Below are 72,089 nucleotides of genomic sequence, written 5' to 3'. Positions count from 1 at the left end.
CAACAATTTCATCACCAAAACTGAGATCATGAACTGTATATCTGTCATCCACAAATTTCACTACAAGTCTAAGTCTAGCAAGTGCGAATACATACAAAAGATTCTTCCTGATCCCAAGTACATAAAATGTATCAACAAGTGTGAAGGAACTGCCATTTGCACCAGTAAGCACAATCTTTCCAACTCCCTGAACCGGATAAGAGGCATTGTTGGCACAAGTGATTGAATTCCCATGAGGGACAAACTCAAGAGAGGTGAACAATTCACGATGTGAGGTAATGTGCTTTGTAGCACCACTGTCAAAATACCACACATGTGAATCTGCAGCAACAACTAACATGCATGCATCATGGAAAACAGGATTGTAAGTGCACTCTGCACTAAAAGCCCATTCTGCATCAAACATCAGCATCACAGTCTCCTTTCACAGAAGACTGAACAATGGATGCATTTGTAGTGAAACCAACACTTGCATTGGAATCACCCTCTTTCTTCTTAGCCTCTTTGGCCTTCAACTTAGGACACTGCTTGATCAAGTGATCATTAGCTTTACAATAATGGCAACACATCTTCTTTTTGCCCTTATCACCAGAATTTCCAGACGGATTGCTGCCAGCAGAAGCATTAGGAACAGAAGTTTTGCCACTCGCAACAGAACCATAAGAAGTGGGTGCATTGCTGTTACCACCCTTTCTTTGAGAAGTAATAAAAGCCTGTCCAACTGCACGCTGCCTAGTCCTATTTCTTTTGGAAAGTGACTCTTGCAACAACAATGTGCATAATGCATCAACTTGACAACTTCAGGATTTCCTTGGGTCATAAGTCTCCAAGTACTAGCAAAAGTCTGGTAAGAATTTGGTTAGGCATCAAGAACAGTCTGCACAAGGGAACTGCGTGAAATGACTTCACCTACAGAAATAAGTCGCTCATTGATATCCTTGAGACTAGCAATGAAAGTGTCCATATCATCTTCCTCATGCATAATCTTCGATTCCAGCTCTTTACGCAGCAAAGCAATTTTAGTCTCATTGCGACTTGCATAAAGACCAGCCAAAATATCCCAAGCCTGTTTTGCAGATTTTGCTGAACGAATGTGAGGAACAATGGTGCGCTTCACGGACAACGCAATCAATGCATGAGACTGCGCATCCTTTACATCCCAACGAGATTGTTTTGCCATAGACAAAACAACTCTAATAGCAACAATGCTTGCAACAAGACCTGCAACATCCTCAACATCGCATGCATCCTCAGAACTAGGACGTACATCAATGCCTTGCACAATATTCCAGACGCCTTTTGACACAAGAACATGTTGCATCATGTAAGCCCAGATAGGGTAATTGTCCCCATCCAATCTCTCCTCAACAGTAAACATCTTGAACACATCTATGTTATTGTCAGCCATGGTAAATGTTGCACCTGATGTGGAAACTGCCCGAAAAAAGAGAAGAAACAAAGCAAGAACAACATGTGCTATATAGCACAGACCGTAGAAGACTGTAAGGCACCTATTATACAGAAAACGGCAATGACAAAAATTCTGCACAAAATGACGAAATAGCCTATGCAGTACTGCCTGTAGTGGATACGGAGGACGAAATTAGCCCAAATCCGAATGCTTGCCAAAGCTCACAGAAATCGAAGAAAGTGCGCAGGCATGTGCTGGAGCTGCTGGCGACTAAGCCCGGGAGGACGCAACCTGCTCTGATACCAATTGTTGGAATTAGGGTTGTAGAGAAACGCACACAACTTGGAGAAGACAAAGGAAGCTCAAGGCACACAACTGAGAGTGTATTACTTAGTGTGCAATGGAAAGATAGATAGCCCTAGAGTGATGGGCGTATATATAATGCACGGGGGGAAAAACCTCCTAAAGAGGGGAAAAATGCCCCAACGGTCATCACTACCACATGTATATGGTAACATTAAGAAACCCCCATAGGCTATACATTTTCCTCATTTGTATTTACATTCGAAATACCACCACTAAAAATAGGCAATATACTGCCATAAATGTCTGTGAACTTACATTACTATCTCTAGTACATGACAACAAAGACTGAACAGAATCCTTCACAAACACAACATCACGTGAGACCAAAATACGCTTTGTTTGCGGATGGTACTACCTATAACCTTTTCTTTCAGCACTATAACCAACAAAAATACATTTGACAGCCTTATCATCCAATTTTTTGGGTTGCGCTTGTAACACTAAACCATAAGCCAAACAGCCAAAAACACGCATGTGCTCAATAGATGGCTTTCTATCATGCCATGCTTCATATGGAGTCATAGACTGCAACAATTTTGTAGGACACCTGTTGAGTACATAAGTGGCACACATGACAGTGTGGAGCCAAAAAGAATGTGGTAAAGCTTGACTCTTGACTATACATCGTGCCATTTTCGTAAGAGATTTTTTTTTCCTCTCAGCAATACCATTTTGTTGAGGCGTGTACGGCACTGTACATTGGTGTTTTATCCCACAACTAGCCAAAAATGTATTAAGTTCATGAGACATAATACTCCCCCCTCGATCGGAACGGAGGGTGCCCATAGTACATTTCGAGACATTTTTAGCCATAGCAAGAAATTGCTTGAAGCACATAAACACTTCGTACTTTAATTTCAACGAATAAACCCATGCATGCCTAGAGTGGTCATCAATGAAATTCACAAAGTACAAGTAAATTCCCAAGGACGAAGTTTGCATAGGCCCACAAACATCACTATGCACAAGTTGTAATTTGCATGTAGCACGAAATGACCCATCCTTTGGAAACTTAGCACGCTGCATTTTACCCAAAATACAGCCTTCACAAACATGTTTGATAGGTGCTTCAAGAGGCAGCAACGAAGAAACCATATCATATTTCTGCAAACGCAGCAAACTGACAAAATTCAAATGCCCAAAACGTGCATGCCACAGTTTTGCATCAGAAACAGTCCTTGAATCTGCAACTGCATTTGCAATATATTGTCTACACTTGTTATACAAAGTGAGCTTATATAGCCCACGCCACAAAAGGCCAGATGCAACAATTTCATCATCGAAACTGAGATCATGAATTGTACATCTGTCATCCATAAATTTGACTACGAGACCAAGTCTAGCAAGTGCAAATATAGACAAAAGGTTCTTCCTAATCCCAAGTACATAAAATGCATCAACAAGTGTGAAGGAACTTCCATTTGCAGCAGTAAGCACAATCTTTCCAACTCCCTGAATCGGATAAGAGGCATTGTTGGCACAAGTGATTGAATTCCCATGAGGGACAGACTCAAGAGAGGTGAACAATTCACTATGTGAGGTAATGTGCTTTGTAGAACCACTGTCAAAATACCACACATGAATCTGTAGTAACTGACATACATGCATAATGACAAGAGGATCATAAGTGCACTCTGCACTAAATGCCCATTCTGCATCAACATCAACATCACAATCTCCTTTTACAGAAGACTCTACAATCGCTGCACTTGTATTGGACCCTGTGCGCTCCTTGCCGCACTGTCGAAGCAAGGGACTTGCCAATACACCGTATGCGAGCCACAAACGGCTCCAAGCACACAACAAGCCTAAACTAGCAAGCTCAAGAAAACAAAGGGTGTGTCACTCACCGCTCTACGCTCGCCTTCGTGGTGGATTCCTCGCCGCGATGAAGAAGAAGCTGCAGTCGTGCCGCGCTCAACCGCTTCGCCGCCGTCGTGCCTTCGTAATGCTCGATCGCACACACACTCTCCCTCTCTCTCTCTCTCTCACACACACACACACAAGGAGGTGAAGAAGAAGAAGATGGAGATGGAGCAAGAGCACTCTTCAATTGCACAAATGAGAGAATGAGTAAAAATTAGGTTTAGTTGGCTTTTATAGGAGCTCACCCCATTCACACTTGGGCGCCCATGCTTAACCAACTAATCCCTTGAATGTCCAAGTTTAAAGTGCGCCTCTCATCGGCGATCACTCTACCTTTCCCTATTGGTCCGACAAGCCCGGTACCTGACTCTATCGAATACATAATACACGTCCATCGTAGGTGATGGGGTGTCCGTGTGCCGTGAGGGTTAACATGCCCCCCTTCCTGATGTAGATTCCGTCCTCGGAAGCTATTGAGTTGAAGCTGGTTCGTCGAGGTGGAAGAGCATTTGAGATGAATGTCCTTAGCCTTCTTCAGTCACTGCAAAATCAAACAACATTGGCACAGTAATTGCATTCTCTTAAAAAGCATATGCAGTTTTAGGTAGACACATTGATTGGTAAAAGAATTTCAAACAATTTGTTAGCAATGAACATTAAATTGCAATGTAATCAAATGCATAAACAGATGTAAAGGCAAAAAATTAAACAAGTCTGGGGTCGCTAATTTGACGGTCGAAAAGCACTAGAGATCGAATATTAATACCATGGGTAAGCTTCTTAATTTTCTGTGGTCAATTAAGTTGTTTAATCGCGAGAGCCAAGTATTCATGTTCAAGGGCTGACTAGAGGCTATATCTAGAAAACCTTGTAGTTAAGCTACCATAAAAGGAATTTCTCATGAAATCATCGCCTAACTGATTACTTTTTCTTTGACCCCCCAAGGTCTTTTCACATTGATTCAATTATGATGTGTGTGCTTATTTTGTATGCCTTGGGTTTTTTGCTTTTCAAGGAAAAGCACCCACACTGGGAACCTCTAGGGCTCTAGTACCATAGGCGATACATGTGAGTGAAGTACCAAATCAAGCCGAGATTTCTCTTCCAGCTTAAAATTTTACATTGTGGCACTTTGATTTTTTGCTTGTTCATTTTCAGCATTTAAATTTTGTAACTTTGGGGGGTCATATAACACTGATACACTCCCCAGGCTCATCACATTAGTAAACTCCCTTTATAATACTTAAGCTAAAGGTCGATAGGGTTAAGCCCACTAGAAAGCCCTAGTACATTTCATACAATGCTGCCTAAATCGGATTAAGAACCTAAGTAACCATTGTTTATTAGGAAGGCATTCCCCATGGTATTAAGAGAAGATTTCTAATACCTAGCTTGGTCAAACTAGCTTAGTCGGACTGCTTGATTTTTACACCTAAACAAGTGATTATGACAAAACACTACATTGAATTAAATGTTTGATACTAAGCCAATGCGCTGAATATTATGCTACCAATCACAACCAAAGCAGACAATCATAGATGCAAAAAAGATAAGGGCAATGCTAATGGACAAGAAACACCTGTTTGTGTTGATAGTCGCGCTTGATTTGAAGGTTCCATGAAGATCCAAATCCTATCAATAGCAATACGCTCCTGTACACACTAGGAAACACAAGGAATACCTCCAGGAGGCACATCAGTGGGAAAAATTAAAACTCCTAAAAAACAAACTCAAAACACAATCTAGACCCCTAACCTACCTATCTGTCACCCCTTTTAGAATCAAGGAAAGAGGATATTATATAAACCGGGTGGCCACCCTAAGGCTAGGCCTCTATCCTCATCATCTAGATAAATAAAATCGTTGTCCGTGAGGCCATAGTCTTCCTCGGTCTCTATTAGTTCCTCTTCATCATCCTCTTGTGCAAGCATGCTAATCAAGAACCTCGTGATGCGTGGATACTCATCTTGTGCAAAAGAATAAGCATGTGCCATTGGAGACACATTCGCCACTGGGTAGGGATCACTAGTTAGCCATAGACGTATCAGCCATTCTAACTCCTCGAAATTTCTCTCACATGCAAGGCTCTCTATCAAATCCCATTCGCAAGAAAGTATAGGGTAGCATACGTAGAACACTTATTGAAAAGACAAGGGGTACCTTTCATCAAAAATAGAAGTGCATGCCTCTGGTGAAGTAGCCATTTCTGACAAGACAGATAGATTTGGTTAGGCCTTTAAAACATAAGAGTTGTTTTTGTGTGTTGCTTGACTTGACACGGTGAATTTGGACTTATATGTAAGATCTGATAGGGTGCTCTCTCATTGCTAGGCGCTCTTGCTCTTTACTATTTTTGTTTTTTTGTGAGTATAAGGCTATATATATACATTCCCTAAGATCGGAGATTGAGAGGTCAGGGAAAAAGGTTGAGAGGGAAACAAATGAATGATGACTGTCAGCAAACACTCCCCCCTTCCTTGGGTAGATCATACCGTTTGAAATGAGCTTGTCACCCTTTGAAACCAATTATTCCAGTTGGTAATAGGTGAGGATTTTTGCCAGTAGTTTTCTATTACCCTAGGTGCCTCGTCAAGTTGTAAGGGTGGTAAGGTACTCTCCCAGCATTTTATTTGCAACGTTGTTGTAGGTGGTGAACTTACCCCGGAAGGTGCAAACTCTTTCGTGCTTGGATGGATATGTACAGTGGTAGGTGGAGGTTGTGTCGAAGCTTCTATTTGCATATAGGAACTACATGAAGAGCAAGAAGCTTCATTTGATTTCCCTGTTCCTGAGCTAGGTGGAACAAATCGTTCTTTCTTTGGTACCCAAACTAGCTCTAGAACGGGTGTGTAACATTCCATGATTTTTTCCTTTCCGCGATTTTCAATTTGTTTTGGAGCCACAGGATTGGGTTTACATGGGCCAGGTGACAGGTAAGAGTACACTTTACGTTTGGGCACCCAGATTTGATCATTTCCTTCATAGTATCCTTGGGCTTCCAATAGTCGTTTAGGAATCCAACGCAGCGTTTCTTTACATTTCTTGGAGTGAGTGGTACGGTTCTTACTAGGTTTCCGTTTTTTTGCATCAACCATGCTCACTACAGAGGTTTTAGGGACCCACTTGTATGTTTTCTCTGTTATATTAGGATGGTTCTTGTGTGTCTCAAGCTTTCTTTCAACTACATTAGTTGAAGCTCTAGAGAGTTGGGCTATGGGGACGTATGGTTCAACCTCCTGGACATGCAACGTCTTGGGTTTTATTTCCTTGGGCAATATCTCAGGGACTATGGCTTTAGTGGTAGGGCTAAGAGTTGGTTTTTGCGTTGTAACACCCCCAGTCCCCCAATCAATAGTGCATTTGGTGGCTATCATCCACGTGCGGCCTAGGTTTATATTACCCTCCATAGTTCCAGTAGGCATGACCAAAAAGTCTTGAGCTACCAGCCCATTGTCATAACTGACAGAAGTGTGCCAGATTCCAAAAACCGTAGTTTTTTTCTTGTTGACACCCTTGACTTGGATAATACTCTCAGATAGAGGTGGCTTCCCTAACTGACACCACACCCCATAGGATAGCAGATTGTATTTAGCACCCGTGTCCAATAAGGCGTTATATAGCACTTTTCCATAGGCACTATTTAACTCAATGGGGTATCGTAGAGGTGTGTCAGAGTCCAACCCATCCTCTTCGATTTCCACGTGGAATGCATTTGTGACCCCAAGGTTAGCCTCTCGTTTTTGTCTTATACGTTGTTGTCGCTCCTTAGCCTCAGCTTGAGCTTGTATCTTGTTTAACTCGGTTTGTGCTTTGGCGGCCTTCTTTTGATGAATGGCCCGTAGTTCCTCTTGGCTTAAAGGATCATAATATCTTTTGAATTTACTCCCATTGAGGAATCCAATGGTTTCAACTCCATCAAGAGTTTCCACACGAAGGGTACCTTGTGGGGTAATTTCACATACTCTATATGGTCCTTTACCAGCATATTTCAACTTTTTCTTCTCTTTACGTACTCCATACATAAGGACTTTATCACCAACTTTGATATCCTTGTCCTTCACATGGCGATCAAACCACTTCTTTCTCCTATCCTTTTCCACAAGAGCCTTTTGCACAGCCAACTGTCTCTCTTCGTCTAGTTTTTCTAAGATAAACAAACGCTCGGTTAAGGGGTTACCATTCCATCCTTCTTGCGAAGCTACACTAAGACTAGGAATGACAAACTCCCAAGGCATAACCGCTTCTTGGCCGTATACCATTTTGAATGGCGTACAATTAATAGCCACTTTATAAGCAGTACGATAAGCCCATAGAGCAGATGTCAACTTCAAATCCCAATCAGTGCGATGAGCTTCTACCGTCTTGGTTAAAATAGAGATTAGAGTCTTGTTGGTGCTCTCGGCTGTTCCATTAGCTTGCGGGTAATAAGGTGTAGACTTATGGTGGGATATCATAAAGGTCGTGGTAAGCTCTCTTATTACCTCATTTATAAAATGGGTACCATTATCACTAACAATTTCAAAAGGGCAACCAAATCTTGTGATAATGTTCTCAAAAAGAAACTTAGCTGTTGTCCTCGCGTCAGCTTTTTGTGAAGCCTTAGCTTCAGCCCACTTTGTTACATAGTCCGTAGCAACTAGAATATATCGAGATTGAGTGTTGCGAGTTGCGGGACTAATTGGGCCTACAAAGTCTAAGCCCCATTTTTCAAATGGTTGGGTTGCTTTAATAGGATGTAAGGGCATTCTGTCCTTGCGCTGTGTGGTCTTGTAACGTTGGCACTCATCACACCCTTTTGTAAAAAGTGATGCATCCTTAAATAAAGTTAGCCACCAATAGCCTGATTGCAGCACCTTTCTAGCAGTCAGGTCCCCTGAAAAATGTCCTCCTGCTATGCCCATATGTGCTTCTTGCAAGATATACAAATATTCATCCTCGCGGGCACAACGCCTAAGAATATCGTCCTTGCCTAATCTATACAGGGTTCCGGCAATCAAACAATAGGGTTCACATTCTTTTACTAGCCTTCGAGCGATATCCTTACGAAGTTCCTTGGGTGGAAAACCATTAACTAAAAAGTTAACAATGTTCTCACTCCATTCAGGCATAGTCTCAACTATGAATAGGGAAGTATCGGGTAATTCATCATCAACTCCTGTAGGGGCTTCACCATTGGGTATGCGAGACAAATGATCAGCCATGACGTGCCTTTTACCGGGTCTCACTACAATCGTGAAATCAAACTCAAGAAGAATTAACAACCATCGTGTGATTCTTCCTGTGGAGCATGGCTTGTTTACCAGATACAGCAACGCTTGATGATCCACATAAAATACAAACTTGTTTGCCAGAAGGTAGTAGCGAAATTTCTTTACTGCATAAACCATTGCCAAACCTTCTCGCTCTGTAGTGGTGTAGCTCCTTTCAGCATCGTTCAATTGACGGCTTGCAAAGCTAATGGGATAGTCCAATTTATGTTCTCCTGGTTGAGTGAGAACACACCCAATAGCAAAGTTTGATACATCAATATGCACATGGAAAATGACATCCCAGTTAGGTGTCCTTAAAATTGGAGCACTTGCTAGTGTTTTCTTCAATTGTTCATAGGCCTGGTCACACTCTTCAGTCCATTTAAATTCAATGAGAAGCTTGTACAAAGGACGTGCTATCTCAGCGAAAAATAAAATAAACCGTCGATAATAACCCACGTGTCCCATGAACCTTTGAACTCCCTTGTAATTGGTTGGTGGTGGTAACTCTAGAATCACTTTAATTTTGCTCTCATCGGTTGAGATACCATTCTTGGATACTATATGCCCTAAAATAACTCCATGCTTGACCCAAAATTGGCATTTGAACGGGTTCAATGAGATACGATATAACCTACATTTTTCAAACACCTTCCGCAAACATGATAGATGTTCTTTCCAAGAAGAGTAAACACAAAGGTCGTCTAAGAAAGCTTCACAAAACTCTCTCAAATATTCTTTAACAGCAGTGTTTATTAATCGTTGGAATGTAGCAGGGGCATTTGTTAAGCCAAAAGCCATCACACGAAATGCAAACACGCCAAATTCTGTGATGAAGGCAGTTTTAGCTTGGTCCTCTAGCGCTATCGTGATTTGGTTGTAGCCTGAGTACCCATCTAGAAAGCTATAAGCTTCCTTGCCTGCAACTCTTTCGAGTACATGTTCGGAATATGGTAGGGGGTAATGGTCTCTTCTAGTAGCTGCATTAACTTTTTTGAGGTCCACGCACACCCTGAGTTTCCCATTCTTTTTTGGCACGATAACTATTGGCGACACCCATTCAGAGTGTTCAATAGGATATATGAACCCACATTTGATAAGCTTTTCTAGTTCTTCTTGAATGATCTTTGCGTACTTAGGATTCATCGGGTAGGGTCTTTGTTGTACGGGCTTCGCAGTGCTAATCATAGGGATTGTATGTTGGACCACAGAAGGCGGAACACCTTTCATATCATGGTATGTCCAAGCGAATACGTCCTTGAATTCCTTGAGAAGCTCTTTGAGGACCGCCTCTTCGACTTCTGTGAGGTCTTGGGCAATAAAAACAGGTTTTGATTCTTCACCGGGGTCAGCTAATTCTATTTCTTTAACTATTGCCGGACCATCATAGATTCCATTATTCCCATCGATAGGTATTCTTTGGGCTTTTGTGTACACAACCTTTGCTTCCCCTGTGGTGTAAGATTTGAAATGTTCTGGTGCAGGATGCAAGTCTGTGGATTCTGGTTGTGCGTTGGTTTGTGCTTCCATTTCTGCTTTCTTGTGTTGTCGAGCTAACTCTTGGTTTTGACGCCTCCTTGCAGTGCGGCTCAACTTTGGCTTGTCTATGATCTCTAATTGGGCTATGTCATGGGGTCGTGGTCTACACCACATAACATTTTGGAGATATTCACCCCAATTGTCTACCAATTTTCGATGAGCATCGCATGCTCCTATATAACTGAGCCATTCTGCTGAGGATCTCTTCTTGTTTATCCTAGCACGTACATTGGCTCGATATCGACGCCTCTTAAGGTTTTTCTTTTTCTTATTTGAGACCTGCTTTTGATTTGCATTTAGATCTGGCTCACTAAAGGAGTCCTCGTTGGTGTCCTCTTCACTCTCGGAGGAGCTATCATCGGTTGATGTGCTCGGTCCTTCCGAATGTTTTGACTGTGAACTTGCTCCACTCTCTAATTCATGAGATTCAGAATCCGTTTCACTCTGGGAGTCAGTGTCCAAGTCGTGTTGGTCAAAGTCTTCTATTGAGCTATCAGTGTCACTGTCAGATTGGTCCACAATTGCCTTGCCCTTAGAAGATGCATGTATGGCACTTATCATGTTCAGAGGTGCAATTTGTAGTACCTCTTCCCCCTCTGGTGTGACCCAAGTGGTTCCTCTATTTCCCCAGGTATCTATGGTTGCAGCTAGGTGGACCCAATCCACATTGTCTGATTCCGTCATACCCGGTAACACATCCATATAAGGAGAATCTTGGCCAATGTCTGTATCCTTCTTACAAGTGTAACAATATTGTAGTGGGGCCGAGTGAACTGTGGTGTCAGAGCGATGATCAATAATGGTTTTACTCCCTAAGGGGTGTACCTTACCAGTCACCAAATCCACTCTAAGGACAGAGTCTTGGAATTGCAAATAGACATGATTTTTAGACCAATCGTGAACCATTTGTGCTTCCCTCATGAATGGTCGTCCTAAAATCATTTCATATGACATAAGGTGTTTAGAGAAATCCATTACAATGAACGTATGTCGTACCTTGTGTCCTAGAACTTTGATCTTAAGATCCTTGAGCATCCCCATAGGTTTGGCTATGGTACCATTTGCCATCTTTACCACAATGTTAGTAACACTGAGGCGGGGTTTTCCCATGGATTCCCAACAATCTTTTGTAACGATGCTAACTCCCGCACCACCATCAAGAATTCCCTTTATAGTTAATCCCTTGGTAGTGATGGGTAGGGTCGCATTAGACTCGTCGCCTTCAAAATACTGCCCTAATTCGTTAATGGGTACCTCGATCACAGACTCGTGTCCATCTAAGTCAAGTGATTGCACATGATTTTCCTCATCAATCATAATCGAGTCAGGCCTATTTGGTTGCGCAAACTGCGGTAATCCCGTTCGTAGCTCTCCATTAAGGAATGCTCGAAGTGCAAGGAATAACTCAGGATCTCCATACAGCTTTGCTATGATCGTGGTTCGGACCTCAGAAGACATGAAGTCCACTAGTTTGGCAACATTCATTGGCGTTTTGCAGGGTGTAGGTCCTTGACTAGGAACTGGTGAGGATGGAATCTCATATTCCTCAATGGGATCAGGTATTCCTTCGTTAAACATCCTTTCCAACAAGAAGGGTGTATGCTCACTTTCTGATGTCCCGTCCTCACTCCCTTCTTGGATGATACTAGATATGGCTAACGGTCTATGGTTCATGTGGGGTGGATGAACTTGCATGGGAAACACTGTGTCATGAATTTTGACCTGCATGGGTTCTGGTTCTAGTTTCCTTTGAGTCTCCTCCACTAAACCTCTTAGATGTTTCACCTGCTCAATCTCATCTACTGGGTTTGGGTACGTCCCAATCTTCTTTTTACGATTTTTTCCTTTTTGCCCCTGCGGTTTATCTTGGGGGTCTTGGATTGGATTTGGAAACACTTGTGGTGTTTTCAGAGGCTCTTTATGGTTTTCTCTCATTCGGTTTTCATTTGGTTCCATGTTACGATTTTCTTTGTCGGTCTTTCCCTTTGTGGTATTGGTTCTAGTCTCCATTGTCTCGACTGAATCTGAATCATCCTCGAGGTCATTCATATACACGGGGTCATCTCCTGTTCCTATGTTTGTTTTGGAACTTGGCTTTGAATTTTCCGTATTCTGCGACTTCTTCCTTCGTGTCTTCTTTTTCTTTGCTTGGATAATTGACGCGGTATCTCTCTCTTCGAGGATATGTCCTGGCCCTTGAAGCATGGACCGTGTAATCGCATAAGCGGGTGCGACGGGTGGTATTGGCGATGTCACACTAGCAATTTCGACCAAATTCAGGGGTGTGATTTTAGGCGCATTTGGGTTATAGGGGCATTGGGCAATCAAGTGATCTATGCCACAACGATTACATGTGAGTATTGGCATTGCAGACGTGCTCCCTTGATTCACTTGCATCTGTGCAGCATTCTTTTGCAGCCTAATAGGGCACTCCGCTACTCGATGTGGTCCACCACACTCGTAGCATTGAAGAGGTGGCCTCCTAGCCTGGGTGTTGATATTTTGACCTCTGGATGCGAGAGCAGCAGCTTGATAAACCGGCTTGACTTGTCCCCAACAATCTTCCATGTAGTATATAGGACATTCTTCCAATGTATCAAGTCCGTAGGCAATACTAGTGTCTATTTCCTCCTCACAACCATCTGCATAAGCATTTGATGGCTCGCAACCCACTTGGTTCATAGGGGCGACTCTTGGATGCGGGGGCTGCGGTCCTAGCACAGGAGGTGGTAGCGGTGTAGCTTGTACAACATTTTGAGATCTAGGGACCATGTGTTGCGGTAGTTGCTCAACAGGTGGAGTAGGCATCAATACAGGAGCTCGAGGTGCATCCGTCCAGGCTACAGGTGGTCTATTTGCCATCATACGTTTGATCATTAAACAATCCTTAGCTTGGTGACCATACCTACCACATGCGTTGCAAGTTCCATTAAATTTTACTCTAAACGTAGGGCACTCACTAGTGCTATGTGGACCTAAGCAAATGGAACACCATTGTTGCTCCCTTCTTGGATACATGTGACTATTTTGAGGGGGTCGATTATCCTTAAGAGACTCTTGGATTGCCTTGGTGAGGTCTGTCAAGAATGTCTCAAATACCTTTGGCTCATTGGCAATGGGCTTTGCAGTCATGGGTTCATACTCAATGGCTTGTGAGCTAGTGGATCTCGTGTCAGTAGACACCCTCATGCCTGCTATCATCAAGTTGTCCTCTAATTGGATTGCATTGGCAGTGACATCTTCCCAGGTTGTGATACCTCTAATCACTAGTCCATTATAGATTCCTTCATTCCTCAACCCTCGAATGAATCGATCAAGCAGTTGGTTATTGTTGAAGCGCTCATTTACAGGGCAACGAGAGTTTAAGTGCTTTAGACGACTAATGAAGTCCCTTACTGACTCTCCTTCCTTACGTTCGGCCTTCTGTAGCTGAGATGCTACACCCCAAAGCACACCTTCTCGTATGTACTCCTTTAGAAACAACCTTCGAAGGGTAGGGTAGATTGTTTTCTCGTCCACCCTTAGGGTCCTATACCAATCTCCAGCCTTCCCACTTAATGTCAAGCTTAAGGCATTGCACTTATGTAGTTCGTTGCGTTCCCCTAAGGAATCACATACTTGTTCAAACACTTCAATGTGTTTCCTAGCATCTTCGTCCCCATTGAATTTTTGCGTGAGTTTGGCAATTTGTACTGCCTTACTTCTAGGCTCTCTATCAGATGCATGACGCATATTTTCCGCGATAGATCGACCTATGGTTTGAGCAAACGCTGCCAAGTCACCTATGTGAGGAGGCAGGGCCGGTGGAGGTACTCTTGGAATCATATGTGGGAGAGGAACGGGTACCGGTCTTGGCATATGTGTGGATGATGCAGGATATGGAACATAACCGGGCATAGGTCCACTCGGATAAGAGCTAGGGAGCGGCACTCGAGGAGCATAAGCAAGTGGTACAATTGGAGGTGTGGGGGCCATGTGTGCATAAGGGGCTAGAGGCACATATGGTCGAGGCCCCATATTAGGTACTACGACACTAGGTAGTGGCACTGCGCTAACCGTAGATGTCATCGGTACATTCTCTGTCAGGCTTATCCCTGGAGTGAGCACTGTGTTTTCCTTAATAGAGGGTTGAGCCAAGTTAGGGAAGCTAAAGTTTTCGCTCGGAGGCTCAGATTGCATAGAGACCCCAGGTGAAATGACGTAAGATGGGTCCATGGGGCTCATTAGAGGAGTCTCCATTTGTGATAGAGTAGGCTGTTGAGCCTTGCTCGTATCCAGAAATCTCATGGGGCCAGTTGAGAGTATATTTACCCCTCGGTTTTGCCTTTCTGATTGAATAATGCCATGGATAACATTACAGATCATTTTCTGTTGATCTTCGATGCTCGTGGCACTAGAGGTGGATTGTACAATCTCTATCCATCCTACATGGTAGGCGTGGCCAGAGTGTAGATCCGTCAACACCTCAGTGTGGAGGTCGTATGTCCAATGATCATTAATGAACAATCCTTCTAGAGTCGACGTGTTAACGGTTTCTTGTGAGGTAGAAGCAATGTTGCTCCCCGTGGTTTTACTTGTCACCAACGGTACTCTAGAGGGAACTTCTGAAGGAGGCAGCTCAACAGGGCCTTCTTGGTAAGAAGTTGGTAGGATATCCACATGGACACTCTTTGGGGGTGTGGGGTCCACGTGCGATGTGAAAGGAGAGTCCACTTCCCCACCCCCTTCGTGTGCTTCATTTGCATCAGGTTCCGAGCGAGTAGCTCTACCTAATGTTTCCATGAAACGGCTAAACATACTAGTACTAGGCTGTGGAGCTTCGGGAGGTGCATGGCCTTCTCTCAGTGTTTTGGGTAGGGTATGCTTCCATGATTTCTGAGTCGGAGGAGGAATCACTAGCGGCTATTTTAGGGTCTTGGGTGGTGCTACCTTGTGTCCCCGCTGAGGGTCTAGAGCTTATCGTGGATGGGTAATGGGTGTCCGTATGAACAGAGGCACCCTCAATATGCTCGTGTTCTAACACTCGCCCAGAGCGTAAGTGCATGTGCTTTTGATACCCTAAGGTGTCAAAAAGCTGCTCTAGGAGGCCTTGTGACTAGTTTTTAGCGTGTTTTTTGTTTGTTTTTTTGCTAGATTTTTTAGAGCGTGTCATGGAATGGGCCGTGTGATAGCTCGAAACGAGCGTATCGGTCAGAGGGTCGTGCCGTGCTTTATAGCCCTTCGTTTAGTCACTCTATGCCCTCGGAATCCCTAAAACTGTCAATTTCCAGTAGGGAACTAGGCCCAAACTAGAAAGTCTAAGGGTGCAAGTGGGAAGAGAAAGGAGGAGAGTGGAGGACTTGTCCCACATGCTCTCATTCTCTCTTGAGGGAGTAGGGTATATATATAAGAGTGAGTCTAGTATATATCATAAGACTGAGGACTGAGGCCTGGGCCTGGGCTTGGGCTTGGGCTTGGGAAAATGATCCCGATCCCGATCTATCCAGAAATTGCAGAAAATTACAGAAATTACAGGAAAAAACGCAAAAAATGCAAAAAAAAACGCAGAAATTGCAGCAAATTGACAGAAATGCAGAAAATTGCAGAAAATTGAAAACGCCGAACTTGAAATTGCAGAAATTGAAAAAACGCAGACAATAGCAGAAATTGAAACTTGACAGCAATTGCAGAAAACGCAAAAAACAGAAATCTTCCACACACTCCTTCCCTGCCTTTCCTATGATAGAAATTGCACCACAAGGAAGCGTAAAGTGCTAACCGAGCTTAGTGTAGGGCATATCCCCGGCAGCGGCGCCAAAAATGTGCGCTCCTTGCGGCACTGTCGAAGTAAGGGACTTGCCAATACACCGTATGCGAGCCACAAACGGCTCCAAGCACACAACAAGCCTAAACTAGCAAGCTCAAGAAAACAAAGGGTGTGTCACTCACCGCTCTACGCTCGCCTTCGTGGTGGATTCCTCGCCGCGATGAAGAAGAAGCTGCAGTCGTGCCGCGCTCAACCGCTTCGCCGCCGTCGTGCCTTCGTAATGCTCGATCGCACACACACTCTCCCTCTCTCTCTCTCTCTCACACACACACACACAAGGAGGTGAAGAAGAAGAAGATGGAGATGGAGCAAGAGCACTCTTCAATTGCACAAATGAGAGAATGAGTAAAAATTAGGTTTAGTTGGCTTTTATAGGAGCTCACCCCATTCACACTTGGGCGCCCATGCTTAACCAACTAATCCCTTGAATGTCCAAGTTTAAAGTGCGCCTCTCATCGGCGATCACTCTACCTTTCCCTATTGGTCCGACAAGCCCGGTACCTGACTCTATCGAATACATAATACACGTCCATCGTAGGTGATGGGGTGTCCGTGTGCCGTGAGGGTTAACAGACCCTGTAGTGGATCCACCCTCTTTCTTCTTAGCCTTTTTTGCCTTCAATTTCGGACACTTCTTGATCAAGTGATCATTAGATTTACAATAATAACAACGCATATTCTTTTTGCCCTTATCACCAAAATTGACGAAGTGCTGCCAGTAGAAGCATTGAAAACAGAAGTTTTGCTACTCGCAGCAGAACCATAAGAAGTGGTTACATTGTTGTTCCCACCTTTCTTTGAGCTGCAATAAAAGCCTGTTCAACTGCAAACTGCCTAGTCCTGTATTTTCCGGAAAGTCACTCTTGCAACAACAATGTGGATAATGCATCAAACTTGACACTTCAACATTTCCTTGGGTTATAAGTCTCTAAGTACTAGCGAAAGTCTGTTAACACTAGGTTGGTAACCTAACACGACATAAAAGTGTCCTTTCAGGGTTTTGAAAAAAACCACCAAAACCATAGTAGATCCACTCATTTTGTAAAATCCTTTCATGAGGTTATAGTTCAAGGCCTACTACACATGGAGAAAATAAGAAACTTGTGAAATTTCTCATCTTTTGGTCACACCAAGCCTCCAAAGTTGATGGACCAGTGCATTTTCATCAAAACAGTCATTTCTTATGTTTTGTTGCATAAAAATAATATTAGGGATTTTTGTAGGACTTGAGATAAATTCCCTAGTTAACTTCAATGGGTTGGTGATCAGAACATATGAGTGCTTCTCACTCACTATTTTTTGTTTTGCCAAAACAAATAGGTACAAAAAAGTTGAATTTTTACCAATCTGCAAACCTCTCATCAAAGTTTCTATAGCCACGCTCAATACAAATAATATATGCATGTTTTCTTAGTTCCCTGTTGTCCTTTAGGTTCATAAGGATCCATGGAGCATGTCAAAAGAATAATACATCTCTTACCAAGGAGAATCTTGGGAACAAAGATGAAGTGCTAAATACAGCAAACATGAAAAAACTGGGTTCAACATTATGAGTTGTAGAATCCCATAGAAACTATTCAATATCTAGCCAAATTTGATCCTTATGACTAGATATGGTTACTACTTACAAAATGCATATAGTTGTCACAAGAAACTAGAAATATTGAAAAAGCTATACTTGATATACTAGAATGTTTTGTTTTCTTCTATAATTGAAAAAATCAACCATCGTTGTGTACTATGAAAAATAGGGTATTAGGTGCCCCAAAACTCAGGGAATATTAGCTTTATGTTACAATATGCGACATAGAAAATAAAAACTGCATTTGGATATCATCAAAGCCACCAAAAAAATCATAGAAGAGCTACAATTGGCTAAAAAACAGGATTTGACAATTTTTGTAATTTGGTCATAACTTACAACTTTAACATTTATTTATCCCTAGAAGCATCAAGACATGTTGAGGACTACTAAAGATAGTTCTCTAGCATTATAGACCTCACAAACATGAATTCTAGAGTGGTATAGTTGAAAGAAGTTGAAAAAAGCCAAAAACAGGACCCGTTTTTTCACACAGTTTAGGTTGTGAAATGTTGTGCAAGGACAAGGTTAAAGATGGAATTGATATTCCAAAAAAATGTCAAGTTTTTTTCAGCTCATGAGACAACTTTCTAGATAGATAGAACCTCAAAATCCATTTTGAAACTCTTGATATAATTCAAGAAAAATGGTCACTTAACAGGACATAAAAGTGTCCCAGGACATAAAAGTGTCCCATTACCAACCTAGTGTTAATAATCTGGCAAAGCAACAAGAACAGTTTTCACAAGTGAACTGTCAAAAATGACTTTGATGGGGCCTTTTCACAAGCCAAGCTCCCATACCCCTCTTCTCTCGTCCCCACCCCATGAAAACCCCCTCTTAGGGAGGGAGTGATAAAAGGCATTGGAAAAAAGTAAGAAAAAAATAAAGTATGATTATGTAAATATATAAGAAAGGTAAAATAGGCCACCTCATGCCTGCGGGGCAGCCCATCCCCATCTTGCCTCCTTTTTCTTCAGTGTTGCCCCACCGTGTGTCCCTTTTCCTCTCCTCCACTCAAAAGGTCAACCCCCTCTCTCTTTCCCTTGTCCTTTTTCCTTTCTCTCTCCCCTCAAGCTACCCCACCTCTCACCAATAATGCATTCTAACTCACCAATAATGCACCCTAACTCACATGCAACTTACTCTATCTTCCAAAATAGTATACCCCACCCCCCCTTTCTCTCTCCTATCATATCCCATGACCCAAATACCCCCCTCTCTCTCTAAAGGGCGCCATGTCTCTTGTCTTGTAGCTAAATAACCTCCCCCACACTCACACACACTCAGTTTCATTGAAAAAGGTGCCCACAGACCCATCCCCACCCGGTGGTTACCTGATTTTTCTTGTGTTCACACACATCTACACACAGATTCACCTCTGAACACACTCCCCTCTCTCCCCTCTTGTAATTACTTTATTCTCCATGTCACCTCTCACTTTTTTTCATCAACCCATCTCTCTCTCTTAGTCTCTGTCTCATGAGACTGCTGTTTTGGCACATATACACACAACCAGACAAGTGGGGCCCACAGTCACATGGCCTATGTAGATAATGATTTCTTCATTTCTAAATTCTATAATTTCTCCCCCCTCCTCCCCTATATAAAGAGGGGTCACCATCACACTAAACACACACACACCATCACCAAAGAGTACACGATGCACTGTGTGTGCCTAGTGCACACACACACACCCACACCATCACCATCACCGCAATCATCATGCTCGTCTTAAGCATGACCTCTACACCCTTGGGCTATGGAAGATGAAGGGAAACTAAATGAAGGATGATGGCCGTAACCCTCGTGCGAGTCTTCACCATCAACTCCCACCTATCCGCCATGTGCTCTACCACGCTCTCCCTTCTCATTCCCCTACCCTATGCTCCCCATTTCATCGCCTTATTCTCTAAATAAAGCTTGAGGTTTTGTGAATATGTTTTCTTGCAATGTTTTGACCATGTGAGGTGTGCGGAATCGCCACCTAGTCTTGTGTTGGGAGTGAGCTTGTGTATGTGTGAAGGGTGTGCAGATTCGCCATCCTTTTGTGGTGCCTAAGTACTAAGCCACTATACCCCCTCCCTCACTCTCTCTCTGTCTCTCTCTCTCCCTCTCTCACTCTCACTTGATCTCATTCCCTTTCCTCTTCATCATTGCTCCCAAGCATCCATCTCTCTTGGATGAAAACTTTGTTATGGTGGTGTGTTGTTTGCGTCCTAGCCGCTGAAGCTAGGTGGTGCCCCCCCTGTTTGCTTTACCATGACAGGCTCGGGGCCCGCCATTCGGTCCCCGGTGTTTTAGAGGCCGTCGGGGTTCGGGGTTCACTTTGCTCTCGTCAACTTCTCCTGTAGAAATTAGTTGCTCTTTAACATCCTTAACCCCAACAAGGAAAGCGTTCATTTCATCTTCCTCATGCATAATCTTCGATTCTAGCTCTTTACGCAGCAAAGCAATTTTAGCCTCATTGCGGCTTGCATAAAGACTTGCTAGAATATCCCAAGCCTATTTTGCAGATTTTATCGAGCGGATGTGATGAGTGATAGTGCACTTCACAGACAATGCAATCAATGCATGAGCATGTGCATCTCTTACATCCCAACGAGCCTGCTTCAGCCGTAGGCAAAAGAGCTCTGACAGCAACAACCCTGGCAGCAAAACCTAGAGCATCCTCAACATCGCGTCCATCCACAGTACCAAGACACACATCAATGCCCTGCACAATGTTCCAAACTCCCTTTGATACAAGTACACGTTGCATCATGTAAGCCCACATAGGATAATTGTCCCCATCCAATTTTTCCTCAGCAACAAACATCTTGAACACATCTGTGTTGTTGTCAGCCATGGAAAATGCCCGCACCTCATGTGAAAACTGCCGAAATGAGGAGAAACTGAGTGAGACTAGCACGTGGTATATAGCACAACCCACAGTAGACTGTATGGGACCTGTTATGCAGTAATTGACACTAACATAAATTCTGCACAAAATGACCAAATTGCCTGTGCAGACCGGGCTGTAGTGAAAATGGAGGTTGAAATGAGCCCGAAATGAAATTCTTTCCAGACCAAGCTCTACGAACTTACCCAGATTTTTTGTCGACCTGCTGACGCTCGCCAAAGCTCGTTGAAATCTGAGAAAACGAGCAGAGGTATTCTGGCGACACTGGCGACTAAGCTTGGGAGGACGTGACCTGCTTTGATACCAATTGTTGGAATTAGGTTTAGGGACGCACACAGCTTGGAGAAGACAAAGGAAGCTCAAGGCACACAACAGAGAGTGTATTACTTAGTGTGCAATGAAAAGATAGATAGCCCTAGAGTGATGGGAGTATATTCAATGCACGGGGGAAAAAACCTCCTAAAGAGGTAAAAAATGTCTCGGCAGTCCTAGTGTGTTCACACACATCACTGCCACATGTATATGGTAACAATCCTGTCTAGTTCATAAGAGATGTCCTTGTCCCTCTTGTTATCTAAGTATTCCAATTTGAAATCATTGGTTATTTTGCTATAGGACCTCAATTGACAAACTGGATAATGGTAATACCATTTCCTGGCTCCCTCTTTGAGTGTCTAGGGAAAGTATTCCCCCCATTCATCCTCATTGATGTTCTTCAGTTTAGCATACTGCTCAAAAGCTTGGATATGGACATATGGGTCATCTTTTCTACCTCCTTTGAACATTGGAATGATATTTTCAGACTTGTGGAATGGTCATGAATATTGATTTTGGCTTTATAAGCTGTTTTCTTGTCCTTGGATGTTCTCTTGCTGTAGTGATCTGTGTCAGCTTCCTAATGATTGTCTTCATCAGTTTCTGTTATAATGTCTTGTATCCTCTTATTTGCAGTTCTTTGTGCTGCTGATTTGTGACTTCGTTTACTGCCCTCGCTCTCCTCATCATGTTTCTGGTTGCGGTGAGATCCATGAGACCGCTTCGTCGCTCTGCTCTTTTAGTACACCTTCCTTGCAATGGTGTGAATGTTAAGAATCCCTTGATTCATTAGTTTTTCCTTGTTCTATAGGAACTTCTGTCGCATTACCAAGCTCTCTCTCCATATTAGAGCCATGCTCTGATTCTTCTTGAACGTTGCTAACATGCCAGCTCCTCTCTGAATCTAGTTGTTGGCCTTCTGCCACATGAGACTCGTTTGGGCAGCATTGTGGATTGTTGATAGCTCTAATACCAACTAGGAGACAACTATTCGAGGTTGGTAGTTAGAGTTAGTCATATCGGTATGAGATTTTAGATCAGGCAACACTAGAACTGAAATAGAAGACTGAACTAAAACTAAAATTGACAATGAACACTGGAATTGGAAATGATAATAGACATAGTAATTAGAGACTAAAACTAGAATGTATATTCAAATTAGATCAGTAAGTACAATCAGTGGGTCAAGTATGCTCTTGGATTGATTGGAATTACAAAAGCGTTAAGAGCTCTGAGATTACAAGGGATCAAAGGCACTAAGGGTCCCTCAAAATGAAGTTGTGGCCCCTATTTTATAGCCCCCAACTGGACTTCTGACTGACTGTGCATTGTACCAGTTACTATTGTATCTGTCTCTGGAAATTATAAAGTCCAATTGCCACATTAGGTAAGCTGTTGTTCCCACCATCTACATGCACAAGGGTAGGGCATAGTGCCCTGCAAGATGCTGTCGGTCGAAGGGTAGGGCGAGGCGAGAGGGGAGCTCAAGGATAGAGGAGGCAAAAGGGAAAATCGAGAGGAGAGGGATGCAAAATGAGGGGGAAATATTCCACGTTAATGAATATTTCTTTAAAAGAGCAAGTAGTTTGGAAGCCTTGTCTCGCTCCTAGCCTTAAAAAAATTGCCCGCCAAAAGGTCTAAAAAGAAAACAATCACGCTTCATGTGAACATGTGTGGCCTTGGTTGCCAGTTGTCAACAAGTTGACAACCCACCTACACATGAACTAGCTCTTAATATAAGCTTTTAATATTGCCATTGATGTGGCAATATTAAAGGACTATAGCTTGCAAGGAACACCACATGGGTATGAGCCGAGAGCCAGTGAGCGAAGGCTGAGCACCCTAAACAAATGGACCCTTGCAGACGAGAGAGAGAGAGAGAGAGAGAGAGAGAGAGAGAGAGAGAGAGAGAGAGAGAGAGAGTCCTTATGTTATTGCTTCTGTTCATTCGAGCAGTTCACTGCTTTCCTCCCTCACATAGACGCAACAAGATTGGGACTCTCCCAACAATCGTGCTACCTTTGGAGACAACATGAGAGAGAGAGAGAGAGGGGGGGGGGGGTTGGAGTGCTGTTTATTTTTTGAAGAGCCTTCTATTTTTAAAAATAAAAAATGTCATTGTATCATTGTTGATAAGAGCGAGCGAGACCTGTCGGATGGCTTGTTGTATTTCTAAAAATAGAAAGTTTCTTCCTTTTTTATTTTGTTACAAAACGAAGGAACATTCTCAGCAGAGCATTATCTCAGATTCTACTTAGGCTATGGTCATGCGAGGCTTAGTTTTCAATAAGCTGAGCCAACAACGACTGATGCGAAACAGCTTTTCGCAGGAGTGCACCGGCTTCGTAGGCTAACTATGCCTTTTTCAGCATAGTTGGAGAACTAAGCCCTTCGCGTGCCGGTCAGCCTCCTGTTTCTCTCTCCTCGCTGCGTCTCACCCTCTCTTTCACTACAGATGTTTGCTCGTTCCCTTCTGACCTGTCGTGCTTGCCATCGTCAGGCTTGTTGAAGCTTACATATAACTAAGCCTCGCGTGACCATGCACTTAAAGAGTTAACATCCATGGTTTGGGTGTCCTATTTTTAGCATGCCCCAAAGGGGGGAGGCTTTAGTGATGGTTTCCCATTTTGCTAATGAAAAAGAGAAGATTTTTTTTAAATATAACATTTTATTTTTAGATGTTTTGAAAAACATTATATGTCATGATTATGTGTTCCTGTTTTGCTTAGTGAAAAACGGAAAAAAAAATGCAAAGTTTTTGAAGTTTTTTATTGGTTGGAGGATATAGAAAAATCACCACTGAATCATGAAAAGGGGAGGACGTATTCTTGCGCGAGTGAATCATGCAAAGGAGATGATGTATTCTCGTGCCCTGTACACGATTTTGTGTATGAGAGAGAGAGAGAGAGAGAGAGAGAGAGACTAATAGGCCCTGCTGTTTGGACGTGGATTTCGGGAAGCTCCAAGGCAAACGTAGTGCCGTGGTGATCGGGGGACGGGGACCAAAGAGCTGGTGAGAAGGCGGTGCGTCCCACTTTCTCATTCGTCTACAACCTGAGAGATTGGAGGCGGGTAGGAGCTGCAGGCCCGCAATCGTAAGACACTGGGATTCTCTCTCTCTCTCTCTCTCTCTCTCAATGCAAGGAGGTGCGACCGGAGTGGGGGCGCCAAGCTGGAACACCTGCATGCATGCTTCTCCCTTGTTGCATAACCTCATGCGCGCAAAACAAGACAGGCCATCTCTTTGGAGCTTTGTACACACCACATATCGGAAGCTCAAGGGGACAATGAGTGATCAAGAGGGTAGTTGGCATGATTGCCTGCCTCCCCTGCTATGTCTACATGCAAAGGGAAAATACTGCGCGCAGAAGTGTAGCCTGCATGCTTCTCCGCTCAGTAGTAAGAAGAAGGTCCCATGGATTCCAAATTCTTGAAGGACACTATCCCGAACAGGGACTAAAGTAGTGTGGCAGTACATGGCCTGAGCGTTGACGAGGAGTGTGGATGTGCTGTGGAGGTTAAGGCACTGGGAACAAGGGTTAGATGTCGAGTAGTAGCACGTGCAGGTTGTCGAGACGGTAGAAGGGTGTAGCCAAGCAAGACGTGCATGCAAGCTGTTCATTGGAGTGGAGAGTGTGGGTTGCAGCCATGGGGTTGGGCGTGCAAGCAATTGGAATGGGTGAGCAGAAGCTCCACCTTGATGTGAAGGGTGCACTCTCTCTCTCTCTCTCTCTCTCTCTCTCTCTCTGCGTTCTGATGCCCTGCCTTGAGGCGTGAGACTAGCAGAATGGGCAATGTATGCGAACGCACAGACCAATAGGTGGGCGATAGATGCCAGGTGGGCACGGACCGGGGGGGGCGTACGAAATGGCATCTACTCAGATTCCACCGAATAAAGTGGAGTAGGCATGTCGACTTTTGTTTGATGTGCTTAATTAAGGGGTATCTCAATAGAGACCCTCACAAAAAGATATGCTAGCGACGTGGAGGAGAGAGAGTTTCTCATCAGGAGCAGATCGAAAAAATATATATATATATATATATATATATATATATATATATATATATATATATATATTTGGGTTGACGATGCGTGAGAACGGGTGCAGGGATTGAAGAAGATCCCTTGCGCGATGCTCTATGGAAAGGCAAACTACGTGCTCATCTGTGTGTGTGTGTGTGTGTGTGTGTGGGGAGAAAGTGCATCTCGTGTTTAAGGAGTTGCAGACTCGTGATGTCATTCTATGGACAACTTTAATCACAGGGTATGCCGAATGCGAGGAGCCGTTGAGTTGCTTTGAACAAATGCAAAGAGAAGCATTGTCACTAGATGTTGCAGCATATAATGTGGTAACTTCAGCATGTGCTGCAAAAGCAAAGTTTGAAACAGCCTTCAGAACAGGGGTTTCTTCCAAACAGCACAACAATTATCGGTGTTTTAGAATCTTGCAAGAACAGATCTCTTGCATTTGGGAGATTCATCCATGTACAAATTCTCACGACGAGCGATGGCCAAAATGCTTTCTTTGATTTGTTTGCGACTGCTTTAATTGGAGCGATGCTTCAAGTCGATTTTTTAACTGTCCTACGTAGCCATGATGGGCATGCAAGTGAAGGCAATGATAAGTGTTGTCATGCACACGGTATATGGCAAGTGCATAGGGCTTGGAGGGGTAGGATATTGTCATGGTCTCGCGGCTGTCGTGGACCTCATCCTGTTGGAGAGCAGGGCAGCAACAATGGGGGAGGGCAGTGGAGAATATATTGCAAGTCGATCGTGCCTGCTAATGCATTTTGCAACGTGTGGTACCATGATGCTATTGCGGATATTAAATAGTGATCCACGTGCTGGGCTGTTGCAAGCGGGGGCAATGGAGCCAGTTGATACAGCGAAGGCGAGCGAGGACTCTTCCAACCATCTAGTATGATTTGAGATCTTCTAAATTGGAGTATACTATTAACTCGAGAAGCTTTTTCATGTATGGAAAGCCAAGAGCTCTCTCTCTCTCTCTCTCTCTAGTCCTTTGTAGACGAGGTGTCGAGATGGTGGGTAAGCGCAGAGGCACTGAGAGAGAAAGTTATGCGCTCTCTCTCTCTCTCTCTCTCTCTCTTTCTTGTTGTGTCAGACCAGAGATAGAGAATAGATACAAGGATATTTTGGGAATGTTTGAAATTTGAGGGGTATTTTGGGAATGTCCACAAATTAGAAGGGTATTTTGATAATTTTTCTTAAATTATACCATAGTCTCGTACTCTTGGTGACAGGCCTCGTGATAACTGTCGTCACCAAGAAGGGAATTTGGGAATGTCCACACAAATTAGAAGGGTATTTTGATAATTTTCCTTAAGTTATACCATAGTCTCGTATTCTTGGTGACCGGCCTCGTGATTTATCACTTTTTACTATTAGAGGTTATTACAGGTTATTTTGCAGGCCTTGTGATTTTATCACTTGTTTACTTGGAAGCGAATATGTGGTCTCTCCGTTGATCACGTGACTGTCTTCGTATATACAGTCCACAAAAAGAAGGCAGATGGCCAACCGGCAGAAAAAAGAAAGTTGCTACGCTCCCTGCTTCTTCTACTACTACGCTCATCAGCCCCGCCATCTAAGAAGAAGCTACTGGCTGCTGCCAGCCAAGCGCTACAATTCTGCTACTGCACTAAGACGCGCGGAGAGAGAGAGAGAGAGAGAGAGAGCTTCAGCATGCGCGAAACTGTGTCCTTAAATTACCTGTAAGGAAACCGAGGTCAAGCGAGGCAGGCTATGGATGTAAGCTCCTTTGTAACGTCCATTGTCACATCAGCAGTCTTTTTTGCTGTGTTGGAGGTGCTCTATGAAATCCTTTCACGCAGGCCGCAAAACCATGTTGTTTATTACCCAAATCGCATACGCAGGGGCCTTGCACCCCCAAAAGATCCATATCCCTTCTCATGGGTTCGCATGGCGTGGCAAGCTTCTGAAGACGACGTTATCGCTCTTGCGGGTCTCGATGCCAGGGTATACATCATTTTTTTGCAAACTAGTAAGTTCCATCTGCTCTGCTAGGGTCAAGACTTTGCAACATTTGGTTTCCACAGAGATTAACCATCGTGTTAGCATGAGAGCATATGAGAGAGAGAGAGAGAGAGAGAGAGAGAGAGTATTTTCGTTCTTTTTGAACGTCAAACATGGCCTACGGGACCAAACGAAAAGTGTCAGATGCTCTATGTTAAGCTGAACAATGCTTGGAGAGAGAGAGAGAGAGAGAGAGAGAGAAACCACATAAAAATTGGTTGATCATCAATCGCCACCCTCTCCATTAAACGAGGTATCATGCTAAGCACCTACACATGAGACCAAAACTTCAAATGCTCATGGGCCCATACATATTCAGAGAGCGGAACACCTACACATGAGACCAAAACTTCAAATGCTCATGGGCCCATACATATTCAGAGAGCGGAATACATATTCAGAGAGCGGAACTCCGGTAGGGTGACATCATCTATGGCCACCCTATGTGGAAATCATTGTAGATACCTTGTAACTTGCTCAATCCTTTTTCAAGGACATGATGCCATTCATTGGCCCAAGTTAAACCCACAAAGCTTCCATCCACCCTCCTCTCACAAGGATGTCAGGTGTAGCGAAATTGAAATGGTGACAAGATCTAGACTTTACACTTCCACAAATCTTTACTTCTTTCCTTGCTTGAATGTGTGCTACTTAGCACGAGTGGCTGTTTTAGAGAGAGAGAGAGAGAGAGAGAGAGAGAGAGAGAGAGACCACTAAATGGGGTCCTAACCAACCCTCTCAAGGACCCCCCACATCGTCACCGATGTGGTTTTTGCTTGTGATTGCGTAAACGGAATGTACACACATGCAATACCTCAAGTGCAGACTCCATTGACTCGGATGGGGAATGTCTTCATTGAAGCTCTGCACCTCCGAGCCGGCTGATTTGATGCACATTTGGATCAGTCTCGATGGAGGGGGGGGGGGGGGGGGGGGGGGGGGGGGTTTATGCCACGAAGGAATAGTTTTGGGGCTGATTTGCCGCTCCTTATGTGAGAGGAATGAAGGGCTAAAGCCCGGCTAAAGGGAGGTTGCAAAAACACAGATCTGACGCGGTAAGCAAGGCAAAAAACGCAGCTGATGATGGCGGAGAGCGATGGGAGCTCTTGATGTGGCGAGGGAATAGCCGAGAAGAGGCTCAATGCACTGTCGAAGGTTCGGGTTGCAGCTCGAAATTTGCATCAGCAGCTGATGATGGTGGAGAGCGATGGGAGCACTTGATGTGGTGAGGGAATGGCCGAGAAGAGGCTCAATGCATTATCGAAGGTTCGGGTTGCAACTCAGAACTTGCATCAGCAAGTGAGGCTTTTCCTATGAGGAAGATGCGCCAAAAGGTGAAAACGCAGGGCTGTTGGCTGAGGTGTTGATGGTGGAGAGCCAAAAACACCAAGCTCTGCAAGTGAAAAAATGCTAGGCTGATCTCTGGCGCTAGCTGAAAATATGAGGAACAACGTTATGCTTGTTGCCGCTTTTATATTGACTTTTGAGGTGCCATGTTGGGAAAATTGTGCCAAGTCGAAAAAATGTGCAAATGTGCACACATCGGAGTTTTCACACGATAACTCACTATTTTGTGACCCATTTGACCAATGGACTCTACCGACACGTTCCCCTAACCTAAACCTACATGCCGTCATGTCAGATGCCCACCAAAGTGAAATAATATTTGTCAAAACGCTTGCACAAGAGAAGAAGGCTCTAATGGCTGAGAATATATGCTTCATTTGTGAGTAGCCTAGTCATTTTACTCTGCAGATTGTCCACAGAGAAAGACGTCAGCCAACTCAGTGGACAAAGAGAACAAGAAAGGGAAGAGGCCCAAACCCATGGTAGGTTTAGTGCCGGACATGGTGGGAGATAGGCCGAACTCGGATGCAAGTGAGTTATGCAGAGCGTCCGGTAAAGTTGGGTATTCGACAACATTTATTTTCTTTGATCTAGGTGCTAAGGGAAACTTTATCTCACCAGAGTTGTCTATCAAATTGGGAATTAAAGATGAAGAAATGGGGTACACATCAGAGGCAGGTTTGGCATGTCTTGGCCATTCAAAGTGTGTTACTCCCATCATCGGAAAGCTACATTTGCATATCCAGTTATATGTGGACACACAAGAATTTTATATCATGTGAGTGGAAGGGTGCGTTGCGTTGTTGGGAATCCTATGGATGTTTCGTGTACATGGAGTGTTGGATGTCTTTAACAAAAAGGTCACTCTTCAGCATAGGGAAAAACTCACATCCTAGATGCAAAGCTTAAAGGGGAATCTGTTCCTATTGTATGAGCTTTGGCTATCACTTCTGTAATTAAGAATCATCTTTCTGTGTACTTGATTTTCGCACATGATATTTTACATAATTGTCAGTCAATTTTATTTGTGTCAGATAAAGAAAGGTCAGCATTTTTACAAGAGTTTAATGACTGTTTTGTGATTCATTACCATCTCAGTTGCCATCGGAGAGGCCTGATCATGCGATAGATTTGATGCCAGGCTGTAGCCCAACAAATAGGCCCCCCTACAGGGTTAGCGTGGCCCATCACAAAGAGATTATGAGCCAAGTAGAGGAACTATTAGAAAAAGAAACGATTCAACCTGTAGACGAAGGATGGATCTTGGTACATGTTGATAGCAGACTTTCGGAAAATCAAAGAAAAAAGAAAAAAAAAAACTCATTTCACCCCCCCACTCTCAGTACCCCCACACGTAACTCATTTCTCCCCCCTCCGCCGACGGACATCAGATAAACTTGCACTCTCTTCCCCCCCATTTTCCTTTACATGCCCCCTTCCCTAATATCTCTCTTCCCCACGATATTTACACCCCCCCCCCCCTTGGCAGGCAGAAATTCAGAAAAAAACCCCAACCCCTCTCTCGTGCTCCCTCGGTGTGAGCCGCATGAGAACCCCCCCCCCCCCCCCCCCCCCCCCCCCCCCCCCCCCCCCCCCCCCCCACTCTTACACTCACCCTAATCACCCCTCTCCCATTACCCTTTACCCTCTACCCTATCCTACCCCCCTCCCACCCCACCCCCCCCCCCCCCCCCCCCCCCCCGCCCCCCCCCCCCTCCCCCTCTTTGGCCCGCGCCAATATTCCCTCTTCCCCACCCGCTCGCCTCACCCTCCTTGGCTTATCCTTACCCCCCCCCGGCCCGCGGATATATTCCCTCCCCCCCATTGACTTAGTTTTCCTTCGTCCTCAAGCCCATGCAAGCAACACCTCCCCCTCTCCCTCTCACCCACACAAACCCATGCCCCGCCATACCCCCTCTCCCCTCACTCTCCCTCACACACTCTCTCTATCTCTTATCCCCTCACCCCTCTCCCTCACTCTCCCTCTCTCACGGCAGCGCCAAAGTCTCTCTCTCTCTCTCTCTCTCTCTCTCCTCTCTCTCTCTCTCTCATCCGGATGCCGCCACAGCACGCCAAGTTTGCTCCCACACCCTCGCGGGGAGCGCTGCACCACACACAACCCACACACCTACACACACAACACACCCCACAACCCCCCCCCCCCCCTCTCCCTCTCTCTTCCCATGCGCTGTGCGCCGCATTACACACACACACACACACACACACACCCTCTCTCCCATGCGCGTAGTCGCAGCCGATACACACACACACGCCTTTGTGGGCAGCAGCAAAAACGCCACACTCACCCACACATCACCCACACACACACACACACCCCAATCCTACCCCCCCCCCCCCCCCCCCTCCCTTTCCGCCATGTGCAGTAGAACAGGCTGCCATCCGCAAGAAAGAAAAATATATATATACATTATATAAACCCCCTCTTCCCATGTTCCCACGCACGCATGCGCACATACATATACATATACGCACTCACCCGCATACACATATATGCACCCGCCTCATCCACAAATACATACACACACGTATATACGCACGCACCGACAAAATACAAAAGAAGAAGAACAAGCAAAACGCCATCGACATCAACAAAAAAAAGAGGATCCAAAGCACGCGCCGCCAACAACAAAAACAGAAAATGCATCGAAGACATGCCCAGGCCGACTCCGAAAAAAAGTTATACGCTCGACACCGACGCACCGGCAGCTCGCCATTCGCCGGCAACACGCAACCACGATGCCATCCCAGTAATTTTTAGGTTATTTTATCAGTATCTTCAATTTTTCTCCCGAGCCATTGTAAAATTCCATTTTGTAAATATCCTCTCTCTAGGTGATGGTCACAAAGGCCCACCTAGAGATTCCCATCTTTTAATAAACCTTCCCCCAAAACAAAGCAAGGGTCAACCACACCGGGCCCACCACTTTCTTTGTCTCCCCGATTAAGATTACCCTAACCACATTGGGATTACCATAATCCAAGCAGCCAACACCTGTAAATTGGCACTGAGAGGTCATTATCGGGGGGGGGGGGGGGGGGGGGGGGGGCAAACTTATGTGGAACCAAGCATTGGGTAGAGTGTAGTAGGAGGGATTGACACCATCACTGTCACGGGGAGGAGGTCTTGTGTGTTGGGTTTGCCTTGGAATTGCACCATGCGAAGGGAACCACACGCATCTCTCGACTCCAATGGTCGATGCACACACGTATGTACGCTCTTGGCAATGAGCATTCACAGTCATTGAGTCGCCCTAGAGAACGCACCAAGTAGGTTGCACCATCTCCTTCCCCTACCTCTCTACCACCACGGCACCCCCGAGGTTGTTTTCATCAATTGCGAGTGTTCTCTCTCCCTCTCTCTCTCTCTCTCTCTCTCTCTCTCTCCCCCTTCCTCTTTCTCTTTGTGTAGGCTTGTGGTGTTCATATCATCGTGGGCTTTGCGTTGTAGCCGCTCAAAGCTAGGTGGTACCCCCTGATCGCTTTACCGTGGCAAGCTGGAGGCGAGCCATTCGGCCCCCCGCGTTTTAGAGGCCGTCGGGGTTCAGGGTCCGCTTTGCGTCCGTCATTTGGTGCCCCCACGGAGGAGGGCTTTTCTAAGGCCCCTTCAGTTTACAATGCTGAAAGTGACGCCCACTATCAATCATGGACGAGTGGCTAAAGGAATTCTCTAACTAGAGGACGGAAGAAGAAGAGACGAAGGAGGCCCTAGCCGCCTTCATTGAGGTGCTACTGCCAGGCTGCAGTGTCATCAACATTCAAGAGATAAATTCTCCATCTCGTATCGCTCATTCTAACTATAAATCGAAAGCATCAGGCAGGAGATTGGTGAGGTGCCGTTGTCAACCGAGGCACACGATCAATGAGTGCCAGCAACGAAGGCAGCGGAAGGGCTGAAGTCTTCTACATTGACATTCATCGCAAGGAGGTCATTCACGTCAAGAAAGGGAAGCAGACGGTAAGGTCTCTTTTCCCTAAAGAAACTGCAGTCAAAGATAAAACACCAAAGTGGCGTAAAGAGGCTGCTTGAGCCAAGGACAAGGAGAAGATAGGCTAGCCTGGAAACACATGACCCCGAAGGGAGAAGCATCTGGCCAAGCAAGTGCTTCAAGCTCAGAGAGCCGGGTTGTACCCACTTTGTCAAAGAAGAAGTCATCCGAAGCTAAGCAGCGGAAGGTCGCCTACCGATTTGCACGACGCATGCGAGTGCTACCAATCCACTTCGACAATCCAGAAGAAGAAGTGGTGAGAAGATTCCCATGTCCTAGAGAAGAGTGGTTCGGCTACTGCTCTCACTGTTTTGGGAAGCGAGTGGAGGACCTCCCTTCCCTCCCTGTACAACTTATCCTGAAGAAGCTCTCTACCACGGGAGAGACCCAGTGGGCTGGAGATGAGCTGCAGCTGAATCGAGTAGAATTCATGCAACACGCCGATTACAAAAATTACCTACATTTGTTGTTAGCCAAGAGACTGGGAGTGGTCAGATGCGTCGCGATCACCCCGTACGTGCTAAGCAACGAAGGAAGGGTAGAACCCATGAAAGGTGACGACCTCTTGTGGATGTGCCGACTCATCAACACTGATACGGTAAGAGTATAAGTAAGTATTTCACCCTTTGTGCATGATGGAAAACGGGCCGACGGCATTCCCGTTCAGATTCCTGCAGCATATGCATGTGAATATCTATGTAGATAGGAAAGTCTTCTACCATCAGAAGATCGTTTACCTATTTGGTGCGGCAGTACTAGGAGAAATCCTCAATTCCCCGAACCCTATCATTCTCCCCATACTAGATTACCATCATTCCTTTAATGTCTCTATTTTCATCCTGTTTTTTTCAAGACCATATATTGGCAGCAAAGAAAATGGTTAGCACCTTCAGTGAGAGGGTTCATGTGAGGAGAAAGAGCAGCTGCAGAGAATGAATGTAGACTGAGAGGCTATAAAGACAGACATGAATAGACAAGAAAGTCTCTTGTATGGCGTAACTGTATTTCAAAAGAAACTGGTAGATTCTCAGTGCCAATTGGAAGCAATAGAGACAGCATGTGAAACTGCAAACACGGAGGAAATCATAAGACATTCTCGTTAATCATGGGCAACCGGCGGAGGTTGAGAGCCCTGATTACGGAAATGGTTTGTACACAACCGTTCTCGGCCATCAATCGTCGTGGGAGAGGGGTGCCAACACACTTCTTGCAACGGGTGACAATCAGGAAAATGACAAATTCTATGTGCTGATGTGGCAACTGCAGAGCCAATCTCGCTTAGCTCATTACGGGGGCTGAGGTGTCGCAAGCAAGTCGCATTTCGCTTGCTCATTTGCTTTGCATGGCTTATATTACAATTGCTGATGTGGCGTGCATACAGTGGCTACAAGGCCGAGTTTTGCAAGAGAAATAGGAGTAGATTGATGGCTCAAAGAGCTCGCCCCCCTCCCCACGACCTTGACAGTCATGTAGAATCTAACACCAACTAAAAACTTTGGTTATTCAACCCTCCATCAACACATTACCAAAATACATTTCTTTACATCATTGGCCCTTTTTCAAGATACAATATACAATAAAATTTCGTCTTTTGAGACTCTAGCACCTCAGCACAAAGGAGATTCTTAGTCTCCTTTGGCTCTTCTCACACTAGAATTGGCGAATGGTGGCATGTGCCAACATGTGACTTCTAATCCCCGTGCTGAATCCAACACCAACTAAAAATTTTGATCATTCAACCCTTCATCAGCACATTAACAAAATACATCTTTTTACGTCATTGGGCCTTTTACAAGGTATGATATACAATAATTTGTGACTCTAGCACCTCATTTGGGTCTTCACACACTAGAATTGGTGAATGGCAGCATGTGAATCCCCGTGTTGAATGTGGTGACACAAAAAGATTCTTTTGAAGCACCACCATATGGGCAGCAAGTAAAGTTGCTTGAAGAGGTCTTTAAATATCCATAGTGAGCTCTTTGTGAAAACATTAAGTTCTTGTCTAGAGTAGTGGGCTAGGGTATTTCTTTCATGTGCCTCTAAAATGTAAGGCAAATGCATCCATGCTCGTCAAGGTCGGCGGTCGGGGGGCAGCAGATCTGCGCCCTCCATTTCACTTGCGTTATTCAATGGAATATCAAGGTTGGCCGTGTGATTTTGCTACCAACTCAACAACCGTCATAAAATTGAGACCCAAATAATCGACAGTGATAACGTGCTCAGTCAATCGTCGTCGCCTCAGCATACGGAATGTGCTCAAAGCCTTACAATTCAACACGTAGAATCAACACCTAGCTAGTGACAGTGCAGTACAAGCACCAACCTGTGACAGTGGAGTACGTTGAAATCTGTTCTACTGCTGCTGCTCGAGACTCATGGTGCAGTGGACACGTTTTTGGTAACAGTCAGAAATGGTCCTGAAGTGACCAATCTCCCGTAATATGTGCTCCCACCATGGCTCCCGGCCTTCGCCGATCTCCATGTGGTCGCACATATTACGGGGAATGGTCACGTCATGACCATTCCCCTACCCCATCACATCCTCAAAAACCAAGCATAAATTCATCATGACGACAGATTCAACAAATGCACTGAGTAATCAAGAGTTTACCTCGTCTACACATTGTCCATAGCCACGATCTCAACCATTATCTCCCAATTGGTACAAGTTGATCCTAATGGGAATTGGCTATGTGTCAATGGGAAACTCTCTCTCCATGTCACTAGAAGGCTCAAGCATTTATCAAGCCGACGAATGCAATCTTCTACGATGTTGTGTAGCTAGATGAACTCATTAACATTAATCAACATGCTTGCAAAGCTAGTGATCTTAGTCTCCAAGATGGCACCTGCATTGTCCTTCTCAACCTTGGCAAGGGTAAAACTAGGCTCTATCAAGGTACTAGACAAAATAATAGTATGGACAACATATTTCTTAGAGGTGTTCCCTAGACCATTGGATACCTACCGGCTTGATTAGTGTGCATACTACAAGATTGGGGCTTGATTAGTGTACACAATACAAAATTTTAAATTCACCACAAGATGGATATTGTGATTTTCGTTTGGAGGTGATCACGGTGAGTCAAAACTCGTTTATTTTCCTACAAGTACCAAGCCTTGACGACTTCTTTAATTCATTGGCTTTGGCCATGATTTATTTTGGGTGACTAGGGCCCCGGGGACTCTGGAGTCCACCTCAAAATGTGTAAGTGTAGCATGAAAAAACTTACTGAGAGTGAGAGTGAGAGTGAGAGAGAGAGAGAGAATCAAATCAGAGTGTTGAAAATTGGGGTGCGGGGGGCTGGGTGGGGGATGGGGGGTGTTCACTCGAGTGTAGAAGATCCCTTGCTATCGCGCACGAAAATCAGAAAAGGGTAGCGTACTGTAGGTAGTGCAGGCCAAGAGGAGGAGGGCTGCTTATAAGCTTCACGCGAGCTACAGAATGGTTTTCAGAATGCTCGCAATAACACTCAGAAATAAGGATTGAAAACTGAGAATGGTGTTCTTCATCTGAAGATGAGAGATCAGCATGTCTATGCTCTGACGACTACTCCATAGCAATGTCTGCATCACCATGTGTGAGGTGTTGCTCTTAAGATATATTCTTTGTAATCTTGGCACTGGCCTTGAATCGGCGTGGTGGTTGCCTGTGCCAAATATTGATCTTGCAAGCCTGCCTTTCCTTTGTCAACATGGCACCGTCAGCAATGAAGCTAGACATGAGGTGATTGTCAGGAGGGAGAGAGTCTTTGGATAAATCGGGCCCTAATCGAGTCCACCATAGCTGCTGCTTCTCTCTCGGACACTCCAAAGATAAAGACAGAGCTTCCCATATTCAAATACTGCCTGCAAAGATGTCCTGCAGGTTGCTTGCGTGCAACAAGCTTAGGGGGTCCTGACGTGCGACAGAGATGTCCTGTCAATAGCACCATTCAGGGGAGGAGAGCGCCGGTAAAGACGGGGACAACTTGAAGGGAGGTGCCTTGAAATGGAGGGAGCGTGGCTATATATGGCGGAGGGGAAGCAGCTCCTGCTGCTGCATCATGAAAAAGAAGACGAAGGCGAAAGAGGGGGAGAAGGAGGAGGTGAGCAAAAATTGAATTTACAAAATAATGCAGGAAATCCAGAAATATAATGAATACAGCAGAGGAAGGTCATGCGTGGGGGTGTTTGTGGAGCTATCCGTTTGAATTATGTAGTGCCCACTGCCACGCTTGCAAGCGCTGAGCTTCGAGGGCTACTCTTTTTTTAGCATTACTATAAACTTGCAATAGAATAGGAAAGCTGGGATCGAACTGAGGTGCTAAAAGTGGAAAGGGGGGGCTCTTGAAGAGAAGACGCGAGTGGCTAGAATTGAAGGGAATAAACGAAAATCAGAGGATCAACATGAGGCAGCCAATGGGAGGCACTGCTTTTGTTGGCGCCGGGCTCCAAAAGGTGCAGAACTGAGGTGGGGGGAAAATATGACATAGGTAAAAGATTAAGCAACAAATCGGTTTTACCCTAATTTGACACAATTCTTTTTGAAATGATTGCTTGCATGAATCGACTACTTGAACACCTACTATAACAAGCCAGAGAAAGAGGGTCGTCGTGCCAGATGGACCGCGGCTCGCACATAGCTGATCTCTATAGAGCGAGCGCGGGATGGGCCTCCTGACGTGGGTGATGGTTGGGTCGGGCGGCCACACACGGGCAGGCAACAAAACATGAAACAATCCCTTGTTGCCTCCTCATCTTCAACCCCCTTCTAAGTTCCTTCCCCCATCCTTTCTTATCCCTTTTCAATCTATATTATCTATACTATGGATAATGGGGGAGGGATTCCAGCCCCCCCTCCTGCCACACGTCAATAGCAGCTTACTCTGACCAGTGCCCTCTGCAATCAGGCACCGCACAGGGACATGCAATACAGTGCGCGAGAAGAAAGCGACAGATGGACAGAGTGGATGCATACTGCCCACGTGCTGAAGAACCACCTTTAACCAAGCTGAGCCGCTAAGTCTGCTGAGAATAATTAGAGAGAGAGAGAGAGAGAGAGAGAGAGAGAGAGAGAGAGAGACTCTGACTCTCGAGGACTCTCAATGTTGCAGCATGCAAGCAGTGGCTTTAATTGCAGTGCTGGCACTTTGAAGGACATCCAATTGACCGTCACATCAAGACTCCATTGAAGAGGAGTTGAATCTCTCTCTCTCTCTCTCTCTCTCTCTCTCTCTTCTCTCTCTCTCTCTCTCTCTCTCTCTCTCTCTCTCTCTCTCTCTCTCTCTCAGCTATGGTGAGCTACCTGAAGTTGCTGAACAGCGCTGGCGGTGCCAGTGTTCGGGAAAAAATGTGTCTCATCTTAATATCGTGTCGTTTTTAATTTCACAAACAAGGAAAGGAATTTTGTATGTTTGGAAAAATGATTTTTCTCGAACAGTAGCTGGCGCACACTTTGAATGCAAGTACGCATGCTTGCATGCTCAAGAACCAAGCTGGCTGTCATCTTCACCTATTTTGTTCTCACTAAGCGCCGAGCGGTGACAAATCCACTCACAAATCTAGGGAAGAAACGAGACTGCTGAGAGAGAGAGAGGAGAGAGAGAGAGAGAGGGAGAGAGAGAGAGAGAGGAGAGAGAGAGAGAGAGATATGAATGAAATGGTATATTAACATCTTCATTGGAGAGAGAGAGAGAGAGGAGAGAGAGAGAGAGAGAGACGCAAAGGAGTCAACTCCTAGAGAGAGAGAGAGAGAGAGAGAGAGAGGAAACCTACGCCTATTGACGATAATTACTCTCTCTCTCTCTCTCTCTCTCTCTCTCTGCCTGTTAGCTATGGTAAGCTACTTGAAGTTGTTGAACAGCGTTGGCGGCACGAGTGTTCGGGAAAAATGTGTCTCAGCCCAATGCCCATGTGGTGGTGCTCATCGCCCTTTTGAGGGTTGTTTCAATTTAGTGACGCCCAACATGGGCTCTATCTCGAACCACGAGCTAGCTCTAGAGGTGCCGACAACTGTGTATTCTAGAGTAGGTTTGCAGGTGCTAGGTGGTGATCCTATGTGCTCTCTCTAAGCACCAATGGTTGCATGGATATAGAGTAGCACTACGAAAGCAACAATATCCACTACACAAGCAAACTTGAAAGAGGGTAGAACGGCCTCTCTCTCTCTCTCTCTCTCTCTCTCTCTCTCTCTCTACTGGGGGGAGGGATTATGGCCCCCCATCAGCCTGTCAATAACTCCTTTCTTCGGCACCTTCTTGGAGTGTTCTCTAAGCGGACAGGGAGACATTGAGAGGGATCAAAATATAATTTTGATAGCCAGCTTGAAGCTACGAAGTCCCTTTTTAGCGTTCCACTTTTCGACGAATGATGCTTGCAGCATTGAGAGGGAAAGAGAGCTATCCACGTTCTTGCTCGCAACGTCCAGGGGAAGAGAGAGAGAGAGAGAGAGAGAGAGAGAGAGAGAGAGAGAGAGAGCAGTAGCAGCAGCAATATCCGTCTCTACACAAGCAAACATGGAGAGGAAGAGAAGAGATCTTCCTTTTGTGAGCTCACTTAAAACTATGCTAAGAAGATGGATTTGTTCCAAGGCAGTATGATACATGCTGATATTCGTGATAGTAGGTTACTTGAAACAAACAAGTCTCTCTCTCTCTCTCTCTCTCTCAATGTAGGGTGTATGTAGATATTGTTGGCATGCCTAAGCACTGTCGAAGGTCTTACCATTGTACTGGTGGTAAGAGAACCAACCCCGCCACAAACAAAAGTACGGAGAGAGAGAGAGAGAGAGAGAGAGAGAGAGAGAGAGAGAGAGAGCAATTTTCTCGATCTTTTGTGAAATTTGTCAAGAGTGAGGAGCTTGAGGGTATGAGGGGCCATGGTGCCCTCAGAGGCGGTGCCGTTTTACTAGTGGATTTTAAAATTTTTTACATCTTAAAGACAAAGGTAGCCTTCCACGTGGCTGGAAATGCAGCCTCTAGTGCCTTTCTCCCCCCTATTTCCACTGGCGCTTCTGGCCATAGTGGTTCTCTTTCTCTCTCTCTCTCTTTCTCTCTCTCTCTCTCTCTCTCTGCTTGACAATAGGGCATGCATTTTCTCTCTCCTCTCCGCTTGAGCTGTGGGCTAGGTTCCTGTGGTTGATGCCCTTTTCAAGGAAGGGTTAAGGCTTCTATCATCTATTTGCCTGCAGATGGATTTCCTCCATCTCTGCTCTCTCTCTTATCAACGTTGAAAACCGCCTTCATCCTCTCTCTCTCTCTCTCTCTCTCTCTCTCTGGCGTTCAACGGTAGTGGTTTCTGTCCGATGACCTGCAAAACAAGTATTGCCTCGTCTCCAGCCGTCCATCGTACCATGCCCGCTGTGAGAAACAAATCGCTGCGGGCATCTATCCACATGCAGGGGATTCTTGGCTCTCCCGAAACCAACTGTCCGCTGACCTGAAACAGCGCGTAGCCCCAATTCGGGGCAGCCGGCGGCTATTGTAAGAAAGAAATGGCTAGAAATGGCTAGCCGCTCTAGACGCGGACTCTGAAGCCATGCTCTGCAGGATAGGCACACCATGTGCTGCCCTTTGACCTAGAATCCCACTTCTACCCATTCAGATGAGTTGCCTATCCATGGCTAAGCGGATATTCTTATCAAGGCAGCCTTAGCGTTTGCCTTGAAGTTGGGGCACACAAGTGTCGGTTGCCTAGTGGTTGGAGTTTAGGCTTGCTTTTACCCTTATTTGGGAATCCACGTGGTTACGGGCTCTTTCTCTATCGCGTGAGATGCGTGAAGGCAGAGGCCCCTTCTGTGTTCTTCTGGCTTGCGCTCGTGGGGCGGTAGGCGTTGGCTTTCACCCAAAATTCTTTACTTTAGACACACATAGAGCAATTTGCAAAGATAACCTGTAACGGGGATTAACACCTAGGTACACACACGGCTCGGAAGCTAGAATGCTCCGAACAGACGTCGACAACCTATAGGCCCCAAAATTGGCGCCTCTTTCGATATTTCTTTATTCTTTAACAGAGGGAATAAAACCTGTGATCTCCTACGAGCTGCCCCGCACAATCAAGGCTAAGAAACACCTGTTCTCGTTCGATTTCGACAGCATAACTATACTAGGATGCTTCACAGTCAGTATCCCCACGCAATAGGTGACTTTCCTGACGCATACGGACACTTTGCAAAACCTGGCGAGAATCTGCAGCACGCTGAATTCTCTGTTTTCTGCCCCGAAAATGCGTCAGTTCACCTGTACAGAGGTCCCCTCGCGTCCCCGAACCTCTTGGGATATTAGGGTCCGTTTAGGGCCGAAACCCTAAACCTGCAAAGATACACAACATACTGTAATTCCCTGTTTTGGGCTCCGTTTCGTGTGCCGGTCGCATCTGTAGCAAGATCTCGAGCTCCCGTACCTATAGGCTACTTGCCCTTTGAATTCGACGAGATTTCTGACGTGAAACCTCTCCGAATTCACCTGTACTTGCGGGGGATTAGCCGCTAGCTAATCCAGTACCTGTGCAAGAGGCTCTTGCCTCGGCAATCGCGCATGAACCTACATAATTGTACATTAGTCAAATGAAAAACCCACTAGAGGGGCATAACATATTGCTCATAGGGGAGAGAGAGAGCAGTGCGTAGTGTACAGGGCATCACTCCTGGCACCGCACCGTACATAAGAGGGAAAGGAAGCACTCCATAGCTCTTAACCTGTGACAGTTTGCAAATGAGGCCTCTCCCAGCATCAAATTGAGCGCCCCCTCTGCTCCCCTTGACCTGCAATGCATTTGTGAACAAATAGATGCAAAAAGGGGAAGATTTCCATGGCTGTCAAAACCTCCGTATAGCTGAAAACGCAGCAAAACAGCCCTGTAAACACGTATCTGCCGCCTTCCAATGCTGAAAATGAGCTCCTATGTCTTAGGTAAGGTCATGGGAAGCTCAAAATGGAGAGAAATGGTTGAAAATCACAGTTATTGGCCTCCAAAACTACTCCAAAAATTCAGTTGCGAGTTCTGTTCTCCTAAACTTGATAAATTGGTCAAAAAGTGTCACTTGGCACTCATGCATGCAATTACCCCGCATTGGGCTTCTTGCTTAAAAATCTCTCAACTAGTGCATTAGTTGACTTTGTAGCAGAGTAATAAAATGTTCCCCTTGTCATTCCGAAGGTAAAGATGCGAACACATTTCACAGCCCAAAATAGCCCGTTCCCTAATTTTTAGGAGATGTTTCCGTTGGGCTCCCACTGGTTTTCTGACCATCTATCTCCATTGGGACCGCATCCAAAAATGCAATGTGGCCCAACTGTCGGGTACTTTCTGTTGGTGATCCCACCTTGACTTTATGCCTCTATTGAGTTCATTTCCTAGTATCCACCAACTTGCTAAGTGCGAGGGGAGGACCTACATGATCTTGAACTGAGCCTAGAAATCCTTTTACTTTACGAGTTCCAATGCCGACCAACTTCCCGTCTGCAGGTGAAATTACCGTCCACATTGGCTATACAATGTCCGACCATTTGCAACTTCAAAAAGAGGGTCTCAAAAATTAAACAAAAATCATTGGAAAGAAACCAACAACTAATGTCACCTTTCTCTCTTTACTTGGATGCTACCTTGATCGCCACTTGCATTGCTTCGTTTCCAATTCGCTTGAGCTTTTACCCAGAAACGAAGATAAGATTTTTCTATAATGAGGCGGCAAGCGCGGGTCTAAGCGGTGTAAAAAGATATTTGGGTATGCCTGCTTTTGTTGTTATTAAGAGTGAGAGTTTTGAAATGTACGCCAACTCCACTCGTGGAGAACTACTGATGGCTAACGGTTCTACTCCCAAAGATCGAGCAACTTTAAGTCTCGTACATTAAAATCCTTTGCACTTCTTTGGGTAGATAAGATTTCGTGATTTTTAACGTGTACTTATTTCAGCTGATTTTTGTCAATGATCGCAAAGAAGAGTATAAGTCTATCAAGAGGGATATTGACAATGGAGAAGTGAAAACTTTTGTTGCAAGGAATGTCGGAGCTTTCTTAGGTCCTGAGAATACGCTGTCTGTTTTGGATCTCACGATCTTGGTGCCTATTCATAGTAAGCGTCTGCAATCTGATCTCTTACAGACTTACAAGACACAGGTTGAGAGTCTCGGCTACGGAAAACAGGTAATGTTGGATAACTTGATTGCCTAGAAACTGTGTTGACTTCCTTTGTAATTCTTCGTTCTCGCTTTTGACCTGCAGGTATTCGGTGTCTTGCGTTTCTCTAATATAAATGGTGTTCTTCTAGAGACACTATGTGCCATTTGCAAATCGAACAAGGTTCATAAAACGACGGAAGGTCTTTTCTGTGTCACTTGCCGAAAGACCACCACAAGCTACGAGATTCCCAAGCTTCAAGTGAAGATCAAGCCAAGCGAAGGTCCTGTCATTTTTGCACAACTGGTTGGACTCATTGTTGATGAGGTCTTGGCTTTCGGCAAGACTTTTCAAAGCTTGTATTCTAAAAGTCCAATAGTTGCAAGGGAGATCTTGGCATCAACAACACGCACTGGCACGTTCAAAATCAGCCTTGCAGGAAATCTGACTGCTTTTTATCCAGGGTAAAGGTCTTGGAAGCAGAATAGAAATTACCATTGTATATAAATAATACTGGTAAAGCTCTTGGAGAGTTTCGATCTAGTTTTCCTTTTCATGGTCTTGAATGCACCAAAAAAGCCTTGTACAAAAACCCTTGTAAAAAAAAAACCTCTCTAAAAAGACTTGCAACTGTGCTTTCATACCGTTTTCAAGATTCCCTTCCCGTCCTCTCTCTTCTCTCTCTCTCTCTCTCTCTCTCTCTCTCTCTCTCTCTCTCTCTCTCTCTTTATTCAATCATTTTTTCCTCTCCCTCTCTCTCTCTCTCTCTCTCTCTCTCTCTCTCTCTCTCTCAATAGCAATCACAGATCAAAGCCTTCGAATTGGTTTTGATTTTTGTTTGATCTCTCTCTCTCTCTCTCTCTCTCTCTCTCTCTCTCTCTCTCTCTCTCTCTCTCTCTCTCTCTCTCTCTCTCAGTAGCAATCACAGATCAAAGCCTTCGAATTGGTTTTGATTTTCGTTTGATATCCTTCTCTCTCTCTCTCTCTCTCTCTCTCTCTCTCTCTCTCTCTCTCTCTCTCTCTCTCTCTATTTCAATATTATTCATAAAGACTCCCTTGTGTTTGTCAGTTACAGTATTGCAGATAGAGGTTCACTACTTCTAGTCGTTCGCATATTTCTCTTGTTTTCCTTTTCTCTATCTACAACTAGATAAGAAAAACTACCCCCCCACCCCCCCCCCCCCCCCCCCCCCCCCCCTCTCTCTCTCTCTCTCTCTCTCTCTCTCTCTCTCTCTCTCTCTGCTCATTCAGTTCACTCAAACAATGCCTATCTCCACTATTGATGATATAAAAAAACTTGGCGTTGATGAATCTTTCTTGCGTACATACAATCAGAATGTTGATATATTCACTGTTTTCCAGTATATTACAAAAACAAAAATTACACCGATAGATCTTCTGAGAAACTTAGCTGCTTATGCCCTCTTTCAAATGGAACTACAAACCGCATCGACAAATGTAATAAACTCTTTCATGGTGGGAAACAACAGTAGCATAACCAAAATAACTTACGATAGTCTACAGGTTGCTAAAAACCTCTCGTAATTCCTTGGCACTAACTATTCAAATAATCGAGCTTTTCAGTGAAGCGAATCACTTGTGCATTGAGGTGGTTTTACAAAGTGGACAGCGTAAGAAGCAAAAGAAATTTATCATCGATGCATGCAACCATGACGGTATGAAACATCGAATATTGGTCACAGACATCGATGGGACTTTGTACGTGTATCCTATGTGCGAATGTGCATCAGGGTCGAAAAGATCTGGAATTTGGACATCTTCTGAAGTTTCAAAACTTCGTAGGTACTGGTTTTGTATCCTAAGGACAGTAACAAATGTGTCACCGAAGAGTATTTGTCTCAAGAAACCAACACACTTTGTACAAAACCAGCGATAATAACAAAGGTAAAACGCTTAAGAAAGTCACATCAAAATATTTCTCCCGAGGAACACAAACCCTGCTCGAAAAAAGAGATTGCGTTTCAGTGATACACCTTTGGAAATGTATTTAAAAGAAATACAGGATATTCCTTCAACCTTATGCGAGCATTGCAATAGAATGCTTTTTTGTTACCAGATAACGTTGACGAAAAAAAAGAAAGCTAGCGACACCTTCACACGAATTTGTGAAGCTCGCAAAAGAAAGAGAAGAAAACCAGCAATAACTTATAAATATTTACAAGAAATAGGGTTGAATGACAAGAACGAAACTGTACAAAAACTAAACAAGTTAGAAGAAAGACTGATCGCACCTCGAATACTGTTCTCGAAAATACGAGAGTTAACATACGACGGACAATACGGTTTACGTGGAAGTATTGTGAATGTGCTAGCAAACGTTTCCGAAACACAAGTAAGCTTGCCTCGATTCATTAATGAAGAAAACTCGATTCTCGTAGGTTTAAAGAGAAAACTAGAATACAATCATTGTTATTTGAGCGGACTAGTGCGTCCACTTTTCACTCTTGAAGCGCTAAAAGAGCTTCTACATTCCGATCTTTACATGAAAGAGAACATAAGCTTGAATGAGCATTGGTTTCGACATATTACCCTCTTGCAAAAGGCGCATTCAGTTTGTCTTGCAAGGCGCAATGATGACGACGAGGACGATGAGAATTATCACGATATTCTCATTCATCAGTTCACATCGGCACAACAAATTATTGATTATAACGATAAGATTCTACACGTTGCACCTAGTGAAGGAAATCATCCACTTGGTTTACTAAAAGACACATTTTGTGAAGAACTAGGTTTTCCAAAGATATTCTTTGGTGAACCACGTAAGTATCACGATTTAGCAGTTAAAAACTATCATAAAATTGCAAAATAGGAATTACTTCATGGGGACAGACGATTTGCATTTGATATAGAAAACTTGTTCTTTAAAGCAGTGAAAATAATGACACAACAAATTATTTCGTCTATATGGGTCCGTCTAAGAAAGGTTAAACTCAAAGGGACCGTTCTTTACACTCGAGATGTGTTGCACGATACAAACATCGACATAATTATTTGATCGAAGATAGGTTACAGAGATTATGAAGCTTTGAGAACTTCTCCAGATTATAAATAAAAGATTAAAAAAATATCTTCGCAATGATAAGACAGCTAGGTCCTACTACCTTTTTTGTCACTTTCTCGGCTACAAAGAGACGCTAGAAAGAACTAATTAATTATTTAGAAAAACTCTCTCCCATAACCAAAGATGAAAACGAAACAAAAAATTCTTACATTAGACGTCTCGTGCGATCGGACCCGATTACATGTTCTAGATATTATTTACACAGATTTCGAAGTTTGAAAAAACTACTCAACAAAGACAACAACATACTAGGAGGAAAAATGAAAGATTACTTTTTTGTGACCGAATTCGAAAGTCGTGGAAGTCAACACGATCATGGTCTAATATAGATTGAAAATGCACCTCAGCTAACTGATGCAAATACAAATAGTGTAACGACATTCATTGAAAAATGCATTAGCACTGACAAGAACCTTCTTCAAGAAGATTTGAGAGACGTTCAACAACACGCGCATCGAAAAACTTGCTTGAAAAAAGAAAAAAGATATCGTTTTGATTTTCCCCGATACCCAATGCCTTACACTTGTGTACTTAAACCATTGCAAGAAGAAGAAAAACATAACAAACAACACAAAAAAAATCTTAAGAGAATCAAAGAACTCCTCGAAACAACCAAAGTCGATGAATTATCAGCTGATTTCAAGAATTGGCTCGAAAAATCAGATCTTTCTTTCAACGATTACGTATTAGCAATTCGATCCAAAATTGTGCACACCGATAGTGCTAATGAGACGAAGAACAAGAGATAATTTCAATCCAAAAATTTTAGAATTATGGAATGCTAACACCGACATCCAATACATAGTGAACGCGTATGGTGCTGCTGCATGCTGCTCATCATACATAACAAAAATAGATAGTACATTGATAACAGCTATTAAAGCTGAAATCGATATTTGTATCGCAAATAATGCCAACACTGTTGAAAGATTACGGCGCATTGAAAATACGATTTTAAATATGCAACAATTGAGTGCACAACAAGCTGCTTATATTGTTTTGTCTTCACCTTTGCACAATTCTACTAGAGAATTTGTTTTCATCAACACAAATCCTCCAAACCAGCGTTCGCTTATTTTAAAAAGAAAAGAAACACTAAAACAATTGGATCTAGACAGCCATGACATATTTTTTGAAAACATCGTCGATAAATACAGCAAAAGACCAACATACTTGCATAATATCTGCTTGGCAGAATTTTGCTCGTGCTACATGCATTATGGACGCAAAATTGTTTCGTTGAAAGATAACCGAATCATTCATTACGTTCGATATGACAAGCATAAAGATCCCAATAACTTTTATCGAGAACAATGCTTGTTGTATTTACCTTGGAACAATGACGAGAATCAGCACCTTCATTGCTCCGAAACATGGGCAGATATATATAAACGTCATCTAGATCTTATATCCTACAATGAGAAAAAATTTAACAAAGATATTATAGATGAAAATAATATCTCACAAGTTGCAACAACATCAACATCATGCTCCTTTGCTTCTTCACTCAAAAATATGCACGACAACATCTCTTCAAATCTTCTAGACTTGAACACTACCAACAACAGAAAACTAGCAATAACAAAGCTGATAGCAATTTCAAATAAACAATTAAACGAAGGCTTACAAATGTTGAATACCCGACAACGTCTTTTATTCGATGATATCATTTTGAGAAAATAAACAGATCCAAACAAAGCAATACACATGTTTCTTACCGGAGGTGCTGGAACTGGGTAAAACTTTTTTATTGTTGCTATTGGTTCAAGGCTTGCTGCGACACTAAAATTTTAAATTGCCTGCAAACATTGAATCTACTAAAATTTTATTGATGGCACACACTGGAAAAGCAGCATTCAATATTGGCGGAACCACGCTACATTCTGCTCTCCGTCTACCACTGATAGCGAGTGACCAAACCTCCACTACAAGAGGCTATTCATATTAGCGACGCTCACATAGCGACGCTCAAAAAAAAAATATCCGGCGTCGCTATGAGCATCGCAAATTTACAAGTAAATTTGCGACGCTCATAGCAACGCCGGCTAGGCTAAAAAAAATAACAGAGAGCGCCCAAAAACTCAGATCTCAGATCTGAGTTTTTCGGCGCCCCGAAGCAAGGAGCAGGTAACGCTCTCCTCTCTCTCTCTCTCTCTCTCTCTCTCTCTCTCTCTCTCTCTCTTTCTTCTCACACACACACACACACACACACACACACACACACACACACGAGGAGAGGAAGGAGAGCCAGGTATGCTCCTTCCCTCTCCTCACTCTCATGTTCCCTTCCCCTCTTTCTCTCTCCCTCTCTCTCTCTCTCTCTCACACACACACACACACACACACACACACACATAGTGTTTTTGAGAGAGAGAGAGAGAGAGAGAGAGAGAGAGAGAGAGAGAAAGAGTACAAACATAAACAAAAACGCACACACACATACATAAACAAAGAATGCACACACACATTGAGAGAGGAAAAGAGAGAGAGAGAGCATGCATAAACAAAAAACGCACACATTGAGAGAGGAAAAAGAGAGAGAGAACATGCATAAACAAAAAACGCACACATTGAGAGAGGAAAAGAGAGAGAAAACATGCATAAACAAAAAAAACGCACACACATTGAGAGAGAAAGAGAGAGAAACTAATTTAACGTCGTAGGAAACTAATTAAAATTAAAAGACCTAAAGATCTAGCCGACGAGGAGTTGAACTCAAGACCTATTATTCAAGAGGGAAATGGCATAACCAATCTATCATACTTGGCATGGGTGATAGAAAGGTTATACCATTTATCTCTTTTTATTGGCACACACATCCACACACGCGCACACACACAAGAAGAAGAGAGTTATAACGTCGTAGGAAACTATCCTAAAAGACGTTAAAGATTAGGTTAGATGTAGACTTACGTTAAATTAGATTTAGGTTTATTTAAGTTAAATTAAATTAGATTTAGGTTTATTTTTAGTTAGATTTACGTTTATTTACGCTAGATTTAGATTTACGTTATATTAGATTAGATTTAGGTCTCCATAGACTGCGATGCCTGCATGAAGCGGGTGAAGAAAGCCCTCAATGGAATATAGGGTATTGCTGCCTTCACTCATGGTGGGCTCCGTCGATCCAAAAGTACTGGTGAAATGTCTTCAGAAGATAGGGAAGAAGGTGGATCTTCAGGGCGGCAAGAGTCACAAGATCACCCCCGACAATGACCATCTAGACAACCTCTAGTCATTCAACAGCAACTTCAAAGTTAGTAACAAGAGCAAGAACGGTCAAGGGCCAATTGCTGTCGTCAGATGTGGATGGAGATGAGGCAGCGTCACCGCCGGAAGTTAACTCTCACATCTTTAGTGATGAGAATGCCAACTCTTGCCGAGTTATGTGAAAAATTATGTGTTAAATCAGTTTTAAGGTTCTTATAATCCCTGTTAGTTTAGTTCTTTGTTTTTAATATAACATAATTTACGTTAGATTTAGATTTATGTTATATTAGATTAGACTTAGGTTTATTTAGGTTTACCCACACACACACACACACACACACACAAGAAGAAGAGAGTTTTAACGTCGTAGGAAACTATCCCAAAAGACGTTAAAGATTAGGTTAGATGTAGACTTACGTTAAATTAGATTTAGGTTTATTTTTAGTTAGATTTACGCTTATTTACGTTAGATCGAGTCCACGCAAGAATTACTTACGGTTTAGGGTTTAGAGTTAGACGAACAGTGAAAAGATCTACTGTGAAAAGATCTACTGTGAAAAGATGTTAAGATGCTGTGAAGTGCTACAGCTAGAGAAGAGGCAAAGGGGTTTTGTCCACTACATGCAGTATCATGTAGACGTGGGTCTGTAGATTTCTTGTACCCACAAATATAGGTATTGACCAATAAAGACGAGATTATAACCCGGTGGTTCTGATCTCCGTGCACCTCTAGACCAAGGTGTGCGGGGATTGGACATGACTAGAGAATGTGAGGTAGAGAGAGAGAGAGAGAGAGAGAGAGAGAGAGAGAGAGAGAGAGAGAGATAAGACGAAGAATGCCAATAGAATATTAAATTTGTTGTCCAGGTTATAAGATTTTTTCCTCATTATGAGTAGTGACGAGGATGTGGGACCGTCCAACCGAAACACCTATCTCTCAACGAGGGTCTTATGTCCTTGTAATCAATGCAAGCATGCTGTGCGACGGACAAGACGTGTTTCTTTGCAGCACGTTCGCGAATTTGGCGAGTTCGATCCATCTATTATAGATCGAGTTGTTGCCAATTATAACTCGTCGGACTCTGACGCTGGCCAACAAGCAGCAATCTTGCAACCCAATAGACGTGTTCGCAGGCGCTTTGGTCAAGCAGCATATGTGAGGCCACAAGATGTAGCCTCTGACAGCTCGGGGGATGATCATGCAGAGCACATTCCCAACGAGGCAATGTTTGAGCCCGAGATTGATGAAATGATCGAGACGATCATGGATTCAGAAAGGCTTATCTATGATGATATGAAAAGTGAAGCCGATACGCCATTGTATAATGGAGCACGTATGTCTAGATTGAAAGCACTCCTGGTTCTTCTCAACATGCAGGCAAAGTTTGGATGGAGTGACACTAGCGTCACAGCGCTTTTCAGGTGATCTATTACAATTAGTTTACTTTAATAAAACTCTAAATGTATAATGATCTGATAGATTTTTACACGACTGTATCGTATTTTTATGTTGTGTAGATTGCTTAAAGAGCACATACTACCAGCTGACAATGTGATGCCAGATTCCCGAGATGAAGCAAGAAAGATTTTGCGAAACTTGGGGATGGATTACAATTCTATCCACGCTTGTCCTAATGACTGCATTCTTTTCAGAGGGGAATACATAGACATGGAGAAGTGTCCGAAATGTGATTCCGAAAGATATCGAGTAGATCTCCACGGGACAAAAATTCCACAAAAGGTTTTGCGACATTTTCCTCTGCTTCCTCGCATCAAGCATTTCTTCGAATGTAAGTCCATGGCCGCCCTAGCATCATGGCATGAGGAGAATAAATCTTCGGATGGTGTGCTACGAATTCCTGCAGATTGCGCAGCCTGGAAACATATAGATGGAACATGGTCGGATTTTGCCAGGGAAGCTCGAAATTTGCGCTTAGGCCTGGCTATGGATGGCGTAAATCCATTTGGTCAAAGATCAACATCTTACAGTGTATGGCCCGTTGTCATCGTCAACTACAACATTCCCCCGTGGTTGACTACGAAGAAGGGGCACCTATGGCTAAGCTTGATTGTGCCAGGGCGATATAAAGTGGAGAATATGGATGTGTATCTTCGTCCACTATTGGAAGAGCTACAACAATTGTGGATTGGCATAGAGGTGGTGGATATGAGCCGACACACAGGACGACGGAATGCTTTGATCAGAGGCATTCTAATGTGGACCATGCATGACTATCCCGGGCTAACAGAATGCTCAGGTGATCTATTGACACTCCTCACTCAGACACTGTAAATCTTGTTTTTTCCCATAGTTGATCTATTATCATGTGTATACATGCAGGGCTTCAAACAAGCGGATACAGAGCATGTGTCACATGTGGACCTAGACTGAATGCACGTAGGGCGCCCTCACTGAAGAAGCAAATCTACGAAGGTCATCAAGCGTATCTTCCAGAGAATCATGTGTTACGCGACGGCTTTTTGGGAAGAGAGCCACCAAGGATGTCTGCACAAGCATGGTTAGAGCAGAAGGAGATGTGCGATGACGGATTGCCTCCAGGGATGAAGAGACTATCTCTATGGTACGAGTTACCATACTGGCCCCGACTCATGATCAATCACTTGCTCGATCCAATGCACATATTCAAGAATGTGGGTAATCTACTATGGGACCATCTGACCGCAAGAAAGATACTTTGGGAGCCAGAGTTGACCTTAGAAATGTGGATCGTATGGAGCAATATTGGCCGCAAACAGCGTCTGATGGATCGATAAAACTCCCTAAAGCACCATGGATTTTCACAGGAGCCCAAGAACGCAAAGTAAAAGAGACCATTCGATCTTTGCGGACCCCCACTGGCGTAATGCACTCGCTCCGAACGTGTTTTACTAAAGAAGGAAAGCTTACCGGTTTGAAGTCACACGATTGGCATAAAATGTGTCAGGTACGTTCATAGTGGACTTTAATATCATTGCATAAAATGTGGACTTTAATATCATTGCTGCACATACTTTACAGTTTATTTTACCGGTTGCCATTGAGGGATGTTTGTCTCTCGACATCCGTAACACAATCTACAAACTTGCAAAGCTGGTGCAATGGATCTCACAAAAGGAGATCAACGTAGACTCCATACCATTCGCCAAACTAAATGCTGCGGAGCTTGTGTGCATGTTTGAGAAACATTTTCCTACTACCATGCTAACCATTCAGGTGCATCTTCTTGTTCACATAGTTGATGAGGTGGAAATAGCTGGCACAGTTCATTCCAGATGGATGTTCTTCTTAGAACGTTTCATGAAAACGCTTAAGGGATATGTGCGTCAAAAGGCACGTCCGGAGGGTAGCATGGCAGAAGGTTGGTTGGTATCAGAGTCCCTAGTGTACATTGGAGAGTGGCTAGACGGATTTGATAAAGCCCGGGACACGCTATGGCGAACCATAGATGATGAGCGCATATCTGGGATTGTCATGTGCAATCTCGGTGTTGAGAAGAAGATGACGGAAGATCTAGAGGCTAAAATCAACCGATTTTGCATGCTTCACAATCCAGTGATGCAAAAGTGGATTTCACAATATGAGGATGCAAAGCAAGAGCGACAAAGGGCACGAATCGAGTGGAGACGGGGAAGACGACCACCGATGCACTATCAGACGGTTCTGGAGAGCCTACCAACCTTCATGAGCTTAAGATGGTTGCACAACCAATTGAAAAGCGCACAACAATGCGGTGACGAAGTGACTGAGGAAGAGTGGGAGTACTCTCGGGGTTGCGCGACCAAGGTAAGTTTGCAATGTACGACTAGCAAGTGACTTTATTTATAAACGTTTGAACGGCCACTCATAATCTTTGTTCGTTGTAGTATAAGTCATACACAGCAGCATGGTGTAAAGGTCGACATTTTAGGGTGGAACGAATCGACAAAAAGCGTTTTACTCAAGATTGTGGAATCATGGCAAAATTTGAACAGTCTAGTCGACGACGTTCCTCTGATGCAGATCCTGTGGTGGCGGAACTCACTTACTTCGGCACGCTGCAAGAGATTTTGAGGATCGATTACAGAGGATTTTTTGTCGACTTGTTCGACGTGCAATGGTTCAAGATAATCATGGAGGGTCGCAACGCTACTGTGCGTAGAGGAGAGTCTGGTTTTCTTGAGGTGGATTCTACTAAGAAATGGACTGACCTAAGAGACACTTTCGTACTACCCGAGCATTGTGAACAAGTAAGTATGTAAATAGTTAACATCCCCCTTTTACAAGTTATGTGCTTGAAAGCTCTCATGTAAGTTATGTGGCTCTGGCAGGTAATATTTCATCCTACAAAGTCTACATCAAACTGGTGGTACGTCATAGAGGTAGCCCCTCGTAGTGCAAGGACGTATGAAGGCTACCATGTGCCAATCACAACGGCATCAATGGAGGAGATCAGAGAAGATGCTCAATCAGAAGCCGCTGCGGTGGTGCCAGACGAGCATCAAGATGCTACTACTCTATATGGGGTGCATGCAGAGGAGCTACAAAATGAAACAGAGGATATGTGTTTAAACGGAGAGCTCTATATAGATATAGGAAGTTATGCTGAGTTATGCGAGGATGAGAGAGAGATCTCTTAAAGCCACAAATATTGTATTTGAACAATTTTGCTCCGTGTTGTAAAAGCTCTGGCTCTCTAAGTACCTTCCATGGTGTATAACGCTCTTTTCTACTCGCGCTCACATCTTTTGATTGAAAATTCTGAGTTTTCGACTTGCCTCTTCTATCACTCATTCATTGCGTCATTGTATTTATATGCGTCATTACGTCATTGTATTTAATGGTCTTTGCGTCATTGTCTACTCTATTCATTCAATATTAAGTTTAAATATTCGTGTGTGTTTAATGCAGGTATGGATGATGAGGAGTTTCTTTCTTCTTTGTCACCGCAGCAGAGACAGTGGTACGTGGAGCGTCATCGCTCTGGCGCATCATCGCGCGTTCCTACTCCATCCGCATCTCCCTCTCTTTCGGAGCATTCGGCGCGCTCCGAAGCTTCGGCGTCGACGAGACGAGCTTCACACTCGTCTAGACACCGGCGCTCTAGTGGTGGCGGTGGCGGTTGTTGTGGGGATTCCGCCACCGATGCCTCCACACCGCCTCGTGTTCGACGAGGCTCTTTACCTCCCCTTCTTTGCCCGCCCCCACACCAGCCACAGCATCGCCATCTACGCCAGGTTTTGCACGGCTGACTGTTCCTAGAAGCTACACACCTCTACCTACTCCGCCAGGAGCCACCCCACTCGACACTCCTCGCTTCGGGGCCCAGACGCCGGTGGAGACACCTGACGTCCGTACCCCCATCGACACGCCGCTAGAGACCCCTGCCGGGACACCCAGGTTCACGCGTCACCGGCCAGAGGGCTTGCCTTACTCCGTCGACTTCAGCGGCGGCATCATCATGGATGATGACGGCAAGAAGGTGATCTCGCGCATGCGTGGTCTTTGCTCTCAGCTGTTTAGACACTACATACTAAACAAATGGAGTGAAGTACCAAGTGATTTAAAAAACAGAGTCATCAGCATACTTCATGATGAGTTTCCCGTTCCAACACGGGATCAGCGCTTCAATGAAGACCTGATGAAGATTCGAATGCGCGAATACTGCAAACACAAGCGTTCCGAAGTGCAAAAAGCAATCAAGCAATGGGTGGAACAGGCCAGATTGGCTGGCCAAAGAAGATTGGAAGAATGCGAAGAAAGCAGCGCGCGAGAATCCCGACAAGTGGAAGCAACAAAAGGATGCAGCCAGAGCGCGAGTAGAGGCAGGGAGCTCGCACCACTTGGGGAGCGGTGGATGGGCATCATTTGAGGCCGATTTTGTAAGTGTTTTCACATTGCTCTTTATGTTCGATAGTTTAGGGTTTATGAGTTTTTTAATTCTAACATAATGAAATCTTTGTATGTTTTGACAGTGGTCGATGACAGGACGTGATCCCACACCGTACGAGCGCGAGTACGCAGGCAGGAAGGGCTTAAACGCCCTGATGGACATTCTCAGTTCTCGCGGCGGCATGGTTAGTATTAGGGTTTACTCTTTTCTATTTTTTGTATTGTTTTATAAATGTCGTTATATGTTTATACTTACTGAAAGCTGTCTTATTGTCTTTTTTTGCAGAATCCGACAGATACGCCGCTTGGACGCGATGAGACGTCTGACTAGACGACGTCAGTTTAGCTGTAGCTAGATAGCATTAGTTTAGGGTTTCTCATAGCTTATGTATCATGAGACGGATTTTATACGTCTTTTTGAACCATGTATATTATTACATTTGTCACCGCAGTTCATTTTGCCAATCAATTCTTTATGTCTATGATGTTGTACAATTGTCATTATTACATTTGCCAATCAATTCATTTTGCCTATGATGTGTACAATTGTCAATTTTACGCTTGTCAATTTTGCAAACAATGCGTCTTGTGGGTGACTATTTTGGGTCTATTATCTACCCTTGCACTTTTTTTAAAACGTGAATCAAGTACAATATGCTTGATGGGTGGCATTGAATGCCCTGCCACCAAAAACAAATTCTCTCGGGCGTCGCTATAACCGTCGCTATTTATGGCTCTGGAGCGTCGCTATAGACTTCTGTGTAAACGTCGCTATAACCGTCGCTATGACCGTCGCTATCAGCGTCTCTATATAGCGACGCATATAAGCGACGCCTATAGCGACGCATATAGCAATGCTCTCGTAGCGACGCTATTAGCGACGGTTTTAGCGACGCCGGGGGTTATAAAAACCCAGTGTATTTCCGTCGCTAACAGCGTCACAAGAGCACACAACCTCTTGTAGTGCTCGTTGAGCGTGGAAAAATTAGATGAACTCTCTTCACAGTATGCGAATTTATAGTTGGTGGTTATTGATGAGATCTCCCTCGTTGGATGAAATCTGTTCAAACAAGCCAATGCACGACTCCGCACTATAAAAAGAATACATGATAAACCATTTGCAGGCGTAGACGTTATCCTTTGTGGAGATCTTTGTCAAGCAAGTCCTGTTCGTGATAGCTGGATCTTCTCATACCACAAAAACATACTCGACGCATTGCTCGTTTCATTTTGGCACTCACATATCAAGCAATACGAACTAACACAACCAATGCGACAAGAAAATATAAGATTCATTGAAATTTTAAATCGGATATGCAAAAGTGAACACACATAGGAAGATATAAAACACTTGAACGATTCTTTCTGCCGTGAACCACCTCCACTAAATAATTATTCTTATTTGTTTTACGACAATAAAAGCAAAGATGCGTATAACAAGTACAAATTTGAAGCCACACCAGGAACAACATATATATTTGAAGCTACTGACAGAAAGTCAAAAAGTTGCCAAAAATATGTAAAGATTCCAGAAGATTCAAAACAATGTGGAGGGTTGCAAAAAACCTTGCATTTGAAACCAAACTTAGTCGTAGAACTGTGGGCCGGAAACTTAAACATTACAGATGGGCTTGTAAATGGAGCCGATGGACTTTACAAGAGCCATTCACAGGCATCAAACGAAAAAATAATTTGGATTGAGTTTTACAATGTCAGAGTAGATCAACATACAAGATTTGAGAACCAACATTTGTTCACAGAATTTATATCAAGAAAATGGACTCCGATAAGGAAAATCACAAGAGAGTTCCAAGTCGGGAAAAATATGTTGAATGTTGTATCAAGAACACAGTGTCCTTTTCAATATGCATCAGCTCGAACTATTCATAGATCTCAAGGATTAACACTTCACATATTGGTCTTCGACCCTTCAAAAATAAAAAGCCATGAACTGATATACACAGCATTATCACACATTAAAAATCCTCAAAACTTGTTTCTCCTCTCCAGAATTGACTTGAAGCAAATAAAAACAGATAAGATAGTGTTACAAGAAATAGAACGCCAGAAACAAGAAGCAACATGGAAAACCGTAAACAAAAACTTAAGAGACTACGTAGAGAACAATATCATTATTCAATCTATAGACACAGTGTCCATGTCTGTGCATTACAATGACATTATAAAAGACACGAGCCTTATGTCATCAGACATTCTGTGCATCCAAGAAACACACACAGAAAAACCAAGAAACACATTTTCCGAATTTGATTGTATATCCTCTGAAGGACCATCAGGTGTTCTTATGCTGCACAAGAATAAGTATCACTTTGTTGACACAAATATATTAATATCAGACGAAATCGAAATTGTTTCATTGACCATGTTTATTGTAAGCAATAAGAAATTAAACATCGTTTCATTATACAGACATCCTTCATCGAAACTCTCTTCCCTTTGGCAAGCACTGGATAAAATTTTGCACGCATTGGATATGACCACATAAACCATTATTGCAGGAGATTTCAATATAGATGCAAACAATAGCAATAGTTGTTACATCTCTCTACAACATTACATGGCACTGTATGGATTCAGACAAATAATCAAATAACCAACAACAATAAATTACTCAATGTTGGATCACATTTGGATCAACTCAAGAGCAAACGAATTCTCATGCAGGACAAACTATTGTTATTGGTCTGATCATTCCATCACTTACATTATCTTGCCACTGGCACATGGCAGGCCCTTGTGAAGTTTGGGTTCACTTCTCCGCTTGTTTAGAAAAATCCAAAAAGTGCTTGAGGAGCTTCATGTCCGGTTGTTGTCTCTTGGAATACACTGATTGCAAGATTTGCCCAACTTGGGCAGGGCCAAGGAGCTATGGTCATTTTTCAGTGGATACGAAGCAAGGGTGTCTCTCTAGATGCAATGATACACACTCTGGTCTATTTTTAGCTGATGCAAAGAGAGGGAATCTCTCCATAAGCAATGTTGTCTCAAGGAGTGCATTGATTTTATGTGTCCAATAGGGTTAGGTTAGGAAGAGAGAGATTTGTTTTCAGTAGATGCATAGAGAGGGAATCTCTCCAAATGCAATCACGTATACTTTCACCTTGAAGGCATGTGGCATTACACAAAATTTTGATATGGGAAAAATAATTCATGAAGAAAAATAATAACTCCAAATGATTGTTGAAAGAAACATAGAGCTTGACACTATCTTGGTCGGCATGTATGCCAAAGGTGGTGTATTTCATAAAGCACAAAAAGTGCTTTAGGAGCTTCTTGTTCGGGATGCCTAAGATAAGAAAATCCGCATAGCACGGTCGGAGGCGGTGTCGTTGGCGAAGGCAGAGTTGTTGTATGTTACCTTTCAAACTCACATGTATTGGTGATACTAGTAAAACGGCGCCGCCTTCGATGGCGGCATGGCCCCTCTTACCCTCAAGCCTCTTGCTCTTGACAAATTTCATAAAATCGAATCAAGAAAAAATTCTCTCTCTCTCTCTCTCTCTCTCTCTCTCTCTCTCTCTCTCTCTCTCTAAGGCCAATGGGGTTCCTCTTTGTCTTGCCTAGATTTTGAGGATAATAGTATTAAATTGGTTAAGTTTTCACAATTTTGTATTGGAAGATTGATAAAAAGGAATTGTGTCTGGTTGCCAAACAACTTTGTAGTGCTCTCTCTCTCTCTCTCTCTCTCTCTCTCTCTCTCTCTCTCTCTCTCCATAATTTGACGACGGGTCTCGCTCGCTCTTACCAATGGTACAATGGTAAGGCCTTTGGCAGCAACACCGCCTCTGGTGGTGCTTATGCATGCCAACATATACTACATAAGCCTTACATTTAGTGAAACAGTGTCACCCATATCAGTATCTTGTGTGATGCCACATGGCTTTTAGGTGCAAGCGTATGTGATTGCATTTAGAGAGATGCCCTCTCTCTGCATCTGTTGAAAATTGCCCAGAGCTTCCCGAAGCTGACCCTTGCATTTAAGATGCAAACGTATGTGACTGCATTTGGAGAGACACCCTCACTTCGCATTTGTTGAATACAGCCCAGAGCTTCTTGGCCCTACCCAAGTTTGGTATATCCCGCAATCCGTGCATTCCAAGAGATGACATCCGGGACAGGAATCTCCTCAAGCACAATCATGTTTGGCATACATGTCGACCAAGGCAGTTCCAAGCACGATGTTTTCTTTTAACAATTCTTGACTAACAATATCATCATGAATTGTTTTGCCCATATCAACATCTTGTGTAATGCTACATGCCTTCAAGGTGAAATTGTAGGTGATTGCATTTGGAGAGATGTCCTCTCTTTGCATTTATTGAGCTTCTTCACCATGATTCTGTGTTGGACATATCCTGTAAAAATCAATGCCGTCGAGACGCCTTGTTGCACTCTGTCAAGTCCACCACACTTGACGTACATGCTAGAAATCCTTCTCCTTAGGAGAGTCTTTAAGTGAGCTCACAAAATAAAGACTTATTCTTTTCCCCTCCATGTTTGTTCGTGTAGCGGATATTGTTGCTTTCTTGGCGTTGCTCTATGTTCACAAAATCAACTTTGTGTGCGCGCATGTGCTTGTGGTCGCAAGTCGCTGCGTGCAGTGTCGTTGCTCTCTGATCCTCAACCGATGCATGTAGTATAGATATAGATGTGTGCCAACGCACATGCTATACAATGTAAGAGACTTGTCTTCCCACCTTTGTTTGCCAAAATGTATTAGTAATTGAACCACACCTTTTCCATTTATTGACACATGCTAAATAACCATTAGGAAAGAACATTAGCACCAGTGGCGGGCATGGGTAGAGATGGCATGGCAGAGGTCGACTCTCTCTCATTGTCACATTGTTCACACTCCACCAGTGGCACCTCTCTCTCTCTCTCTCTCTCTCTCTCTCTCGCGTACACCCGTCTGCTAGTGAAGCCACCTCTTGCGTCTCATAAATAACCCCCACATGACCTGCTATTGTGGACCTCGCAAATTCCCAACTTTGCCTCCATCTTAAGCTTTGAAGCAGCCCTGCCTCCATCTCAGTAATTCGCTGCTGCTCCCTTGCTCCCCGAATCAACCATTAGGAAGGAACATTTGCACCAATGATGGGCACGGGCAAAGATGGCGTGGCAGAGGACGACTCTCTCTCACTGTCATACTATTCACACTCCATCGGCTGCACCTCTCTCTCTCTCTCTCTCTCTCTCTCTCTCTCTCTCTCTTCATCTCAGTACACTCGTGCACCAATGAAGCCACCTCTTTTGTCTCATAAATAACCCCACTTGACCTGCTGTCATGCGTACTACCCTCACAAATTCCCATCTCTACCTCCATCTTAAGCTTTGAAGCAGCTCTGTCTCCATCTCATCAACTTGTAATGGCTCCCTTACTCCCCAAATCAACCGCTTTGAGCAGCATTATTGACCAAAAACCCATTTCAAATTCTCGATAGCCATGTCTTCATCCCAGCAGCTCCTCGTGCCACCAATAAACCGCATTGAGCAATTGTCTTGCCCAAAAAACCCCGTAATTGCGTGGGACCTCCCTTTCTCTCTCTCTCTCTCTCTCTCTCTCTCTCTCTCTCTCTCACTCATTAGAAGATACTCGCGGGATGGGATAGTCTATCTGAGAGACTTGGAAGGATACATTACAAAGATCAGGTGTCTAAAAACAAATCATAATTTCCACTCACAAGTCCTTCTTAAACATATTTATTAAGATAACGGGATCCTTGAGTGTGGATACTCACAGAACGCACCTTCCTAATCATGGATTAAAAGGCGAACTCCACTTTCGTTCAAAATAAGTTATTAGGATGGAATAAAGTGAGGTGGAGGCTTATAGGAAAGTAGAGATCCCGGGCCATTGGGTTGATGTAGCACCTTATCCTCAAAAGCATCTTCATTGCTCATTTGCAAATTTCTTGGTGCGGGCTAGGTTCAATTCCTAGCAGAGACATTCGAAGTGGAAAAGAAAAAACCCAAAAAAAGCCTTTCTTTTATTAAAAATAACAAGTGCTATTAAGTTTAAGCAACAATGCTAATTGCTTGTATTGGCTTATTGTAACCGAGCACAATGCCTTTTGCTGCTAGTGAGCTGAATGAAGGCTTACGATGATTGCAACAAAGCTATGGAGTTGGATCCTTAGCATGGAAAGCGTTTATTTCATCTTGGAGAAACACTACACCATATGCAAGAGTACTCATGAGCGAGCTATGTCCACCTGGAGAAAAGTGGTGAACGTAATTGTCTTGAAAACACTACTAGTACCTACCAATGTGCCCAACACATTACGCAGTTTTGTGTGCGCCATAATATTTCACGCATTTGACCATTACCAAGACCCATTTCCATCGTCAATTTGCTGCTCAATATCTAGTGGCTTTATCACTGCTACCATGTGCCGAGTAGCTTCCATGCTCAATCCTACATGTACAACCTTTTTGTTGGGCCTAGTCAGACTTGAGCTACCTCAGAAGAAAGCTACATAAACTTATAGCAATCAATGTGTTGCTTTTCAGGTCAAAAGTTGCAAGCTCCATGGCTACAATTGTCCTTCTTAGATGCAAATATGCATGTGCATGGGTTACTATGTGACATGTGTTGCAAGGTTCAAGCACTTATTTATCTTGGAGCGGATAGTATTGTAGCAACTTGCAATGCAACAAGGGGTATAAGATGATCAAGCCAGAACGATGAGAAACTTACCTACTACTGTGGACAACACATTTGAAAAGGAACCTGCAAATTAGAGGTAGCACCAAGGGAGTCGGTGGAAGCTTCGGTGGAAGCTTAATCAGGGCACAAGATGTGGTCAATATCATTATGACAATAAATTCAAAGGAGCTATGATGTCTATATATGAGAGGTTGGAAAATGGAGGGGCAACCAAGACAGCGAGACAACTAGCAAAGCAGCTAGAGTAGTCTCAAACCATTCTCGCTAAGAGGGGTTTCTATAGAAGTACCAAACCACGAGACTCGTTCTGGTGTAACTCCTGCCTGCAAGCTGGCACTGATTGACCTGATGAAGGCGACTATTGACGGTATCACTACTGCTTTTGGGAGTTGCAAATGCGATGGCTATTGCTAGGGAAGAGGGACTGATCGTAAGCTTCTCGGCATGGCCACCCTTGAGGAGATCCAAGACTGCATGAACACCCAGCTCACCATTTTGCAACAATAGATTCGACCCCATTCTGGCACAGATTTGAGAATAGTTGATAACTATGCAAACCGAATTGGGACATATCCAGGTATCGGAGCCTATTGGTGTCCAAAATGGACTTATTGTCCGCCCAACAAATGATCACACAGCAGCAAGACAACATTAGAATGCTGCAGATGGTGTTGGTCTTGATCAGTGAAGTGTCAATCTAGAGAGTGTGATGGGATCACTCACAGAACTAGATAGAGGGAGGCCGGCTGCAAAGAGCCCCAGAGAGAGAGAGAGAGAGAGAGAGAGAGAGAGAGAGAGAGAGAGAGAGAGAGAGAGAGAGAGAGAGAGAGAGAGGAGGTAATAGATGAGCACCGCACGTATGGAAATCGGGTGGTGGTAAGTGGATGGCGACTGGAGTAAGGGGGTGAAGAGAGAGAACGACAGTAAACAGAGCCATCACTTTCTTTTGTTGCATGGTCATTCAAAGGAGGAGAAAATGTGGCAGTTGTGGATGTGCGGGTGCCCGTCAATTACCGATGACGAGGAGGAGAGAGATAGATAACTCCATGAGAGAGAGAGAGAGAGAGTGGTCTATGGTCTGCATTGTTGGCGATAACTCAAATACTTCAACACTTTAGTCAACATTAAAAATAAACAATAACTATTATTTGAATCGACATAGCCGTTACAAACGCCGCTCCTCTCTGTTGTATAAACACACACGCACACACACATTAATATATACAAGTAGAAGAACAATAATTTGAACATGTCTATGTCTATGTCTCTGTCTTTGTGGCGTAGTCTCTCTCTCTCTCTCTCCTTTATTTCCATGTTCAGTAGTTGTCTACATGGTATCAATCGCTGACAACTACTAACCCTCTCGCTTCCTAGCGCTCTCACGCTTCCTCCTGTAGGCTCTGATTCTTGGGTGGATCCAGACTTATCAAGCACCAATGGCTGTAGCAAGTTCATCTTCCATGTCCAAGTTATACCAGATTGAGAAACTTCAAGGCCCAAAATACCTTCCATGGAGTCTGCGCATAAAAATGGTCTTAGAAAAGGCTAGCAATTGGGGCGTAACAAATGGCACTGAGCTTGACCCAACAAAACAGCCAGTTGTTGTTGGTACCGCACCACCAACTGCTGACAAAATTGCACCATGGAAGAAGAAAGACCTCAAAGCTTGAGCAAAAATTATTCTGCATCTTGGAGACCGCCAACTTCAATTAGTTCGAACGCTTGAAATTGCAGAGGAGATGTGGACATTCTTGAAGACACAATACCAGCAAACTAATGTGGTATCTCATGTCCTACTTCACAAACAACTGAATGAGATCCAGATGGTGTCCTTTCCAACAACCAAGGCGTTCCTTGAAGCATGGCAAGCTGCAAATGACAATCTTTTAATTGCGGGTCTCACCCTCCCCGAGGAGGTTCAAGTAAATGTGTTGCTAAATGCTTTACCTGATTCATGGCAGTCTTTCGTTTCTCAACATTCTAACACACCTAATCTGAAGCTAACAACTTTGCTGACCAATATCAGACAGGAAGATCAAATTTGAAATCGACGAACCAATACACTCTCTACACCTTCCTTCACCCCTTACACCACTCCTTTAGCTATGCTTGCCGGCAGTTCTCATCCATACTCTCGTTTCCGTCCTAGACAATTGTCATCCCGTCAATCCAATTTCTTTCCCAATCTGGTTCGAATCCAAGACCCTTCTTCTCTAGACAATCATGACCATGCTTCTTGCAAAACCCTTACACTCCTCGCTTTTGTAACAATCAAAAAACTCCACCATCTACTTCCACTGTTCCCACATGTACCTTTTGCCATCGTAGAGGTCATATAGAGCACCAATGCCGCACGAAGAGGCATCAACTTGGCAATTCCTCCAATTCCCGTATGAATGCAAAACTAACCTATGTTGTTGATGACCTGAGTGATGATGTGACTACTATGCACTTGTATGCTACTATTGCTACTTCCACTCCTACTGCTGATGTTTGGTATCTTGACATTGGTGCTACGCACCATATGACGGGGACCCAGTCATGGATGCATGATTACCAGCCCGTGTCCTCCTCATTTGAAGTCCGCCTTGGTGATGATTCTCTCTATTGAGCTACTGGAAAAGGATCCCTACACTTGCGGCTACTTATTGGGCACCACTACCGTGATTTTAGATATCCATTATGTTCCTGGCTTAACAAAAAATATTATCTCAATTAATGAGTTGACCATCCATGGCACTTGTGTGAATTCTAGTATAATTATTGTGTCATCAAGACGCCCGGTAGTTCTGGTGTTCCTACACACCTAATTGCCCCAAACAAGGAAATATCCTCTTGGACCTGAGGTCATACACCCAAGCATGGAGCTTTATGCTGCTCATGGTTCTCATGATGATGAGAACTTACTATGGTATTACTGCTTGGGACATCCCCATGTCCAACCGATGCGTACTATCCAAACTCATAGGAAGGTTATAGGGTTTACACCTAATTTGAGCCGCATTTCCTTATGCAAAGCATGTATTGTTGGCAAAATGACCAGGACCAAGTTTCCCAGATCCAAGAGTAAGACCAAAGACCTCTTGGAGCTTGTCCACTCAGACCTATGTGGACCCCTTCCTACTACCTCTCTGACTGGCTCTTCTTATATACTCACTTTCATTGATGATTGGTCCCAGTACACGGTATTGTACTTCCTCAAGCAGAAATCTGAGGTACTTGCTCATTTCCAGCATTACAAGACCTTTGTGGAGCGTCAATTAAATAAGCCCCTTCGAAGTCTTCACACAAACAATGGCGGTGAATATGACTCAAATGCTTTTAAAGCATATTGTACTCAAAAGGGAATTTTCCACCAGCGTACCCCTATACCCCACAAAAAAACGGGGTGGCTGAAAGAAAAAATCGAACCTTGTTGAATGCTACATGTGCTATGCTCCAAATTGCTGGTGTCTCCCAATCCTTTTGGGAAGAAGCTACTCCTATAGCTTGTTATGTCCAAAATTGGCTCCCCACATGTACTCTTCCAAATATAACACCCTTTGAATTATGGAATGGAGAGAAACCAGATATCTCTCATCTATGCATCTTTGGCGCACCGTGCTATACTCTCATTCCAGCCAACAAGTGTAATAAGCTTTCCTCTCATGCTGAGCGAGGCATCTTCGTTGGCTATGGTGATTGGTTTGGGGTCAAAGGATATCGGATCTATCACCCTACAACTTGCACTTTCTCCTTCAACCAAGATCTTCTCTTTCAAGAGCATTTGCTGATTGTGACACCTTCCTCTATTGAGTCCTTACCAAACTACACTACTCCCAATCCCAGCATCCATATTCCTCCTAATAATGCTACGGATCCTAGCCCTTCGTCGGGAGTTCTTGAGATGTCATTCACACCTCAACCAACTGTATCTGTTAATCCTCCACCACCTCCCATGGTTCCTCCCTTTGGTACTCCACCCGTAACACCAACTCAAAGAGAGGTGACCTCCCCTGTTCTCTTGTCTCCTCCAGCAAGCCTCCTCACACCTACTCTCCCCACCTCTCCCGATCATTGCATGATACATTCTAGTCATGGTGCTCCTCTTACTCACCACTCTCATTGTGTCGAACAAACCTCTTCCACAAGATTTCTTCGTAACCCCTTTACTCACATTCAATGGGAGAGTCTTGTGTTCCAACCTTCACAACAGCCCAGCTCCTCTCGAGTTCCAAATCCAACTCACGAAGGTTCTCGTGCTCGATCTACACATCACCCATCAAACCCTCTATCTCGTCCCTCTTCTAAGAACTTATCCCTTCCTGAAACTTATGCAATTTCAAACCCTAGCTCAACTTCTACCTCAGCCGAGGCTCCTCCAGCAAAGACTCGAAGAAGTCTAGCTAATATACTTGGTCGTCTTAATGTTGCAATGGCTCAATCTTCTGGAAATTATTTAGCACCCAATGATTATCCTTTGCTCCTTGATGGAGCTATTAGTGTTACTAATGCTCTTAAATCATCTAATGCTCATCTCTGGCGTACTTCAATGGAGGTTGAAATGGCCTCTCTAACTCATAATAACACATAAGTTCTTCTTCCTCTTCCCTCACATTGCAAACACACCACATGCAAATGGCTTCTTCGGCGCAAATACCGCCCTGATGGTTCTATCGAGCGCTATAAAGTGCGACTTGTTGCTCGGGGCTTCACTCAAGAACCTGGAATAGATTACTTTGAGACCTTCTCTCCCACACTTCACCTTGCATCCTTGCGTGTACTATTGGCTGTTGGAGTCCAATATGACATAGAAATGCACCAGATGGATGGTGAAACCGCCTTTCTCAATGGTGAACTTGAGGAAGAGATATACATGGTTCAACCTCCACACTTAGAATCTTGATTATCCTGATTATGTTTGCCTCCTCTTACGGTCCTTGTATGGACTCAAGCAATCTCCTAGACAATGGAATGTGCGCTTTCACTCCTTTATGCAATCTATTCATTTTAGGTGGCTTCAAACTGATGTTTTCGTCTACATTCGTCGTTGTGGATCTCACTTTGTCATTTTGGCTCTCCATGTTGATGACATTATCCTACTAGCAACAATTACCACACTGCTGAAACAAATAAAATCAGAACTCGCTGCTACATTTCGCATGAGTGATGGGGGGGAAATTAGTTATATTTTAGGCATGCAAGTTTTTAGACATCGCCCAACACACACTCTACATCTCACTCAAGCAAAATTTGTAGAAGGGGTTGTAAAGAAGTTTAACACCAGTTTGCACAAGCAATGTTGGACACCTTTACCATTGATACGACAAGAAAAACACACACTACTTCACACTGACACAGCATTATGGACACATGATCCTCTTGCTAAACTATACCGAAGCATTCTTGGAAATATTCGCTACTTAGTCTCATGTACTCGTTCTGATCTAGCTTTTGCCTCTGGTATGCTTTCACGGTACATGCATTGTCCACGACATGAGCATCTACGACAAGAAAGACACATACTACTTGACACTGACACAGCATTATGGACACATGATCCTCTTGCTAAACTATACCGAAGCATTCTTGGAAATATTCGCTACTTAGTCTCATATACTTGTTCTGATCTAGCTTTTGCCTCTGGTATGCTTTCACGGTACATGCATTGTCCACGACATGAGCATCTAGTGCTAGCCCACCGTCTACTTGAATACATAAATACCACACAAAATTATGGTATAACCTTTCGTAGAGAAAATATCATTGATGGCCTTCAAGTTATTGGCTATACAAATGCAGATTGGGCCACAGATCGAGTATTGAGGCATTCAATTGGTGGTTCTGCCTTCACTCTTTCAGGAGGCTCCATATCTTGGAAGAGTAAACGTCAAGCTAATATCTCTCTTTCAAGTACCGAGTCAGAGTATAAAGCAACATCTGAAGCTACAAAAGAAGCTTTATGGATCAACAATTTCCTAATTGAACTTGGGTTTCATGTGCATGTTCCAATTGTTATATATTCAAATTCTATGTCTTTACGAAAGCCAAGGAGGAAACTTGACTAGCTATAAAACTAAGCAAGCAACACGTAAATTTTGCCAAGTAAAGGGAGATGAGAGAGGAAGTTCTCTAGCGTGTAGAGAAGTGGGGAAGGGGGAGGAGATCTTGCAAGAGTAGGTTAAACACCAAACGCATTTCGCATAAGCTCTTCAGTGGTGCTAACCATACAAGAGGAGTAAGAGGGGTTAAATAGGCATCTACTTGAGCGAAGAGAGTTTCCCAAGGTAGGTACATGGTTTAAAGAGTGGGGGGCTACATTAATAGAGAGGGATTAGCTCTATTAATGGGTTAGGAAAAGGAGGAAAAGAGGGAGGTAAAGAGTGGTTAAGTGGGGGGTACAAGAGGGAAAAGTACTAGGACCCAAACATTCAAGGAGCAAGAGGAGGGTAGTATGGGAGGGGAAGAGATGACCAAAAATTTGGTGTAGTAAGAGGAGGGTGGTATGGGGGAACAAAGCCAAAAAAGGATCGAGTATGTGGAGGGGGAAACGATGACTAAAAAAAGGTATGGTGTAGGATATAAGAGGAAAAAGCACTTGGACCCAAAAATTCATGGAGCAAGAGGAGGGTAGTATGGGAGGGGAAGGGATGACCAAAAAATTTGGTGTAGTAAGAGGAGGGTGGTATGGGAGAACAAAGCCAAAAAAGGATGGAGTATGTGGAGGGGGAAACGATGACCAAAAAGTATGGTGTAGGTGAGGGTGGTATGGGGGGGGGGGGGGGGGGGGGGGGGGGGGGGGGGGGCTTGTGATGTGTGCCAGTTTTAAGGCAACGAGGGGGAGGTAAGGACAAGGGGAAGGGGAATGAGGGGTTTCCTAATCTGCTAGAAGATTGCCCATATTCGACGCATTAGCCGACAGATGGACCGGTTTGGAAATATGGGGGAGTTCAAAGCTTTTTACAAGAAACTTTAGAAAGAAGTTAGGGGGTTAATGGAGCGGGCTAGGTGAGTTTTGCGGGTGATGGGTTGAAAGGGGGATTTTGACAATGGAAGGTGGGAGTATTCTTGCGGTTAACCTTAAGAAGGAGATTGGGCCTGGATGCATAGGTTACAAACAAAAAACAGGCTCTCAAAAAAGGTGTCGGGTATCCCTTGGCCCTGAGTCGATGGAATAAGAGGTTGCGTATGGAAATAAAGCCCTCAAGCGTGTTTTCCCTAATGAAATACCTCTTGATCTCTGATAAGATAGAGGCAATTTTCTGGTGGGTGGGGTGCCAAGATTGCCACGAGATGTAGTTGTAGGAGTTAAGAGGTTTCTGGTAGCAGTGTGTGTGTGTCTAAAATCCCTTTAGAGAAGAAGGAGGGACCTTTAAAAAAATGTATGTCCAAGATAAAGGCTTCCTTCGAGGAGATGAAGGGGGTGATCTTTATATGCTCTTGGAGAGGATGCCCATACTCAAGGAGGTGCTTTTCTAGGATGGCGGGGGGGCCTTCCCACACACCGAAGGCGTCGTCTATGAACCTTCTAAAGTATAGGAGAGAGGGGGAAGAAAAAAGTTTTCCACCTTCTTCCAAAGAGCAAAGAAAAAGACAGGCGTACACTACTGCAAAGTTAGATAGCAGTTCCTTTGACCTGATGCCAGAATTTACCTTTAAATGAGATGTAATGATGGTTGAGAATGAGAGAGGCAAGGGAAAGAATGAAGTGGATCTTGGGAAGAGGAAAGAAGCCAAGAATAGAGTTTTTCAGAGCGTTAAGTCCCTCTTGGATAGGAATACTAGGGTACAAGGATTCCACATCAAAGGTAAAGAGAGTGACATGGGGGGAGAAGGGGATAGAGGCTAAGTCCAAGATGAGAGAATGAGAGTCCTTGAGGTGTTGCTTCTTGGCTAAGAGAATGGGGAAGAGTTGTACATGTAGCCACTTCGAGGCATTTTCAAGGATATAACCCTTGTAGGAACAAATAGGGCGACCTACAAGGATCGGTTTATGAATTTGAGGTAGAAGGAAGAAGGGACAAGGTTTGGGAGTGGCAAGGGAAGAGGAGAGGATGAATGCTCTCTCTTTGGAAGGTAGAAGATGGAAGTTCATAACAATGGCAAAAAGAGTGGATTGTACAAAGGGTAAATCAGAACTCACTGCTACATTTCGCATGAGTGATGGGGGGGAAATTAGTTATATTTTAGGCATGCAAGTTTTTAGACATCGCCCAACACACACTCTACATCTCACTCAAGAAAAATTTGTAGAAGGGGTTGTAAAGAAGTTTAACACTAGTTTGCACAAGCAATGTTGGAAACCTTTACCATTGATACAACAAGAAAAACACACACTACTTGACACTGACACAGCATTATGGACACATGATCTTCTTGCTAAACTATACAGAAGCATTCTTGGAAATATTCGCTACTTAGTCTCATGTACTCGTTCTGATCTAGCTTTTGCCTCTGGTATGCTTTCACGGTACATGCATTGTCCACGAAATGAGCATCTACGACAAGAAAGACACATACTACTTGACACTGACACAGCATTATGGACACATGATCCTCTTGCTAAACTATAACGAAGCATTCTTAAAAATATTCGCTACTTAGTCTCATGTACTTAATGTTCTGATCTAGCTTTTGCCTCTGGTATGCTTTCACGGTACATGCATTGTCCACGACATGAGCATCTAGTGCTAGCTCACCGTCTACTTGAATACATAAATACCACACAAAATTATGGTATAACCTTTCGTAGAGAAAATATAATCAATGGCCTTCAAGTTATTGGCTATACAAATGCAGATTGGGCCACAGATCGAGTATCAAGGCATTCAATTGGTGGTTCTGCCTTCACTCTTTAAGGAGGCGCCATATCTTGGAAGAGTAAACGTCAAGCTAATATCTCTCTTTCAAGTACCGAGTCAGAGTATAAAGCAACATCTGAAGCTACAAAAGAAGCTTTATGGATCAACAATTTCCTAACTGAACTTGGGTTTCATGTGCATGTTCCAGCTGTCATATATTCAAATTCTATGTCTGCCATAGAGTCATCGCGGAAAGCTAGACAATCAGATAAACTTAAACATATTGATATTGCTAACCATTTTGTACAAGAACAGGTTGAAGCCAGAAGGATAACACTACTCTACAAGCCTTCCAAAGAAAATACTACTGATGTGTTTACTAAAAGCTTGAGCACTGCACAACATTTCAAGTGTGCACAGATAATCGAAATGGCATTTCCGGATTGCTGACATATTTGTTTATGGGGGGGTGTTGGTGATAACTCAAATACGTCAACACTTTAGTCAACATTAAAAATAAACAATAACTATTATTTGAATTGACATAGCGGTTACAAATGCCACTCCTCTCTGTTGTATAAACACACACGCACACACACATTAATATACAAGCATAAAAACAACAATTTGGACCTGTCTCTGTCTCTCTCTCTCTATGTCCCTGTTCAGTAGTTGTCTACATGCATGCCTTATAGGTGAACAAGCGAGAGAACGGCTGGGCGGCTGAAGAGATAGTGGCTGGGAAACTGCAAGAGAAAGAGAGAGAGAGAGTCGATAGTTGATCAGAGAGAGAGAGAGAGAGAGAGAGAGAGAGAGAGAGAGAGAGAGAGAGAGAGAGAGATGGAGTGTTTGGTGGGAAAACTGGAGCCGCAAAGGTTGGTGGGGGATTGGTTGCGTAGTGGAGTGGTGCATGTGAGGAAGTGTGGTGTTTGATGATTGGCAGACATTAGTGCAATGAAAGTGTAGAGAAGGGCTGGGTAGGCTACAAAATGATCCTCTTGTGCTACCGTTCATGCAAGAACTATGAGTGAACAGCCGAGGTGCTCAATCGTTTTGTCGGCTACTGTCGGGCAGTCATGGAGTTGCCAACCCCTGTAGCTAAATGATCTTGCAGTTGGGTCAAGGTAGACTTTATCGTATGTACAGTCGGAGACAACATGAGGGGAGACAAGGTGGAGTTGCCAGCATGCACATTTCTCAAGCTACCCGCCTGCTGATGAAGGAAGGTCTGTCTGATACTTCGATAGGAAGCACCGCGGAGGAGCAGAGGTGGCGACTTGGGATGTGAGTGGTATTTATGGCACCCTAATGACGATGATGATCTCCAATCATATGGCTTATATATATATATATATATATATATTATATATATATATATATATGTATGTATGTATATATAAATTATGTAGAGTAAAAAATTTGAATGATGCAATTTGTATGTATTAGGGGGGTCCCATTATCAACAATGAGTATTTTACTACTAAACGTGCTGATTCTCTCTAATTCATCTTCATCATTAGCATTGAATGCGCCTCTAAGACTAACATGCAAGATCTCTAAACAATCCAAGGAGTTTTAATTACATGCACATATTTGACCCACTAATTCTATGCCTAATATCCTTTTGTGTAAAGACGGTCAATTAAGGCTTGATTAGCAAATATTATTGATAATCAATAAAAAACATTAAGCAATTTCTTAACCTGAATATTACAAAATTCGATCATAATTTACACTTATCTTTGTATATACTTTTCTCCATCACACGTACGTTGAGAGGAGCATCTCCAAAGCTCTGATACCACTGCTACAGACATGGATGCGTGGGTGCCCTACAAAATACTTGAATAACACGCTGCAAGCCATAAACAAAAAAATCTACATACCTAACGCCTCACATA

The 72,089-nt window shown here is 43.8% G+C and overlaps 1 protein-coding gene across 1 annotated transcript; it reads left to right on the top strand.

Moving 5' to 3' along the window:
* Window positions 1-26,803: 26,803 nt before the first annotated feature.
* Window positions 26,804-43,169, top strand: LOC147425674 (uncharacterized). The gene is made up of 6 exons (XM_086500097.1): window positions 26,804-27,037; window positions 28,861-28,972; window positions 29,036-29,119; window positions 42,092-42,279; window positions 42,350-42,580; window positions 42,659-43,169. The coding sequence occupies exons 1-6, from the start codon at window positions 26,804-26,806 to the stop codon at window positions 43,019-43,021; spliced, it is 1,212 nt and encodes a 403-aa protein (XP_086356223.1). The 3' UTR covers window positions 43,022-43,169.
* Window positions 43,170-72,089: the final 28,920 nt, after the last annotated feature.

Source organism: Adiantum capillus-veneris, chromosome 25, assembly GCF_014529385.1.
Source record: "Adiantum capillus-veneris isolate H3 chromosome 25, ASM1452938v2, whole genome shotgun sequence".
In the NCBI taxonomy this organism is placed as follows: Eukaryota; Viridiplantae; Streptophyta; class Polypodiopsida; order Polypodiales; family Pteridaceae; genus Adiantum; species Adiantum capillus-veneris.
Note: the sequence above shows the minus strand (reverse complement) of the source record. Positions and strands in the feature narration are given on the sequence as shown.

Excerpts from the sequence above, each read along its gene's own strand:
- LOC147425674 (XM_086500097.1), top strand. The coding sequence starts at position 26,804 with ATGGATGTAAGCTCCTTTGTAACGTCCATTGTCACATCAGCAGTCTTT. Across the intron at positions 27,038-28,860 it reads TTGCGGGTCTCGATGCCAGG|AGAAAGACGTCAGCCAACTC; the intron begins GTATACATCATT and ends GATTGTCCACAG. Across the intron at positions 28,973-29,035 it reads TAGGCCGAACTCGGATGCAA|GTGCTAAGGGAAACTTTATC; the intron begins GTGAGTTATGCA and ends TCTTTGATCTAG.